Source organism: Schistosoma haematobium, chromosome 3, assembly GCF_000699445.3.
Source record: "Schistosoma haematobium chromosome 3, whole genome shotgun sequence".
Classification (NCBI taxonomy): Eukaryota; Metazoa; Platyhelminthes; class Trematoda; order Strigeidida; family Schistosomatidae; genus Schistosoma; species Schistosoma haematobium.
This window is the reverse complement of record NC_067198.1, coordinates 41132519-41192392: the sequence shown is the minus strand read 5'-3', so window position 1 is coordinate 41192392 and position 59874 is coordinate 41132519. Positions and strand designations below refer to the sequence as shown.

Sequence of the window (59874 nt, the reverse complement as noted above, 5' to 3'; positions counted from 1 at the left end):
GACTCAAGTGGACAGGCTAGGCGGACATAGGACCAATAAGGACGCTAGGCTGCTCATACCGGTCGAACGTCATTAGTTTGACATAGTGCGAAAATTGCACAAGTCTTATTTTGATTGGCGGATAAATCACATGATAAAAAGCCAGACATAAAGTCATAACAGGTTGTTTATTCGTTGAAGAAACATTGGAATCTACAGAGCAGTAGTGTGTGTTGTTCTACGGTTGAGGCATATGGATATATATTTTATAAGCTGAAAGTTCGAAGAAAGAAATTTGTCGCGTGATGTCCGTTACAGGAGAACTTGTAATAATATTATACTAAAAGCACAAAAACAAAATGTTTCACCAGGATGCATCAAAAGTTGTAAGCAGAAAAGGTTCGTGCAGGGAATTTGCATATTGACAAGTAACGGGATATCAGTTGAGATATTTCCTAATGGACCTCAGTTTTGACCACTGAAGTGTACCTAAGCGATTCACTGATTGAATCTCCCCCAAATGCCCTGGTACGGTTAAGGGTGAGGAGAGTCAGCTCCCCCTCTTGAAATGCTCTCACATAGCAACATCAACACAGCCATTGTCAGGGAAGTCCTACTCAATTCCTTCTCGCAGCGGTGGTGTTGTTTACCAAAATGAGAAGACGAAAAGCGAGTATCCGGTGTTTTAGCCGGGTCACTGGGTATTGAGGGTACATCTAGGAGAGTTGAATAACCCTGATTCCAAACCAACGGTGTACATGGGCTGACTCCAGGATCCTGAGGGAACGAATGCCGTATGCACCTACTGTTGGTCACCGTGTGCCATGGGAATGCATCTCGCAGCGTTGCTTCACTGACTTGTGAATTAGACATGTGAATAACATGTAAAGAAGACTGGTTTGGGTGTCGTTTTGACAACCTGGAGGCGTAGCTGTGGAGCCAAAGTGATAACTTCTTGAGGTCAGTTGAATACGGTCTTTATGCGAGTACTAATTAATGCGTTAGCTCCTTACTTTAGAAGCCATACCATGAGCGACGAAAATCCGTTATGTAAGGTGAAGTGTTATTTTTAGGGTCGATTTTTTCCAACTTCCTCCTGTTGTGAGTTTTAATTAGAACAATAACTCTGAGATAAAAGTACTTTCATACGACAACACCCGAATATAATGAATTATATTGAATTAAAATTAAGGCTCACTTAGAACTAAACGATTCTACTAATAAACCGGGATAGATGAGAAAAATATATTCCCACGACAGGCAGATTGGGTTTTCTGATACATATATTGGAAACATTGTCCACCAAAAATGTTCGTGGATTGATGGTTAGTAACTTCTTAAATGTTAACCATTAACAAACCTGAAAGAACCTGGTAAGTTTTAGACATGGTATTATGTAACACACAGACTTGTACTTTTACGTGGCTCTCACCAAGGTCACGACTATTGCGTTACAGACATTAATAGGTATAAAGTACCGTGGGAAAATCCGTCAATGAAACCACTACTATATACTAACCTTGTTTAAAAAAGTCTACTCGAATGTATGATTCAATTATTTCTGCCACCAAGACATCTTGCTATGTTTTACTTTATTATTTAGTTACATTAGAACATAGAACTAAATTATGGATTATTCACATTAAGACAATACATAAACTTTATTAGAACAACAAACGAACCTCTTCCGTTTTCTCGAATATTCATATCTAGAGGTATTTTTAGCGATTTTGTTTGTAATTTAAAAGAGCGAGCTACAGCCATGGAAGGTAGAATTACATTGGGGGCTTCAGATACTACACGTAATTCTGCTAAATTCCAAAATGCTTTACAAAATTGAACACTGGAATTTCGTGTAAGCTTTGCCAGCATCTTGCCGCGGTCTTCAGGGGATAAGTAAGAAGTAACGGACCGATAAACTGTGTTGACTAAGCTGACAATTCCTTGTTTGCTAGTCTAAAATATTTGTAAAACAAAAAACACCCTTATTTACCAGAATATAAGCCATAGATTATGTGAACAAGCCGCTCAAATAATTAGGTACATAAGCAACAAGTTGGAATGATTGGTGTGGTTAGTCATCTGAATTATTTCCTGCTGACCAGTACTAGGATCTGTGCACGAATTCTATTGTTTCAAACTGATTTGCATGATGTACTTGGACCAAAGTGAGTGTTCTTTTTCTAAGTAGGTGCATCCTACCTAGTTGCGGGTCATAAATGATACACTTGTCCCAAGCTCTGTGTTGTGGATGACTGATAGGCTGTTCTTCTAGAACAGGACAACTTATCCAGTTGCATAACTCACCAGGTCCTTGGATATGAGCCAAACTGTATAACAGCTCATGACACTATATGCCTGCTCAAACCGAAGTAGGCAAAGCACAGTTCAAATCCGGGATTTTGTGACTGAAACTTAAACTTCTCAACCACTGCACCAAATATATAGGACCTGTGCTATGATATGATTCTACAAACTAATATTTTCTTAAACGACATAATTAATTTTGAAAGCATAAATATTTTGCATATTTAACCTACTTTGGTTTAAATTTAATACGACTTAGTAACCACGTAGAGGTTTGTGCATTCAGCTCAAATTTACACCATCTGAGAGTTAATAAAATTGCGTGACTCTCCTTCCCCCTCCAAATGGTAAGAAGTCAAGTAATTAAATCAGTGAACCTTCGAGTTAGATATCAAAATTTACAAATGAACGGTCTAGTATCGAAAATGGTCAGAGATTTACTTTAATAAAGAGAAAGTAATTTTGCTAAAACAACTTTAATAGGTGTTCTGATATCATAAATTCAAGTACATTGGACTAAAGTTACTCATATTAAATAAATAAGTATGCTTACCAAAAAGCTATTACCATATCCCGCCATAAACGAATTGAGGAACAGCAAAATTCTCTGAGCACTAGGGCATAAGTAAAAGGCTAGACAACGACCATAAAAATATTCTTGTTTTATACTGTCTGATAGGACTTCTAGTCGGTAGAACTCTGAAAGATCTTCTTGATGCTGTTTTGATTTGACAGTAGAATATGCATCGGTAATATTTGTCGGTTTATCATCAAAACTGCTTACATCACAATGTCCAATTTCCGGCAAATCGACGAACTCAGATCGAGGGAAAAGCGTACAAGGTTTAGTGAAACGTGGTAGATAACTAAGAACTTCAAGACACAGACTGAGCTCCATAAGGCAATTGATATATGCTATCACGCTTTTATGTGTTATACCAGACCTAACGTTAATAGGAAATTATAATCTTGTATTATGATCAAATATGGGTATAATATGTACGATAATGTTTACTACAGTACACGTAGAAATTATTAATTCTTATATTACAAGCAATCCAATAGGTTAGAATACTATCTAAAACCGACTATTTCAAAAAACCAATACTGAGTATATGTGGGATCACAACCACAACTGTCAATATCTTGTTTTCTTCAAAGTAATCCCTGAAAATCTTGAAAAGAGAAAATTTTTGTTATCCAACAGGTCAAAATGTTCTGATTGAAAATAGGATTTATATAAGGTAACCTAAACTACTTGATGCTTAGTTGTGTAGCCAATTGAAACAGTCACATAGACAAATCACCAGTGTCAAGGAATGAAAAACAACTGTTCACTGTAACTATGATAGTGCTTGAAAGAGATTTTGGGTCAAATTAATACAACACGACGTTAGTCAACCCTAAACATACACCCCTATAGTTATTTAAAATGACAGTTTCGAAGTACTGGATAGAATAACTGAGGCTTACAAATGAAAAATAATCTGGTCAAACTAGTTACGATCATTGATTAAATTAGCTTATGAGGGGACAGAAGTTCTCTTGTGAGAACCACATTGAAATCTTTTTGGATAAGTCCCTTCCAGTATATATTTTTACGACTTATCAATCAACATTGGCAGAAAGATATCGATAAAAGTAACTAAGTGATTGCAGTTTTTCTGTGATTATATATCTGAACAGACGTCCTCTGATGGACCTAAAACGGTTGTTACAATGAGTAGTCAATCAGTCAGTAGCAACGTAGAACTTCGTACGTACATCAGTTCAAGTTGCCACACCACATTAGCACACAGATACAATTGTCGATTCAAACCCCATAGTGGTAGAGGTAGCAAGAGTATAAGCAGTAATCGGGAAGATTAGGGTTTGAAGATGTTATTTAAAGAGTATAATTCAGTGAAATAAATTTGAAGAGAGAAAAAAAGAGATATGAAGAATTCAGAAGATTAGAATTTGGGAGAACGCAAAGAGTGGATGCACCTACGCCATTGCAAACGATTTTGAGCCATGTCATTCAGGGTCTCTAACCATCGGTTGTTATGATCTCGCGGTCTCCAACCAGGTAGTCTACACCTGCCAACACAACCCAGTCCACTTGTCAGTGACCTCATGGATTTGTGCCATGTGTTGGCCTGACTGTCTCTAGCTTTTTTCCAACCTACTCCTACACCATAAAACATCGCACGTCGAGGCAGTTGGTGGTTGAGCATACGTAACACATGTCCCAGCCATCTCAGGTGATTATTTTGTGACCTTTATTTTAAATCTCCATTACTCATCTTTCAACTGACAAGTAACTAATAACCATAACATCTTGGTAAAGCATTTTGTACATATACAATAGCGTGAATTCTCTTACATTGTTTACATTCTTAATCAGTTGGCCAGTAGTTTTATCACCCAAATTCCATTTAGGTGGGATCGGTAGATCGGTTTCGTGGGTAAATTACTGGTGTAGACGCTACAATCATTCCAACAATTGCATTGATCGACAGCCTTTACGACGGTAAGCAGATCACGTAAACTGCTTCATTCATTTGTTTAAACACATAAAAATTGGTACAATGAGGCACCAAATATAAATGTGCCACACAAACCTTTTAAACGAATATTTCCACATTCACTTCGTACCTGTAGAATTAACGACCAGTGTCACAACCAAAGTAGAGCCTAGGATGTGTGTATCAGTCAAAGTCACCACACAGCAAAGTGGTGAAATACAGTGAGAATTCAGAGTAGATTTAACAGGGGAAGCAGTTTAGGAGCAATGTATGGTGGTCAAGCATGTAGATAACTGCTTATTCAGAAAGATATTTGATTCATGGTGTTGACAGACTAAGTAAAGACGAGTGAAAAGGATTTTTTGCATTAAATAGGAACTACTAGATCCAGCTATACCACCTTTAGGGATAGAGATACTTGACAGTACATCACAGAAAAGCAATTCGTTTGGTCTTGAAATAGGTATTGAAGAGTCACAACTCGTGCATAGTAGAACCATCGAATGAACACTATCGAAGTGAGAAGCCCCGGACAACGAACAAACTAACGGAGTGGACTTGGAACGAATTAATTAATCGAGTCGTGCACTACATCTACCTTGACATACAGTGCTGACTCAAGTCAGTCAGTTACAACGTAGGGCCAGGCACATATATGCATCGGTCCAAGTCGCCATACCTCAGTAGCACAGCAAGATGAACACCGGATTCATAGGGGTGGTTAAGTCAATGGTGGTTATATATAAAAGAAAGATTGTAATATAAGGATAGTACAGAAAGAAATAATTAGTTGGTAGGAAGAAAGATATGAAGCGATTTCAATCCAATAGTTCAAAGGAAGACAGAGTGAATACACCTAGGCCATTGTGACCAATTCTGAGACATGTCACCAAGAATCTCCAACCACCGGTTACGATAGTCACGCGAACCCCAACCAAGTAGTCTGCATCCACCAACATGGCACAGACCAGAAGTTACTGACTTCAAGCACTGATGCCACGTTTTAGTTTGGCCGCCCCTAACTTTCTTACGACCATCCCCAACACCGGTTAGCATTGCACGTCGTGGTAATCGGTGTTCGGGCATACGTAACACGTGGTCCAACCATCTCAGTCGATGAAGATCCGCAACCTCATCAAATGGCTTACCACCATTCCCTAATACTCTGCGTCTAACCTCACTATTACTTACCTAGTGATCCCAGCATATGAGAGCAATTCCAGTAGTATTAATTGCCAAAATTTATTCCACAAAACAGGATCTATTAAATCACTGGGTTTTGCATTAACTAGCGTGAGAAGTAAACTCTGATTGGGGTCTTAAGGACTATTTACATAAATAGAGATCTGAGTTCATATTCGGAATCTAAAATTGTTGTATGAATACATTCACCCATTATTTTCCAAACCTCAAAAGTATCTTTATTTACTCTCCTACTGACCTTTATAGTAGTTCCACAACCGTAATTTCACTTAAGGATGAGTCGTAGAAAAAATTTAAAAGGTTTTAATAGTTTACGAATTCGCCTAAACGAAAATAGTGAATCTGGTTAAATCTGGTCTTACCAGTTGGAAAGGGAATATGAACTCATTTGCCGAATGTACATCAGCAGAACAGCAGAGCATCTAGTAGTGATGGCCAAAAAGCTTCGGATGCCATTCGCCCGCAAAGAGCCGAAATCATAATCACCTGCTATCGAATACAAATATTTAATCCTTGAAGAAAAACCCGAGTTCAACAGAGCATGAAGTTTTCTTAAAGCACAAACGATATCGCTTTCCGACTGAGAACTTTCGGTATTTTCATTATCTATTTCGAGATTAGTTCGAATAATTGTGAGGTACGTTCTGCACTAAGAAAATATACAAGACTCGACAAGTCGTTATTACTTGTAGATGCAATTCCGAACACAGCCGTACCATTTGTATGCATTCCGAACTATCCAGTGATTCTTTATTTTCATCTACAGAAACTAAACTATAATAAGCAAACAGAATTCGTACTCAACATTATTTGCATTGAACATACTAAATTTTCGATCCATATTGAGTTCGCTGCTAAGTATCCTTACAGAATCGGGTTTCTAAAGGAAGGTATTTAACAATAAAAGTATCATAGAACCTCAAAATGGAATCTTAGTTCATCAGGATGCACCGCTGCACATCTCCCTAAGCATCTACATCTCGATAACCCTAATAAGCCCCCAATGGTTCGTAGCATATGACCTCATGTTTTGAGCGATTCAAACAGACTTCGAGTAAACGCTTTTTAAATTTTAGCTATAAAGAAAGAGTACTAATGTGTTGTTTTTCGCTTGATCACTATGCTAGTTCATTTGCTCCCTTTTCTCTTGACTTAGTGATTCGAGGGGCGAGATGCTGTTTCTTATGGCAGAGTAGTGAAGTGTCTATTTGCATTGCTTCGTTTTGGGGAGAATAAAGCGTCAGAACGTCACTTTTGTTTTTAGAAGCACAGGATTTTGTTGCATAAACTGATGGAAGGGACTATTATCACTTGAAGAGATAGATGCTTCCATTCACTGACAATTCGATGGAAAGTTGGTAATCATGAGACAAGTAGTCAGTTCTCCGATTATAGACGTTTCGCTATTCTGAAGGACGAGAACAAAGATGTGTCAGATGTGAAAATTAATCGCGTGACCAGAGGGCCTGATCAGATTATCTTTTGTTCTTTTGTACGGTAGGAGTAAACTCATCCCGGATACCGTGTCGCCACACAGTAGCTTTCGATTTTACGTGTCAACTTAGTTACGATTCCATGAAACCTACGACGGTAAATAAATCCCAAAAATCAGTGCCTTTGTAAGTCTTCGACACCCGATGGTGACGTCAATAGATTTAATAGACTCACCTAGCTGACAGAGCTCGGTCATGCATCTGCACACGATCACAAGTGATTACTCCCGCTGAGTGATCACAACCGCTAACCAGCTTAGGTTAGTCACTTCTCGATATATGGATATTATATCAAGTGTATCTTTGAACATCCTCGCTTCTGACTTCTGATTTCACTGGGTTGGAACGTTTCGATTATAAAAGGTGTTACTGTTTAAGGTCTTGTCGAATTCCGAAAAATTATGGCGTCGATATAGCTGTAAAGGGATTGGCCGTAACCACGAAAACTTCAAAGCTGAACATGAGATAACTCGGAGAATAAGTGTTCAAAATTTCACACGAAGAGAAGGCTGATAATGGTGAACGTGAGAACAATTATTTAAATTATTCGGATGGCAAGACTCAGTCTGGCAGGCGTGGTTATCCTTATATAACTTATCTCTTTTATTCATATGAAGTATGTATTATCCTATCTTCAGTTTAAATGTGTTATTTTGAAGTACTAGGTGTCATATTGTTAACTGTTACGATACGATGAGTCAGGATACTTATCGAGTAGTGGTTGATAAAATGGGTCTATCGTGTGCCTAGTTGTGAGTGGAGATAATCTGCAATCAGAAAAAGAAGTTACGCAGGCAGATAAACTAGTGTTTCCGTCTACTAGCGTATTGATGATCAGATTTTGATGTTGTAGAAGGTCTATATCAATGATTGGCAACAACGAAATTCCAGTAAATGGGTTTACGTAAACCGACGTTAAGGTAAATGTACTTTTTGCCACACTCAGAGATAGGCTTTCCGTTTGCCGCCTGTAAATTTAAAACTGATTCGTGAAGACGGTCGTTAGAGTTCGCTGGAAGAATGCTAACTTCTGCGCCGGTATAGACGAGGTAGCGAACTCTTGTTACCACATCTGTGACGTATGACAGACGGCTATGTTCGCCAGCTACGGTTGCCATTAACGCGTGTCGGCTTGGAAGTTTCCCGAGTTGTTTTTCGAGTCGGTCGATGTTGGGTCGGGAAAACTGCGGGGTTTTCTGCAATTTCCGGAGGACTTTCCATACTGATTATGGTACCAGCACCAGCCGGGTTATCCGTCTACCGTGGTCTAGAGACAGATCGCCTACGTGAAGTGCTTCTTCGCAGGGTATATGTCCGTTTACGGTCGTTACGAAATTTAAGATAACGTGTAGGTGTATGACATAACTCTGTAATGTCACTCTGGGTCGTTTGAGGCATCTCTTTGACTGAAAAAAAACTATGCATCAGAAGATTTCGTGATTTCTAAGAGGCGGTCGGCAGATGCGGACAGCTCATCTAACACGTTGTTTTGAAACGAGGCCAGTACAACTTGCACCTGTTGAGGAAGTTTGGACAAGAAAAGTTGTTTGAATAGGCCACCATCGAAAATTCTCTGGCCGATAACCTCTCTCAGTCTTTGCAACATGTCTGCCGCAGAACCGTGTTGCAGGTCGATGTTATTAAGGAGTTGGTCTAACCTTAGTCGATCAGTTAGGTCTCCGCGTTTAAACGTTTCGTAGGGTTCCGAAACATCACTAGTAAACATGCTAGGTGTTACGTACCTATTGAATTCGCGCTGTAGTGCCTTGACTACTGCGAGGAATTGTGCACGTGTGTCGATCGTAGAAGTCATCTTCTGCGTAGCAGAACCAGGCTTCAATAGCTGCCTGGCTAGAAGAGCATTAGTTGAAACGAAGGTGAGGGAATACTCTTTAACTTAAGTACCTTGGGTGTCTGTTCAGTTATGGTGAAATATGAAGTACGAGAATGAACGACTGAAATATATATATATATCCAAAAACACAGAAAATATCACAAATGCATAAAAAATTAAAATAAGGCAATGATATATAAAATCCAAAAAAGGAACAGGCTCACAGTTTGCAATTTGGTGTATCAGATCACGTCGGGCTCACCAATGATGATGCCACAGGTATCCGGAGTTTGACAACTCTTTAACCAGTAACACCTGACATGAACCTTACCCACCAAGTGAAATCAAAGGACAGAAGCGAGGAGGTTCGAAGATATGTTTGATAGGCTATCAATATATCGAGGATCATCTGATCTAATCTGGCTAGCGGTTGCAGGGGGTGTTGAGCACAGCGTTCCCACTCTTGATCTGGTGCGGATACATGATCGAGCGCATTCAGCTAGGCGAGTCCATTAAAACTAATGTGGTCAGCATCCAAAGTCGAAGACTTACAGAACTATTTATTTTAGGGATGTATTTACATCTACAGCATCATACCGCTATCCAAGCCCCTCCAATCGTAGTTTTCGCAGCATAGTTACAAAATTCTAGGGCAATTCAGTAACTAGGTGTTTTGATTACAGATAGAAGCACTGTAGCTTGTAACTCCTATATTGTCGAGCTATCGGAAGAAATTCGTTCAGTGGTAAGTCGAGACGTAATCCGGTCTCGGTGCTTGACGGAGCGCCTCCAGTAAGGCGAATTTAGTATCGATGTTGGATGCGTAAAAGTTATTTATTCTGTGGATCTGTTTGCCAATACACTTCCGAAAATTAGGACGAATTGGTCAGAATATTCAAATGGGAATCACTAACGAGAATATTTACTGAAAATACATTACCTGGTAAGTTAACAGATAAGTGAGAAAAAAACGAGAGTACAAAGGAACATGTCCATTAAGTTTAGACCTTTTATATCATTGTAAGAATACTGAGTGTAGTGACTATGAGTTATTGCACATGACAAGTGAATTACATGTTAAAGAGCTATCGTTTAGTAACTGTTCAACTTTAGTGTTCACTCAGTCATTAATATAACCGATTGTTGTATTTTTTTAGGGAACTCAGAATTATTAATAAAATGGCACAACTTGGTTTTTATTAAGCAACTCCTTTAATGTTTCGAATTAATACCGCAAAGACCGAATAACAGTCCACCGTGGATAACTAAAACGGTCAGGAAACTCCTTAGAAAAAGAAAGAACCACTGGAATATGTTCATCTCTACTGGCTTAGAACAATACATATCCCGTTATTGTAAGATTAGGAATGCCTGTAAAGCGTTAATAAGCAAGACTAGACTATCATACGAAAAACAATTGGTTAGGGATTCTAGATATAGTCCGAAACGATAATTATGAAAGCCATACCAGCTGAAATTGCTGAACCATTAGCTATACTATTCGACATGTCTCTGAGACAGTTCAGACATCCTAGAGACTGGAAAGACGCCATAATAAGTCCGGTGTATAAGGCTGGGAGTAGGGATTTAGTTAATAACTATAAACCCGTTAGCTTAACTAGTGCAGTTGTAAAACTGATGGAGACAATCATTTAGATAGTTGTTATAAACTATGTTGAAGGGCAAAATCTTTTCTCCAGGGTACAACATGGTTTTCGGAAAGGCCTATCTTGCTTGACAAATCTTCCCACTGCACGAGAAGATTGGGCTGCGGCAAAGGATCGAAATGCTACTATGGATGTGATTATCATAGATCTAAGTAAAGCCTTTGTTAAGGTTTCCCGCTCTGGTCTTAAATTCAAACTGGAACGTTTTGGAATCCATTATACAGTCGTGGATTGGATAAGTAACTTTCTCCATGACAGGAGACAAAGGGTAAGGGTTAATGGGGCTCTCTCCTCGTGGGTACCTGTAAAAAGTGGGGTTCCCTAAGGTACAATCCTAGGTCCTCTTCTCTTTTTACTTTATGTAAATGAATCGCGAACTGTAGCAAAATCATCCGTTCTACTCTTCGCTGATGACATAAAGATTTGGAGACCCATACATAGTATGTCGGATAGAATAGTATTACAGGATGATCTTAGCTCATTGGTGGCATGGTTAGACAGGTGGTCACTAAAAGTAAATCCTAATAAGAGTGTAGTGATGCCGTTAAATAACTCTGATGAATCGTATGACTATACACTACGTGGATTCATGCTACCCAAAGCCAGAAGCTATAAAGATTTAGGAGTCATATTAAGCAATGATCTCAAAACCACTAGTCACTGTAAGGCTGCTGCTGCAAAAGGCTATAGGGTATAATGGTAAATTCGTAGGTCTTCCCAGTATTTAGATGATGAAATGTTTAGATTACTATGCCCGAAGGGTTGTGTATGGACTTGTCAACAGTGCTGCTCGGATGCAAACAGCTTGTTAACCGAGGCCATCTCACTGGTTGATGCTGCAAAGAAGTGTTTTAGCAAGCGTAGTCGGAACACGTCAAACAACACTCTATCTGTTGACGCGCAAATCGACATGAAGCAAACTAAGGTTAGTTCGATAATACATGACTCACGCCAGTCAAAGAAGGAAAAGCAGTCTCCAAAGGGGCCTGCCTTAAACAAAATCTCAAGGAAAGCAGGTTCTTCTGTTCCCCGTCTCCCAGATGGGGTCCTACAAGAAACTCCTAGAAGCCGCAATCGCAAGGCTCGATCAGTTTCAAGCGGTAAACATAACCTGACCTCTCAGGTCGTCGACAACCCCTCAGAATCCAACACTAGGTTTGACGCAACTGTTGTTGCTTCTCCCAGCACCGTTGACGAATGGGTACTGGTTGTAAGGAACAAAAGAAGTAGCGATATAAAACGTAATCCTAACCCCGCGAAAGTAGTCGTAAAATCGAAAGCTGATCATAGCAACAGACCAGCTATTTTTCATAGAATCAAGGAGAGCGAGAACTCTGAACCTAAAGCTCGTTTTGAGCATGACATTGTGCTGATTAAGCAGCTGCTTGGTCAACTCATGCCTCAAAATATCACCGGGATCACCTTGCTAAAGGTGTACAGACTAGGGAGTCTAGCGGACTTGAAACCAAATCATTCCAGACTGCTTAAAGTAGTATTCAACTCTTCGAACGAACGTGACCTATTTTTGCAGAATGGACACAAATTAAAGGGTTCAGGAGTCTTTGTCCGAAAGGACTTACCGTTGGCAGACCGTGTTGAAAGACGGAAAGCCGAAAGAGAACTACAACCTAGTTTATCCGCTGGCGAAAATGACCTAAAAATTGTAAATTTTGGGGTTGTAAGGCTTCGACAGAGGATGATGCCGAAGCCACTCTGGGTGAAGCACGAAGGCACTTAAACAGGCTTCGGATCTGTTACACTAATGCCCGAAGCTTACTTAATAAGCGATCGGAACTAGGTGTACAGATTGACTCTACAAAGCCAGACATAATCGCAGTAACAGAAACCTGACTGACACAGGCTATAGATAGTATGGAACTTGATTTCGAGGGTTTTACGTTAGTAAGGACCGACAGAATACAAAAGCGTAAGGGAGGGGGACTAGCTCTACTCATTAGGAATGCTATCCCATTTGCCATTATCGACAGTGTATCGCATGAGAGTGTGACGCGTGAATTAGTTAGTTGCCGCTTGACATGCAAGGGACAAGAGCTGCTGATCGGTTTGGTCTATCTCAGTCCAAGCTGTGAGGCAAATGAGATCCTGTTAAGCAGTCTCAATACTTGGTCCCAAAGTGGTCGATGTCTAATCCTAGGGGACTTCAATGCACCTATGGTAGACTGGGAAAATCTGCGAACTAAATCGTCGGAGAATTCTTTTGAGCAGGACCTAGTTGATGCGGTTATCACATGTGCTCTAGTGCAACATGTGAAAGAAGCGACAAGGTACGATCCGGACACTGAATCATCCTTATTAGATCTTATACTGACTCACTATGAGGATGATGTTGCGAACCTCCATCATATGCCACCCCTAGATAAAAGTGACCACGCAGTTTTAACTTTCGACTTCCATATAACTGCCAGTCACGAGCACGCGTCAGTCCAGTCAAGACGCAACGTCTGGAAAGCAAACATACCAGACATCATGCATTCAGCATCGTTAATAGATTGGACGATAGACCCAGAAACCTCCATTGAAACGGCCTGGGACGCATTTCGAAATTCATACTTAAAAGTTACCACACCTCACATCCCTTGGACTATACCAAAGGGGCCGAAAAACTCATCACCATGGCTCAGTAGGGAGGTCCGTATCCTTCTCCTCAAGAAAAGGAAAATGTGGGATAGGTTTAGATTACTGGGAACTGATGAGTCAAAATCTCAGTATCGAAAGGCTCGGAATACTAGTGCCTCGACCATCCGTAAGTCTAGAAAGTTGTACGAAGAAAAGATTGTTAAGGACTCCGTAGAATGTCCTAAACGCCTGTATTCCTATATAAACCAAAGGACAAAGAGAAGAGGAAATATTCCTGCTCTATGGGGAGACAGTACTGCTTCATCATTAGTGGAAGACGACTTTGGTAAGGCTCAAGTGTTCTCGAACTACTTTAGCAATGTATATACCATAGAAGCGCCCTTCCCGTCAGCGTATACAGATCCCCCCACACACACTGGATAGCGTGACCATTAAAGAACTCAATGTCTTTGGTCTGCTAAATAAGCTTGACATAAGTAAATCCACGGGGCCCGATGAATTACATCCCAGGCTACTGAAGGAATCATCTAGCTTCGTTGCCAGCCCTTTAAGTATATGCTTTAACCTATCCGATACGCAAGGTCGTTTACCAAAAGACTGGAAAAACGCCATAGTAAGTCTTGTCTTCAAAACAGGTACGAAACGCAAACCTGAGAATTACCGCTCCGTTAGCCTAACTAGTGTGGTTGTTAAAATCTTAGAAAAGATTATTCGGAAGGAGTTGTTTAATTATCTCGATAAAAACCGGATCCTATCGGAGAAGCAGCACGGCTTCAGAATAGTTTATTCTTGTCTCACTAACTTATTAGTGGCTCGTGAAAGCTGGTGCGCTCTTAAGCACCAGAAGCTACCTGTAGACGTCGCCTTCATTTATTTCAGTAAAGCTTTTGACAAAGTTCCGCACAACCGGCTGTTATATAAATTAAGAAATGTCGGGACTGGAGGCAATCTATTTATGTGGATAAAAGACTTCTTAGTTAGGCGTCAACAAAGAGTAAGGGTGAACTCAAAGTTATCTAGCTGGGGAACTGTGCTTAGTGGAGTGCCCCAGGGTACAGGTTTGGGGCCAGTGCTATTCCTCTTGTATGTAAATGACCTTCCTTGTATCCTATCATCATCGGTCTTGCTATATGCTGACAATATCAAGATATGGAGAACGATACGATGTAAGGATGACAGCTTAGAACTTCAAAATGACCTGAAGAAGTTATCTGAATGGTCTCATACCTGGCAGTTGCAGATAAATAATTCCAAGTGTGTTGTGATGCATATCGGTCATCAAGGTACAGATACATACATGATGAATAACACTGAGCTACCTGTCGTCCAGACATATAACGACCTAGGAGTTATCGTTAGCCGAGACCTAAAGACTACTGCACACTGCCGTGCAATAGCCGCCAAAGGTTCTAGAACCTTATGGTCAATACGTAGGGATTTCAGTCATGTCGACGCCAAAACGTCTTTGACTTTGTATACAGTGTTTGTACGTCCTAAACTTAAGTAATGCATACAAGCGGCTAGCCCCTGCTTACAAAAAGACAGTGAGCTTCTGGAAAAGGTTCAGAGAACGGCGACTAAGCTGATTCCCGGAATAGCGAAGCTTCCGTATGAATCTCGACTGGTCAAGCCGAACCTTTTCCCGTTGTCATATCGCAGAACTAGAGACGACTTGATTACAGTTTTCAAATTGCTTAGTGCCAAATTTGCACCTGATATGCCCTCATTTTTCTTGTCTTCCAAAACAGAGAATTTACGAGGACACTCCAAAAAAGTTCATAAGCCCAGAACAAATTACTTGTCAGATGACCATCGACTTTCCCATCGAATCATCAACGAGTGGAATTCACTACCTCAGCACGTGGTTGAGATTCCATCCGTCGACTCTTTCAAAAGAAAGTTGGATCAACTGAGAGACCACCATTGCCAGGACTAACATAGGCCATCGAGCCTCCTGTCCTTCCCAAACTGAAACTGAAACTGAATTATGTGCGACCACATTTAGAGTACGGGATTCAAGCAGCTGTTGATGTCACAGGTATTCAGTGTTTGACAACGCTTCTACCAGTAACACCTTCTAATATATTTCGTTCCCACCAAGAGAAATCAAAAGACAGAGTCGAGGAGACCGGAAGAGTATATTTGGCGATGACCAATATATCGGAATTCTCTGATCTAATCTGGCTAGCGATTGCGGTTGATGTTGAGCACGGCGTTACCACACGTGATCTGGTGCGGATGCCTGACCGAGCGCCTTCAGCTAGATGAGTCCACTAAAACATATGGTCAGCATCCAATGTCGAAAACTTAATGCTATTTATTTTGGGGATTTATTTACCGCTACAGATCACTCCCCCCCTAGTGGGGCAGTGACGACCCTAAGACGTGGCCAGCCAGAAGTTTAAACCCAACGAGTTTGTCGTTGGTAAACACTCTTCTGATAGCTTACTAAATTTAGCAGCGTCTGGTCGTCTTTCCTTACTATATGGGACGGAGGTACAACATAGTAAAAAAAGAAAATGTACAATGAAAATTTCGGATCCTCATAAACGTCATCGTTCTTTTCCAGCCGTCCTGGAAAAGAAAAAGAAAATGTAAGTGCATGTCGAAATACACTCGTATGTGCGTAAAAACACAATGTCGGCGGAAAAAAATGGAAAATAAACTCATGAACACGTAATAGCATTAAAAAAATTGTTTTTTTTTGTTTTGTTTTTTTTAAATAGAAATAAAAATATATAAGCATATTAAAATTGTTTTTTTTTAAAAATAATATAAAATGTCGAGAAGTGCCTTACGTGCAATAGTCGTTTAAATGTTCTGGAAATCTCACCCTTCTTCCAGAACGCGTCGTTTTAAGTTTATTTTCGGATACTGTCGAAGTATCATCGTGTGTGTTGGTTGTCGGATGAGGTATTGTAAGTGTCGGAGTCGTGTCGTTCGATTGTACCGAAGGAAAATCGACGTGGATAGGATTTCCTTCTAAATACGCTGCTTTTAAGCGATCGATGCTGATGCTATCGTTTGTTCCGTTCTTATCGACTATATAGTACTTAGATTCACGTTGAAGAACTTTGAAGGGTCCTTCGTATGCTGATTCGAATGGTCGTCGATGCGAGTCTCGACGAATGAAAACGTGTGTACTATATCGTAAGCCAGGTTGAACGAAAACATCAGTTGATTGAGGTCGAGTGAAAGCAGGTTTAACTGAACGCATTGCGTTTGTAAGCCTGTTCGTGTAGGAGGTTAGATCCATGTTCATTGAAGAGGATGAAGGATCCACGAATTCTCCTGGAAGTCGAAGTGTCGTTCCATAAACGAGTTGAGACGCAGTGTATCCAATGTCAGCTTTCACTGCGTTGCGGATACCTAGTAAGACGAGTGGAAGAGCGTCGGTCCACTGTGAAACGTTTGCTGCTGATAGCGAAGCTTTCAGTTGTCGGTGAAAACGTTCTACCAACCCGTTTGCTTGTGGATGGTAGGCGGTCGTTCGGAAGCGAGTGATTCCTAAAAGTGTGGTCAGACGACGGAAAAGATCAGATTCAAACTGACGTCCGCGGTCTGTAGTGATGGTTGAAGGGCAACCGAAGTTTGCTACCCATCGTTCGACGAATGTGCGGGCCACTGTTTCAGCAGTGCTGTCCTTGATAGGTACTGCTTCTGGCCATCGAGTGAAACGGTCAACGCAGGTTAAGAGATAAGAGTATCCATTTGAATCTGGTAAAGGTCCTACCAAATCCAGATGAACATGGTCGAAACGGGCATCGGGAGTTTTAAACGAGCCTAAGGGACATTTATTGTGTCTGATAACCTTAGATTTTTGGCAGCTTACACAGGAGCGTGCCCACTCCCTCACGTCTTTATTCATTCCAGGCCAGCAAAACCTTTCTGCTATAAGCTTGATGGTTGCACGAACACCTGGATGCGAAAGTTTGTGCAATGTGTTGAAGACATTGCGTCGATAATGTTTCGGCACGATTGGGCGATCCCTACCTGTAGATGTGTCACAAAGTAAGGTTTCTTTACCTGTTCCCATCTGTTTGATGCGTAGTTTAAGGGTTGTGGACGATAACTCGTGCTGAAGATCACTGTCTTCTTTTTGAAGCTCGGCGAGTTTAAGAAGGTCGATTCCTTGGAAACTGTTCAAGGAAGTTATACGAGATAAAGCGTCTGCAACTACATTGTTTGCTCCAGAGATGTGTTGAATATCTGAAGTAAACTGCGAAATGTAGTCCAGTTGTCGAGACTCACGGGGAGAGTACTTGTCAGAAGGAGAGCTTAACGAGAAAGTGAGCGGTTTATGGTCCGTGAAAAGAGTGAATTCACGACCTTCGATGTAGTGTTGGAAATGCCGTACAGCACAATACATAGCTAGGAGTTCCCTACCGAATGTGCTGTACCTCGATTCGGTGTCTAGCAACCTTCTAGAGAAAAATGCCAAGGGTTGCCAGGAGTTGTTAACCCATTGTTGTAAGACTCCTCCGATTGCTGAGTCGGATGCGTCTACTGCGATGCTAATGGGTGCTCGGGTGTCCTGATGTGCGAGCATTGTTGCTTTAGCAATCAGTTCCTTAACTGTGGAGAATGCTTTTCGTGCGGTGTCGTCCAAATTAATGGATTTCGCATTTCCACGAAGTTGGTCGGTCAGAGGTTTCATAAGTAATGCGCATTTGGGTATGAAACGTCTATAGAAACTTACCAGGCCGTTGAACGTGCGTAATTGCTTGACGGTGGTCGGTTCTGGGTAATCCAGAATGGCCGCCACTTTGGTCCTAAGAGGTCGAATGCCTTGAGCATCGATAGTGTGTCCCAGAAAGTCTAACGAGTCGGTTCCGAATTGGCATTTCTGAACGTTTACAGTAATGCCATGTTTTTGAAGTCGTTCGAAAACAAGATCCAGATGCTTGAGATGTGTTTCTCTGTCCGGACTTGCGATTAGACAGTCATCAACATACGCGTGTACGAAGTTGAGACCTCGAAAAACGTCGTCTATGAATCTTTGGAATGTTTGAGCAGCATTCCTTAGACCGAAAGGCATTCGCAAAAATTCATAGAGTCCGAAAGGAGTTATGATAGCTGTTTTCGGTATGTCGTCAGTAGCCATAGGGATTTGGTTATACGCTTTAACCAAGTCGATTTTCGAAAAGACAGTTGTACCTTTCAAGGTAGCTGTCAAATCGTGAATGTGAGGCAACGGGTAACGATCGGGAATGGTTTTCGCGTTCAATCGCCGATAGTCACCAGTTGGACGCCAATCGTTGCTGTCCTTTTTAGGGACCATGTGCAACGGAGATGCATATGGGCTACTTGACGGTCGTATGATTCCTAAGTCCATCATGTGATCGAATTCGTTTTTCGCTAACCTTAGCTTTTCAGGAGCTAGTCGTCATGCTTTAGAGAATACAGGTGGTCCTGTAGTCGTGATGTGATGTGTAACGTTGCTGGTTACACACGGTAGTTTCGGTTGAGTTTGTTGTATCCCAGGGTACTTATCGAGTAGTGGTTGATAGAGTGGGTCTATCATATGTTTAACTGTGACTGGGGATACTCTACAACCAGTAAAAGAAGTTACGCAAACGGACAAATTAGTGTTCCCGTCTACTAGCCTCCCTTTGCGCGTATCGATGATCAGATTGTGGTGTTGTAGAAGGTCCATACCAATGATTGGTATAGAAACATCTGCAACAACGAAAATCCAGTGTATGGGTTTGCGTAAACCCACGTTAAGGTAAACGTACCTTTTGCCATATGTAGCGATCGGTTTTCCGTTTGCCGCCTGTAAGTTTAGGGTCGATTCGTGAAGTCGGTCGTTAGGATTTGCTGGGAGGACGCTAACTTCTGCGCCAGTGTCGACGAGGTAGCGAACTCTTGTTGTCACATCTGTGACGAATAACAGACGGCTTTGTTCGCCGGCTACGGTTGCCGTTAACGCGTGCCGGCTTGGAAGTTTCCCGAATTGTTTTTCGAATCAGTCGGTTTCGTGTTGGGAAAATTGCAGGGTTTTCTGCAATTTCTGGAAAGCTTTCCATACTGGTTATGGTACCAGCACCAGTCGGGGTTATCTGTCTCTCGTGGTCTAGAGACAGATCGCTTACGAGAAATGCTTCTACGTGGTGTGCGCGATCTCTTACGGTCGGTACGAAGACTAAGATAACGCGTGAGTGTGTGACATAAGTCGGTTATATCATTCTGAGTCGTGTGAGGCCTTTCTTTGACTGAAAATACCTCGGTAGTAGAAGGTTTCGTAATTTCTAGAATGCGGTCGGCAGATGCAGCTAGCTCGTCTAAGCCGTTGTTCTGGAACGAGACCAGAACTGCTTGCACCTGTTGGGGAAGTTTTGACAAGAAGAGTTGTTTGAATAGACCTTCGTCGAAAGTTCTTAGGCCTATAACCTCTCTCATCCGTTGCAACATGTCTGTCGCAGAACCGTGTTTCAGGTCGATGTTATTGAAGAGTTGATCTAACCTTTGTCGATCGGTTAGAGCTCCTCGTTTAAGAATCGAGCGTTTTAAGATTTCGTAAGGATCGGAAACATCACTAGTAAACATACTAGGTGTTACGTACCTGTTGAATTCGCGCGGTAGTGCCTTGACTACTGCGAGGAATTGTGCACGTGTGTCGATCACGCCGTGCTCGGAGAAGTCGGCTTCTGCGTAGCAAAACCAGGCTTCGATGTTGTCGGGCCAGAAAGGTATCAGTTGAAACGAAGGTGGGGACAAAGTCTTAAGCTTGAGTACTTTAGGTGCCTGTTCAGTCATGATGAAGTATGAAGTACGATAATGAACGAGGGGAAAATATATATATATCCAAGAAAAAACACGAAAAAAAAATCACAATGTTTAAAAAAAGTAAAAAATAAGGCAATGATATATAAAAATCCCAAAAAAGAACAGACTCACAGTTGCAATTAGGTGTACCAGATCACGTTGGGTTCACCAATGATGATGTCACAGGTATTCAGTGTTTGACAACGCTTCTACCAGTAACACCTTCTAATATATTTCGTTCCCACCAAGAGAAATCAAAAGACAGAGTCGAGGAGACCGGAAGAGTATATTTGGCGATGACCAATATATCGGAATTCTCTGATCTAATCTGGCTAGCGATTGCGGTTGATGTTGAGCACGGCGTTACCACACGTGATCTGGTGCGGATGCCTGACCGAGCGCCTTCAGCTAGATGAGTCCACTAAAACATATGGTCAGCATCCAATGTCGAAAACTTAATGCTATTTATTTTGGGGATTTATTTACCGCTACACAGCGTTTCCTTGTTTCAAATATGAAGCAGATATGCTAGAAAGAGTCCAACGACGAGCTACCCAGATGGTACAAGGTCTGTCCGGCCTATCTTATAAAAACAGACTGAGACACCTTAACTTATTTCTGTTATCTTACCGTAGAATACGGGGTGATCTAATATTGGCCTATCGTATACTGAACGATGACCTTGGTATTATCATGACTTATCTTTTGCTTCCGTCTAGAACCGATCATTTGAGAGGACATTCGAAGAAAGTTCAAAAGCCGAGATCAAACCGTTTACGTCTGGAGTTCTGTTTCTCGCACCGAGTAGTGAACAACTGGAATTCTCTACCGTAACACGTAATATCAGCACCGTCTGTTAATATATTCAAAACGAGGTTGGACCTCCACAGTATAACAAACTGCAAGGATTAATATAGGTCGATAGACCTCCTATCCTTATTACTGAAGACTGAAGACTAAATTCGGTAAAGATTTGATGTTTGTGACAGCGCAATTTTTAATGTCTGCGGTTTGGCGTGTTTTCGCGACCCATCCGAAAAAGCTTGTTGCTGGGACACTATGTTTGGTCTATTGTTATAAGTTTACGGGGGAAAAATATCGGTACGTTTTCATTTTACGCCTGCTCATGCAAATAGAGACTACGTTTTGCACCGAGAAATATGCTCCCATGTTTCTGTAGGTCACTCACCTTTGCCTATGATTATGTAGTCAGAAAATTACAAGACCGTTAATAGCACACAACCTCTACGCAGCCTGACTGTGTTTGTAAATCCATTCTCGCGTCGTGGGTATGTGCTAATATTCTATTTCCCAGAGGACTTTTAAAAGTGTTTGAAAACAATGCTGCTCCTATTTTAAACCTATCTGGTCTTGACGTTAAAATGGTTTATCTGGACACCGATTCTGAAATAAAGGACTTCATAAAAGTGCTAGATCCGAGCAGTACTGACGGTGTTTTAGTTGCTGGAGACGACAATTTGATCCAAAAAGTATTTTCCTTGTCATAACGCACATTGTTTAGGCAGTTACAAGTTTGTTATCTCGGGGTGATTTTAAAGTAAGTTGGATCTCATAGCTAACAAATCGTCACAGACTACTCCTTTGTGGTCATTGCCAGTCGGAGCGGTGCCCGTAGGTATTTGGAATGGGCTTATAAACTCTATCTGTGAAAAAACAGTTGTCCCTAAGTAAGCTAATATAATTTATCCTTGTACACTTTTTATCCACTTTCATATTTTAATGTTCTTGACTTTTATTTTGAATTTGAGCATGATATTAGTTACTTTGATCTGAATAGGTGTGGATAGGTAATATTAAAAAGAACAATCTAATTCATCAAAGTCGTTGAGCATATGAAATAAATGTTTGTTAAGTTTATTGCTAACAAGCAATATTGAGGGTTATTTCAGGATCTAGCCCGTAACGAACTTCATATTGTACTTCATCTTTTGGATTGCTGTTTGACATATAAGTACTAACTCTACTACTACAGGATTTGAATCGACAACTGCATCTCGGTGCTAATGTGGTATGGCAACTCGAACTGACGTACATACGTACGAAGTTCTACGTTGTTACTGACTGACTGATTGACATTTTTAGAATCTGAATGTTTTGATGAATCCGTTTGTTCACTGCTTAACCTTTCATCTAATAAATATCAAAGTCTAACATGTCTAGTTTGTTAATGTTTATTATCATTGTTCTTATATGCTCACACATTGTAGATGGTTTTACAACGCTTTACATTCTGTCCTGCAACAGAATACTAAAAGAAGAAATGTTTTGGAAGTAAAAGTTATTTCAGACGTGAGTTTATAGTTTTAGTAAATGTCACTTTTCTCTGATTAATTGTTCTCTGTGATATACTTTTAATCTACACAGTTTTATTTATTGAATTCACGTAAAACCTACTACAACTTGGCATTACGAATAAAATATCTTTTTAAAAATGGAATTTTAACACATATAATAGTTGGAATTGCTCATATTGTCAGTTCAACTCCCATGAACTACTGGGCGTTTTGTGAGTATGCTTTTCATTTTACGTTTAGAAATCGGTTGATTCATAAGTTGAAGGATAAATAGTCATGTATGTGAATATGTTACATGCTCTCCCAATTTCATTATAACTAGTTATTTGAGAGAATTTCCGTTTATTTTAAAGGTTCATGTAACATATCGGGTATCTAATGATTAATTTATTCACCGTATAAATTTTTCGGCGTATTTTCGTGATGTGTGCTGATCGAAAATCTTTCAGTTCCTAAATTTTAATTCTTTAAATCAATATATCACTGATCTTAAATGTATTTTGAATTCTACTGGATCTCAATCAGAAAAGCTTCCCTACAACAGCTGAATTTCTTACTCTAGTTAGTCAAGCATAGGAGAAGATAGAAAGTCTCCTTCATTGGTTAAGAGAGGAAGTAAAATGTGGATAAATTAAAATAATCTAGAAAAGCTGAAATATTAGAGGCATATTTTAACTAGTGTTTCATCATCTTCATGAACAATGGGCTTACTAAATTATTTGTAAATCAACTGATTAGTACCAGTAATTATTAGTATTTGTTCTTAAACCTCATGAGAATACAAACGAAAATCTTTTCAACTTATTGTGTAAACACACTTGGTGATATATGCCTTCAGTCTGAATTCTGTATTCATCCTGGCTACATCACAAAGTGATCTATGTCATTTAAAAAGCTTTTTGAAATGAGCAATCTCATCTACGAAGTATCATTCTTTTTACACATTTCTTACCTATCATGTAATTTTTACATGGAAATCATCTTATTTAGGTGACACATAATGTTTTGAAATCGTTTGCTTATAACTTTTCAAATAGGATAGTCAACCAATTGAACAATCGAAGGCGTCATCTGCGAATACTTATTCTTTATTAGGTATTGAATGGAATATTTGGAGAGATATAGAACTTGGTGGGGGTTGTGGTGTTAGTGATAGGCATAAAAAGCCAACAAATCCTAACGATCACCGTGGTGTACTCACAACACTTTCAGTTTCATCTCCTAGATCTTGGAGTCGTAATTTTGGTGCATTGTGGAGATCTACTTGGTATTGGCTTCGATCATCTGAAAACAATGCTCAAATATATCCTCATAGTGATTCTAAAACTTCATCGAATTTCTTCGCAGATTCTTCAGTCACTATATCTGACAAAAAGCCGGAAAAAAGTCGTGTGAAATTCGCTCGCCTTTTTTATACTCCAATTTGTACAGGATGTTCGAAATGTTGGGAGAAGAAGTTAATGGTAAGTACCTTATCATATTTAGACGCCTACTTACTAATACTGATAGATTGTAGTGGTTACATAAGAGGAACGAATTTAGTCAGAACCAAGGATTAGACAAGCACAAGAATAATTACTACTTAATGATGAACTGATGTGTATATCTTAGTTTTATCTGAAGTCAGTCGCCGTATAAACGGCTAATCACTATATCTTAAACTGTGACCTAGTAACTTGTGTTCAGATCGTGTGCGGAGCACCGATCCCCTCAAGATTGAAATCGGCACGAAATCTAGGTCCAGGGTTTCCTGTCGTCTACCTACACCAACATAACATGGCATAGTTAGCTTATCGATGACGAAATATAATAGTCCAGTTTTTCCCCTCACTTAAATGTGTTTGTTTTGCCATCAGTCTTTAGTATTTCATGTTAATAAACTAGCGACAATTAATTTCCTCTTTTAGTTTTATAAATTAGTCTGACTATGATAATCATTAGTAATACGTATGTTGTCACCTCATTTTAGTGTATAGAATTTTATTAACATATTGACTGGTGATACATGAAAATGTTTTATCAAATAAAAACCAAAAAATCAACCGTTTTTATTAATTTAGCGATTATTGCAACAAAACATTCTCTGAATACTAGAAAATAAGTCAGTTAAGTGAATTTCAATGATAATGCTTCGTGTTCTTGTACTCAGGAACTCCGTGATAAATAATATAATTCGTACTATAGTTAGCTTTTAATTTTTCCCTGTCAGTTCTAATTTCACTCAATCCAGTCTAATTTTAGATTGCTTCCTAATGTTTGTCAAAACGATTTTTATTCAACAAATTTCTTTGAAATAATCAACTGTATTTTTGATGGACAGAGTTATAAAGAATCTGGTCTGGAAGTAAATGCAAAGAAATCATCATCTCTATTAGGAAGAATATTTGGATTCTCACTAAGCAGTAATAATAACAAATCAAATATTGATGAAGTGAAAAGTGTAGAAATTCAACAACAAATCAAAGCTAAGAGTTCCATAGACAATCCTGCATGTGGAGAACTAAAGGAATTAATCGTTGAAAAGGCTTCTGGATTCACAATCACTCCAGAAGGAGTAAGTCTGTGTATGGCAGTAAATTTATGAGTTTTATTGTTATAAAAACAGGTTTGTACCAGTTTCATGATTATTCAGTGACTCGAATAGCTGTAAATGATAATTTTTCTTTATTGATTTTTTTACCATCCTATTTGTAAGATGGATATCAAATCAATCTGTATCTGTGTCGGAACACTAGTCATTGGTTAATGAGGTAGTGTATCTTCATCGATTGAGGTGATTGCAACATGTATGCCCAACGACTGCCTGTCTCTACGGGCAATGTTGTCTGGTGTAGTAGGCTGAAAGAAAGCTAGGGGAGACCAAACCAGAACGTGTTATCAGTCCATAAAGTCATTAACCCGTTGCATTGAGCCGTGTAGGTAGGTTCATATTATCTGGTTGAAGTCGGGGTGACTGTCGAAACCAATGGTTACAGACTGTGTGATATGGCTCCGACTCGTGCTCAGTGGCACAGGTTCATACACTTTATTTTCTCTAAATCTCTAAATCCTATGCCTTTTTGTTTCTTTTTTACACCTAATCTTTTTGGTTACTAATGATATTGTTAATACTTGTACAATGCTGATATTTGTCTTAATAATTCTATTTCTGTGTGATTATGTTATATGGCAACTTGAACTGACACACATGTGTCAGGTTCTACGTTATATATGACTAACTGACTGGAGCATTAGCCTCAGTTATACTCAAGAGATCGCCTCACCAATCCAATTAAACGTTATGGGAGTGGTAGATTGGAGTATGTAGTCAAACATTATTAATAAATCAATGTGATCAGGACTTGTTTCTTTGGTATGTTTCAACAAGGAAGACATCATGGAGTATTAGTGAGGAATTAATGTAGCATGTTTAGTTATGCATGAACTTATATGCTATGTTAAACTTGTCACCTTTGGTAATCAATCCAATTTCGAGATAATCTGATCTGTTAACCGAATTTAGTCACTCAAATTAATGGTGTATTCTGAATGAATTCAATCAGCTGTATGGTGACATTTGTTGATGTATGATTGAAAGCATCTGGCAGGTTATTCTAAATGGAAATATCGTTTTTGCCGATAATCGTCACTTAGGTTTATTTTCGATCATTAGCAAACTAATGTTTCATGTCTTGTTAATACATATTACCGATAATTCCTTACAAGCATGAAATCCTGCTCATGATTTCCTGTTGATCGCCTCTAATCATTCTACATAATTCTTTCTTATCTGCCTAAGTATTCAGTGTATGTCTTCTATCAGTAGTTCAAATTCACTGGGAATTTCTTACGGAGAAAGCAATAAAGCAGAAGTCAGAATCTTGTTGTTACTTGTATTATCTATCGATTTCCATTTATTAGTCTGTATGCAATTATTTTTTATGTTCGACAGTTAGATTATCTCATTTACTAGGCCCAGGTTAGTGTAGTTACCTTCAAGCTACGTGCTGAATGTGAAAGCTAATTATACTAACCAGTTGTCTAAATTGATGCAGTTGGACCAGGATTATAAATCATTCCCTTGCTCTAATAATAAATAGAACTGATCGTCCAAACCTCATTAGATGGAGCAGGGTTCGAAACCGTAGTTCACTGGTTGAAATTGTTTTGACCTGAATAAATAAATCACATCCTTACCAACGCCTGTATTTTTTGTTTTAATGAATACTACACCATAACCAATCTTTATATTGATTAATCTGTTTAATAACTCATATTAGGAGGGTTACCGCCAAATGCCCTGGTATGGCCGAGAGCGGGGTGGGTTCGCCCTCCCTCTCGAAATACTCCCACACGGCCACGCGTATACAGTCTCTGCCAGGGAAGTCCTACTCCACTGCCTTCTCGTGGCGCGGGTGTTGTTTACGAAAATGAGAGGATGAAAAGCGAATGTCCGTCGCTTTAACCTGATCCTAAACCAAATCAATGGTGCACATGGGCTGCCTCCAGTATCCTGCGGGAACAAATGGCGTATGAACCAAGACTGTCAGGATTCTAATCCTGTACTCACCCTGGATGGTGAGCGGATATCAGTAGTCAAGAAGTTCGTTTATCTAGGTAGCTGCATAAGTGCTGGTGGTGGCGTGAGTGATGAGATCAATGTACGTATAGTGAAAGCCAGAGTGGTTTATGCCAATCTGGGCCATCCTTGGTGCCTTCGTGATGTTAGTCTGGCTGTAAAAGGTCGGATCTACAGCGCGTCGGTGAGAGCAGTTTTCCTCTATGCTTGTGAAACCTGGTCTCTCTGAGTTGAGGATGTTAGACGACTCTCTGTGTTCGATCATCGTTGTCTCCGAAGGATTGCTGACATTCAGTGGCAACACCATGTTAGTAATGCAGAGGTTCGGCATCGTGTGTTCTGGCACAGAGACGATAATGCAGTCGGTGTCACCATCTTGAAACACCGACTTCGGTGGCTTGGACATGTTCTATGAATGTCGTCCCACGTCGTGCATTATTTGCCGACTCTGGGACTAGTTGGGAAAAGCGGAGAGGTGATCAGTATATGACATGGTGTCGTGGCATGAAAGAAAGCTGCAAAGGGCTGGCTTGTGTTGGTCCTTCACGACTCCCTGTCTGGGGTCCGTGAGGTAGTGCAACACATTGGCTAGAGACGTTGTCAGATATGGCTCAGAATAGAAGCCAGTGGAGATCCTGCTGTAACCTTCTTTTACTTTCTTTATAAAAAGTGGTTGCTTCTTCCTTAGCTGAAAGATCTCTTCTGATTTTACGTTTCTGTTTCACCCATTATTATTATTATTACACTACCTTACACTAATCTGTTCGTTATTGCTCTATTTTAACGCTACTTAGCTTTCACTTTTTCCTTCCTTTCTTCAAATTCTCATTGTTTTGTGTGGCGTATATATATTTGGCGCACTCTTGTACCAATATGTGTTCAAATAAATAAATAAACTAGTAGGGGTGATGGAATATAATAAGTGGACGTTTTTAGTGAATTATTGTATGGATAATCGTAAATCAAAATCTGTATTTAGTCACTCAGTAACAACGTAGAACTTCGTGCGTACGTACATCAGTTCGAGTTGCCATACCACATTAGCACACAGATACAATTGTCGATTCAAACCCCATGGTGGTAGAGGTAGTAAAAGTGTAAGCAGTAATCGGAAAGATTGGGGTTTGAAGATGTTATTTAAAGAATATAATTCAGTGAAATAAATTTGAAGAGAGAAAAAAAGAGACATGAAGAATTCAGAAGATTAGAATTTGGGAGAACGCAAAGAGTGGATGCACCTACGCCATTGCAAACGATTTTGAGCCATGTCATTCAGGGTCTCTAACCATCGGTTGTTATGATCTCGCGGTCTCCAACCAGGTAGTCTACACCTAGCAACACAACTCAGTCCACTTGTCAGTGACTTCATGGACATGTGTCATGTGTTGGTCTGGCCGCCCCTAACTTTCTTCCAATCTACTCCTATACCGTAAAACATCGCACGTCGAGTCAATTGATGGTTGGGCATACGTAACACATGTCCCAGCCATCTCAACTGATCAAGTTTCACTACGTCATCAATCGATTTGTCATCTTACCTGGTACTCATTTCCTACCAACTGCGTTACTTACTCGGTGGTCCCAGGATATACGAGCAATGCTTCGAAGACACCTATGATCGAATATTAGTAACCTACGGATATCCTCTACTCTTACTGGCCATGTTTCACTGCCATAAAGTAGGACGGAACTAACTGCTGCGCAGTGAACCTGTCCTTTGATTGGTAGACGGATATCTCGTCTACTCTATAAATAACGAAGTTGTCAAAAGCTATTCGAGCCTTCTGTATGCGTGATGAGATTTCATCACACACAAAACCACAAGGGCTGATGAGACTCCCAAGATAAGTGAAGCGGTTGACGCGCTCAACTACTTCATTCTCTATCATTAGTTCAGGTGCCTATGCAACCCAATCCTGAAGCAAAATTTTGCATTTCGAGGGAGAGAATCGCGTTTCGAACATGCTTGCATTGTTTTGTATAGTGATCAGAAGACTGGACTTTGTCAGCGTCTTCACCAAATAGAACTATGTCATCGGCATATTCTAGGTCAAAAAGTGAGTCTTGCGGTAGAAGTGCAACTCCTGGAAATTTAGTTGAGTAAAGTGTTATCTCTAAAAGCACGTCAATGTCAAGGTTAAACAAGAATGGAGGCAGTGGACAGCCCTGACGAACACCACTTGAGGTAATCAATTCTGATGACAGTTCGCCATAAGCTCTCACCCGACCAGTTGTGTTTGAGTAGAGAGCCTTTACAAGGTTAATGTACTTCTTTGGTACTCCTTTCAATGACAAACACTGCCATAGGACCTCACGATCAACAGAGTCGAATGCTGCTTTAAGGTCGAGAAGTACTACTATGGTGGGGCGTCTGAATGTGTTTCTATGTTCTAGAACCTGACGTTGTGTGAATATCTGATCTATACAACCACGTCTAGGTCGGAAACTAGCCTGGTTTTCTCTAGTCTGCTCTTCACGAGCTTTAGTTAGGCGTCGAAGTATTATTGAAGCTAATGTTTTTCAATATTATATTAGTCAAACTGATTCCTCTGTGATTGTCACAAGAGGACTTTTGTCCTTTCTTATAAACTGGTACATTCCGTGATTGAGACCAATCAGATGAGGTTACTTCTAGATCCCAGATTCTACCTAAGACCTCGGCCAATGTCACTGCTAATACTGAACCACCATTCTTAAAAATCTCAGGGGTAAACCTATCAGGACTTGCTGCTCTTCCTCGCTTCAGTTTTCCTATCGGATTTTCAATTTCATAAAGATTTGGGGAACTTACATCAACTTGCCTTTACTAGCAGATATCACTGCTGTTTTCACAGCTTCTCATATATCATTCCAAGCTGCCTCAGTGTGGGTATCACTTACATGACTGTCTAATTGTGTTTCTAGTTGTTCCTGAAATATATACTTAGCTTGGTTATTATTAAGTAGAACCCTAAGAGGTACTGATTCTAAGCATGTGCTCCAGAACGAGTGATAGTGTTCTATCGAGCTCCTCCATCGGTGGTTGATAGCGATGTGATCTAGTGCAATCCAACGTTGGTACGAATTCGGAGGTCGTCATGTTAAAAAATGTTGTTACTTACGCTTAAAGTTAATATCTGCAAGAAATGGGCGATTATCTGAGTATAGCTGTAATAGACAGTCACCATTATCTGTTCTTTGAGCCATGACGCCATAAGATCCACCCATGTGTCTTTCCTTTTCTCTTAGTTTACCTACTTGAGCATTAAAGTCACCAGCTACTATTACTACATCAGAACGCCTAACTTTTTGGAGGAGGTCAGAAAGGTTTCTGTAAAACTAGTCTTTTACCTCATCTGAGCTGCAGTTAGTAGGAGAGTAAGCGGGGAAGACGAAGAGTCAACGATGATTGTTCCTATCTTTCCGGGTTTAGTAGAACGTGGTTTCAGGAGACCGAGAATAACATTCCGCGCACTCAAATCGTTTGCATTAGCGGCGCGAGGTGATAAAGGAACGTGGGAAGGGTCAGTCGTAGATATAAGAAAGTTATTAGGAGGTGAAAATCTGTGTTACTATGTGTGTTACAAGAGAATAAGTGATTTAATTAATTAGATTAGATAATCAATGGTCCGTTTCACGTTTAAATACACACTTGGTAGTTTTGTGTAATCCATTTAAATATGTACCGATAAAAATGTATATGTCTTTAGGATCACATTCGTTTGGATATTTTGCGTCGTTCCACCAGCTATTGGGATCATATACAACAGTTTCGCGCATGGCTCCTTTCTCAACCGTATTCATTTAAATCTGGTAGTCAGGTAATATTGTGTGATAAATTGCGTTTGTTTCCTGGTCAAACTGAGGTGAGCGTTTTTTTCGTTTCTATATTATCAAACCGTTATTAAGCTAAACCATATCTTTATATTGTTTCATGAATGTTTGTTTACAATATTTATTTGTTCATTCGTTTGAACAATAGGAACCTTGTGCCGAAATTTCAGCGTTTTTGTTGATGAAGAGACAGGGGGAGATTATATACTGGTGAATATTTCTTAGTGATTTAATTCTAGTAATAGAGTTGGGAAAATTATGGAAAATCAAGGCGTCAAATTAGTCCGAGTTGGTGATTATCTCAATTTCTAAACTGATAAGCGAATTAATTTAGCTTCTGAAATATTAAAAACGAGGTTTTTTAATTTTTCGACTAGACAAGCATGACATTGATCACCACCCAGTGATCAATCAATTGTGATTACATCTCAGTCCTACAGGAGGTTAGTCACGGCTCGGATAGCTCAGTGGTAACGTCTCTGACTGTGAAGCTGGGTGACACGAGATCGAATCCGCCAGGGAGCACCAATTCCCTCAAGATTACAGGTACACCTTGCTGACGAGTGCCAAGTAGCACGAAACCCGGGTCCAGGGTTTCCTGTTGACTACCTCCAACTACCATCTAAATATCAATACATAGTGCCCGCAGTGTCGAGTCACCTAAACTGGTGGCCACATTGCAACATGATCGATAGCATTCGATCTGCACTAATAAGGACTAGACAAGCATGACATTGATCACCACCCAGTGATCAATCAATTGTGCATTGTTCGACTCAAATTAAACACAGTCGAATGATAATTTGGTAATTGTTAAAAACTTGTATCTTATTGTTCCGTTTGTTTAAATATCTGAATTTTTCAAACTCAACTGTTGGCAGCTAACATGTAATTTGATGAAGGTCCGCCATTTACATGTTTTGCGTTATCACCTCTTATAACTAACGTGATCTCGGATACTGTGACTTGTTCTATGTATCGATTTGTGTAATCATTATCAGTGGTTTTTTGTACTTAATTCTATCTTTACTTATATAGTATATTGGGGTTTTTTCTGTTAATTCGTTTGTTCACTTTAAATTCTTTCTCTGCTACTCAAAATTTATATGTACATATATGTTCATTGTTATAGAACGAGTTTTATTGGATTGACAACGACTACTTTGAGGCCCACCCGATTGAAGTGAATTTGCGCCGCAACGCTGTCAATCTTTTCATGTAATTTAATACTTTCACTTAAATAAACTAGATCTGTTTTCCTATTTTAATGTATAATTGAAGCTTCTCTTTGCTCTCTGGTTGGGAACTTAATTTTTACGTTGAAAGCAGTCCCATTATGTAGACATAATTGAGCAAGTGGCGAGTTGTGTTGTACTTTGAAAGCTTACCACACTAATTCATTACATATCTCATAAGGATACCTGGCTTCATGGTTGAAATCTGTCAGGAGTCCATGGTACAGTGCCAATTCATCCATTTTGATTGGTTACGTTGAAGTCAAGCTCTGTTCCTTTTTGTCTGTCTCATAGTTGGTTTTATACTACAAGAATATTGCTTGACAGACTTGTCGTGTTTTGGTTATGGAAGGTTTCTAGTACGTTAGTACCATTGTTACTATTTTTATACAAGCATTGTGAACTACGGTTGCTGTTACAAATAACTTGTCGTGTAGTTCTTCTGAGTTACTATCAGCAAGTGGCATAGGAGCCAGAGTACTTGCTGTTTAAAGTTTACTCATTACTGCCGGTGTGTAATTACCAATCTTAGTACTGATCATTTTCGACTTTGAATATTCCATATAATCTTTATTGGATCAACTGACAGTGCTACAAACAGGTCAGTGGTAGGTTCTGATAAAGTTAATGAAAGGCCTGTCTGTAGGTATCATTAAGCGAAGACTAAGAAGCCAGTTGTGGTACATAGATCCCGAGAATAAGTAACTTTATAGGTCTATAGTGGTGACGTCTGACACACTTAACAAAATAATTGTGAGCACATATACAAGAACCAGTGATATCATATGTGATAACACATCGGCCTATAATCATGATAAACTTTCGTGTCATGTCACTCTGTTTGCCGCTTCACTGGATTTTAGGTCGTAACATAGGAAGGAATTCGGAGAGTAGCAGTCACAGATATTTCGTATTCGTTATCCTCTTTAAACCCAGACAATCAGCTTTCCCCTAAGTACAATCAAAAAATAAATAAATCGATTAGGGGAATCGACTTGACGTTTGACTATTACCCATCAGTTGTATGAAGACCGTTTCCATCACAGTAGATTGTCTACCATCTTGAGTAAAGAATCGTGGTCAGACAGCAAAATAGCTGTCTATCATGAATAAAGTTTTATTGTATTTCCAAAAACACCTAGTCAATGTATTTTGATTTCCAATGAATTCAGGTCTTAGAAGCCAATATAATTGTTGTCACAGGAACTTGGCTCACCGTAGATGTAGACTGTTCTGCCATCATTGGAGGTTACATCCATATTAGAAGTGATAGAGTTTTAAGTCGCAAGGGAGGAGCCATAATGTTGTGTGTTAGGGATCACTTTCGTATACAATCAATTGTATCGGTGGCAAATGTGAGATAGTATATTGCACAATTACGCCTAGAAACGGGTTAGTGGCTATAGGAAGAACGTACCGTAGTCCGTGTTTTCTCGTTGACGACTTTACCTTAAGACACAACTGTTGTTGGAGTAAAGCAGAATGTTGTCTCATCATTGGAGATCTCAAGGCACTGCATATTACCGGACAGGGCCTACATAACCGGATGGGTGTTCCGATTGCGACCTTCGATCAATCATTGTTCAGTGTTCTCGTGTATCTGCTTCACTCCGACACTATATCTGGCGAGCTAATATTCCGGCAATCCACCGACTAGTCGGTCGATACAGATGGATCGATCGAAGACGAATGGAATAGCTTTGAGGCTACATTCGAGCCCGTAACATCATCGTTTATCACATGGTCAACACGTAAGCTATTACATTGCCCTCCATGGATTACTAAGGGAACTCAGAAGCTGTTGAAGCGTATGAAACACTTCTGGGACTCAATCTCGTCAACATGACATGCATCATTTATATGTGAATATAAAACAATCCGGAATACATGTAAATTCCGTACTACTTACGAACGACAATTGGCATATTGCCGTACTTGTTCGAAACGATTGTTTTCGTGTGTTAAACGGCGGGTGAAACGTAGTGATGTTATTCTCCCGTTACGGTTACACGGAAATTCAGATTTACTAGCTGAATCAGATCGGGCAAAGTCTAAGAATTTTAAAATATTTATCGGAGTCAACTCTGCGTGTATGATTACAAATACTTGTTCTTATAACACCGCTCAGATATCAGCTATAAGATCTGCACATGTGACTGGGGAAGCTGTCCTCTCATTGGTAACTAATCTCGAACCTTGTAAGATACCGAGTTGTGATGCGTTACATTCACGACTGCTGTAATCTCTCGCCGAAGTCATTTCAAGAGCGCCATTGACGCTCTTCAACATGCTACTTTCACTCGCTCAACTCCCTAGAGACTTGAAAGACGCTTTGATCAGTCCTATATTTATGGATGGTCAGAGACAAATCTTATCTGACTACCAGCATAGTCGATAAGTTACTTGAAAAGATATTTCGGTTCAAGGAACTAAGTCACATAGATTCACACAATCTGTTAACTCCCGACCAACATGGGTTTCACAACGAGCGTTCATACTTGAATAACTGACTTATTGCGAAAGAGGATTAAACAACGACCCTAGACAACGGTCTGTTTGTCGATGTGATATCCATAGATTTTAGCAAAGCGTTTGGCAAGGTTTCACACTTAGATCTTATGCAGAAGCTCTCGAGCTTCAGAATGATAAATGCCGTACAAGAATGGATAAGTAACTTCTTATGTGACCATAGAAAGAGAGTGTCAATGGAACGCTATCCGAATGAAAGCTGGTCAAAAGTGGTGTATTACAGGGCACCATCATAGGTCATATACTTTTCCTTCTATACGTTAATGAACTACCGCTTTTGCTTGAGTTGTCGACATTATTGTTTGCGGATGATGTAAATATCTGGAGAACAATAAAAATTGAGGCTATTCATTTTGATCTCCAAGCTGACTTAAACGAATTGGTTAAATGGGCTCGGGGATGGGACTTAGAAGTTCATTCTCGGAAGAGTGTGCTCATGCACATCGGACACGGTGATAGTTTTAATTATACTATTGATGGTCTATCGGGCTCACCAGTTTCGTGCCTTTAGGTAACCCTCGTGCTATTGACAGGAGAAAACAGACTAGTAGTAGATCTTCGCGCAGTCACAGAGGAGCGTGGGATTACTTGTTCGGACAAACAAAGTCTCTTAACATTCAATATAAAATAATAGGAATTATAACATTTTTTATTTGAATAGTTGAGATCATGAGTGAATTGAAGCTAAAGTACCATGTTTCAATATAGTGAAATTGATCATTTTGACATTTGGTAAATAAATGGTAGGCTTTTATTTATTACGTTGACATTACACGTACGTATACCCAAATGTCATTTGATACAATTAACTATGTTTGTATAATTGAGATAGACATTTATTTTGTCAGACGTAGGCTTGTACTTTTACACTTTATGTAACCAATATTTCAAATACTTGTCAAAACTTGTTATTCAACAATGTAGAATATTAAATGGGGATTTTTAAACTGCAAATATGCTGCTGACATTGCGTGCAAAACTTGTTAAGCCCAATTGACGAGCATAATAACTCATTCACATGACTACTTACACAGACAAGTATTTTTTGTCATAACTTTAAACTGCTCAACTGCAAAGAATGTACAGGTAAAAACAATTAACGCTTTTAATGGATTAACAAAATAAGGCAATTTACACTCCTGTATTTATTTATGACACCACTTTTCAGGCGAAACTAAACAACTATTTTGTACTAAGAATTACTGTTTGGAAAAGTACCCAATCACATAAATATTATTTGCTACTCTCTGAGTAAAATGAAGTTGGTATCTTTTATTTTTAAAGTCTACATTTTGATCAAAACTGGGATGGAACAGTCAGACAGAAATGTTTTTTTTTATTGGAATAGTTGACATCATGAATGAATTGAAGCTAGAGGAGCACCATGAAAAACCTGTTAATGTCCAACTTCAAGTAATCCACGAAATTTTTATAAATCTCAATTGATTATATTGTTTAATCACTAAGGCTTAATTAGAATTCATCAATGTTGGTTCAGTTGACCTTTCCTATAGAAATGATGTCGTTGTACTAGTGAACTGGTAGTACTACATTCGCCTATCGTAACTATATGACAAAAACATTGAAACATTTTGAATAAGTTTTGCATGTACTATTGTTAGACAGATAAGTGTTCATTAGATGACATTTCCTATACGAAATCGTTTACTTAAACCGTATATTTGATAAAGCTTAAAAAGCGTTTACGAATACGTGGACGATAATCACATAATGATTATTAATCTTAAATGAATTTTGATGGTTTCATCACTTGACCTTTGCCATGGAAATAAGGAATTGAAACGAAAGAATTTAAATCAAATTGTGGTTGGCCCTGAAAAGGGCCTTTACTCGTTCTCTTAACAGTTCCGAATTTCATGAACAAAGGAGTTGTTATGATTCCGTTATAGCGTCGCACATGGGACAGTGGATTCCATGGACATGTGGTGATGGGTCGTAGGCACAAAATAAATGAAGCATTGCTTCGCATGGACAAAAAATCTAGGTACTTCCATCAGCAGTTTCATGTGGCGGTTGCGCAAGATTGCAAATATCATAAAATCTGTTGTCATACGCGTCTTCGTCAATGTCGTCGTCTCGTTCAGTGTTCTACCACCATTTCTCCAACATACGTATTTAATATACGGCTTCCGATTTCTATGTAAATGAGAATCCCTTACCACATAATGGCAGTACGTGGCTCTTTCATACGTTCTAATGACGCTCTTCAACGCTTCAAGAGATTGGAACGCTACGAGATACAATGTGCTCAAGAATAAGTAATCGGTTTCTGTGACAACGTGAGGAACGACAGAGCTCGTGCTTTGCATGTTACTACCGTCCATAATTGTAAGAAAATGTGCTCCGTCGTCATGTCCTGATGTTTTATATGGATTTTAAGAAATAAACAAGCAATTATAACGAACTAAAAACTAGTTATTTGATTGAACGAAACAGAATGAAAATTATTAGAAGATGAGGATGAGAAATTTTTTCAAAAGGGATGAAAAAAAATTTCACTCGTAAAAAAATACAAAGATGGCCGTGCAGTAAATGTTTACCTTCATATACTGTCAAAGTCAGTTCATTAAATGATGGTCTACGGTTGCTTCACCTGAATTATACATATTGCAACCAGTAATTTATCATGATGAATTATTGATATGTTGTGAAAATAGTGTCTCAACAAATCCAAGTATGTACTCTCAACAAGTCCTCAACAAAGCTGTTTCATGTTGATATTATAACCGATTTCTATTGCACTTTTTGCTGTAGAGACTAATGTATTCAAAAACAACATTTTGTATTGTTTCGTGCACACATATCAGCTTAATTTGTAATGATTTGGATTCGCGTAGCTGAAGAGAGACGACTGCGTCAAGTGTGATTCGATAGGTGCATGCTTTGTTGTACCAGAAAGTATTACTTTTCCCTTTATGTATTTTGAGACCTACTGCTGCTGAGGCTGCTGCTACACTCGTTGTTGGTGCATGTGTGATAAAAGAGCCAGATGATCTGCGAAGTCCAGATCGTCCAACTGCATTCTAGCTGTCCACTGTATCCCATGCTTCGCCCCAGATGTTAACGTCTTCATGATCCACTTTCTTTGACACTGCGTAATTGACTAAAATTAATGGAATATCGCAGTAAAAACTATACATATGTATTCTCGCCTGGCTTTTCAGTGATATCTGTAGAAATTAGGTGAGATGGATTGCCTTAAAACAAGTTTGCAAGAACTCTATTAAGATTATGATGAAATGTTGGAGAGAAGCGCAAAACTCGTAGGAAATTTTAGGGAGAAACGCGAAATTTTTCACAATTTTGAGGTTTCATTAATAAATATAAGCCGACTTCCTCGAAGTGTAATAAGATTCTGGAGAAGTGTGTAGATTCTGGTTTCTGAAGTTGATGAAAGATATAATGATGTTTGTTACAAAATCAGTGGATACAATACTTGAAGGATTAGAAATGTAGTGAAAAGTAAGTTAGTATTTTGTATGATTGATTTATTTCTGTATAAGGAATGAAATTACATGATTTTTTAAAATAATCGTATCATATTACCTACCAATTTATAGTAGTAGTATGTTAATTTTCTTGAAAGATTTGTAGGATCAATAGGCTGATTTCATTTAGGTAACTATGAGGGTAAACTCATTTTTAACATAATATTTTCATCAACTTCACGTTACGGTTCTGCCTAATCCACAGCAACTTGGTGTCCCCATAAATGAATTTGTCCAGGAATTAGTTTACGTCGAGCCATAGGAGCTGTTTTGTGATTTTCATATTCGACAAATGCAAATCATTTATTCTTGCTTTTATCAGCTACACTTGGATAAACAATCACATTTTTCACGCCATCATTTACTTTTCACATTTACAACATTAATTCATCTTTTGCTTTCAATTTAGGTATAACACCGATGAATAAATGACAATTATCAATACTGAAACAAACGCTTAATATTTTACCTTTACGAATTTCATAACAATTTAATTCATTTACAGCTCGTTTAGTATCATCACGATTAGTATACATACAAAAATCATGACCACGATTTAACCCACTAAAATCCACCATTAATCGAAACAGATAAATTTTATTTAACTAATTCAAATACAGGAACTAGTTCATCTTCAAACCAATCACGTGGTATTTTACCAATGAATACTTCACAACCATTTGGTGATTTTGGTCCATACCAATTCGGTGATGGACTATAACAACGTTGATCCATTTTTTGTAATAATCGATAAAATGTTCTCTATGTTAATGTGACTAGTGTTGGGGTGATCCAGAAAACGTCTGACGAAAGACAAGCAAGGATCAGGAAAACACTAAGAAGCATTTTATCCAATCAACGTTCACCTGTAGTTTATCTAAAAACACCAGGAAAGTGAAAAGTCACATCAAGAGTTTCTGATTGTCTGATTACAATACTGCTACTATGTTAAGTAGCATTTCAGAATCTTCGAGAAACCCAAGGACATCTGAAAATACTATAAAAACCCTATATTTTCTGTACTAAAACGAACCTTTGGAGTAAAGTGCTTCTCGCATAGTTTGCGTCTTTTCTCTCGTGCTCAGGTCGCTGTGTAGTTCTAGCTTGGGGTTTACGAGGATAGCTTCGTAACCGAATGAAGCGTTCAAATTAACAAGACTTATCAGTGGCGACGGGAAAACTACAATGAATATTTCTTTGAAGCAAATAGAAGCTTCTATGGAGCGTCAAGAAAAGAGGTTTGAATAGTCCCAAATCAGAAACATGGAAGCCCTGATGCAGAATTTGTGCCTGTCCCAGCAAAACCCTTCTGGTGAATCACAAGTATCTCATACTGATTCAATCATTAATGCCATTCATACTACTTATAGTATTTCACATAATATATATATATATATATTCAAGTAATAAATAAAATAATTTTACTTTGTATAGATCCGTATATTGTACGTCAGAAATTTAATGTTAGATTGTGGTGGACCAAAATGTATATTAATTGAAAAAACAGCAATCAAGTTATTATGTCCAAAAGTTAATGTAGCAATAAACAACGCATAAGATAATAACACAAATAAAAGTTTAGGGACGTTACTTAAGTCAGCAGGTTGGAGCGTGTCCTGTTGGTTTTGGTACCAGAATCCACAATTATAGGTAAATAATAATTCCAATGAGACGATATGGCTCCAGTAGTATATCTGAACGTAGAAGGTAATGTGAATGTTACAACAGTCCATAAGTATAGATGATAGTTAATTAATCGTTCCGTTATCATATTCACAAACATGATAGCACGAGAGACGTATGTATGGAAGTGTATTTAATTATGAGCAGTTACCAATGTCATGCTATGTGGGATTCAAAAACGGAAGGAAGAATGTAAGTATTCAAGTTCATATACTTAAACAACAAGTGCAATCGATTAATGATAAATGTACAGATTGTGAGAATTGGCAAAATAAATGCAAAACATATCAAAAACTATCAAAAACAAAATAGGTTTATTACGTCTATCTCCACAGATATGGTTAGACGGATTTAGAAGATAACGTCGTTCGTACAGGAACACATTATTATCGATGAACAGTCTTGCGGTGTTTGAATTAACTAATGATTCTTTTGTACTTGTTGAATCATTCGATTTCAAATTCCCAATACAATACATTCGTTTGTGCTTGTGTCTTACTTCTTAATTCAATTGAGTTATTTCTGGGACTCTTAGTTCGTACTATAATTCTAATAATTCGAAACATTATACTGGCGTCGCGATGGAGCCTGTTAGATATTCATTCAACTTCTGAAGCTTTTCAGGATTATTTTGAAAGGTTCGAAATGTGGGCTATGAACAAGAAAGATGATGAGGATGTTAATAGTGTGGCACATTTCCTCACATTCATCGGAAAAGAAACATACAGCTTATTAAGAACTCTGGCTATGTCGGAAAAGCCTATCTCGCTTCCTTATACAACTCTCAAGGAACTGCTGCTAGACTATGTTAATTATACAAATTTCGAGTGCGGTAAAAGAGGGAGATCTCGTAAAATGATTCATGAGGATATAAAAAATTCTACTACATTACTACGTCATCCCGACCCAGTACATACTCAAGGCTATGCAGATAATTCATTGAGGAGTTGCAATGCATTTCACGAAGATGGGCACAAGTTTGGTCAGTGTTTGTCCTGTGGCATGTTCCACTCTTTGAATTCATGTAAATTTCGTAATTCTAAGTGCTTTAAATGTGGTGATATTGGACATATTCAGTCAGTTTGCAATGCTAATGTTCATCTTACTGCAACTAATATTAAGTCTTGTAATTCTGATTCTACTGAGTCGAGTATTCATGATGATCATTTATCTTTATCAACGATTTCAAAAGACAGTGCAGGGTCATATGGCAGTTCAGAGTTAAATGAAATTCAGAATTCTTGCCATACAACAGTTCCTAATCAACCAACTTATCAGATTTCTCATGTGATTGTACCAAATATGGCTTTTCCTAATGATTCACATATTTCTGATGAAATTTCTTACAAATCTGAGGAAAATATGTTAAGTGAACCTAGTCATGATGAAGAACCTGAGGCAGTCTTGATAGATGCTGATTTTTCTAATGATCCATTACTGTGCAATGGCATTCTTAATAAATTTCATGTAAAAGTGTCAGAAGAATCAAATTCTGATGTCATATCGTATATTACCTATCTTCATAATGCATTTGATCCTTGTGAAAAACTTGTTCAATGCAAAGCACGAGCACTAAATGACCTAGATTTTGCTTACAATTCGGATGACTTCACATCAACTGCTGTTTACCCTTATCACAAAAACAGTTCTAATGTTTACTCTAAACAATGTGAGAAATATGTATTAAATGAAGCCACATTATTCATAACTTGAGGATATAAAGATCCAACATTATTTCGTGAGGGAGGATAGTGTTGAAAAATCTGTGGTTCGAATTCTAGATATTAATGATTTAATTACAAAACCGATATGCTGACTATATACAATTCCAGGTGAGTCTGTTCCGATTTCGTTTGTTAATTCCAATACCAATGAGCACATTCTAGATACTACAAAGGTTTTATCCAATACAATGTCGGACATACTCAGGATGAACTTAACAAGAAGACGTACAACCGATTACAGACACTTATACTCCTATTTAAGCTGTGGCGGATGTGGTGTTTGAATGGACTAATGATATCTTTGTACTTGTTGAATCATTCGATTTCGAATTCCAAATACAATACATTCGTTTGTGCTTGTATCTTAATTTTTGATTCAATTGCGTTATTTCTGGGACTCTTAGTTCGTACTATAATTTTAATAATTCAAATATTATAAGTCTTTACTTGGCTTCAACACATCATGTACTTCTAACGTCCTCCTAAATCTATTCGGGTTAGGGACTGTCACTTGACGATTCAGTCAAGATTACTTAGTTGAATATTGGATATAATCATCTCATCTACTTCAATTCTACTTATCTAATATGCGTTTACTCTCAAGAAATATTCTTTAAAAAAAACACTGAAATAGTAGTGCAAAGCATCTGAATATTTCTGATGACCTCAGTTGTTTGTAGAAATTTCAATGATTATGCTTTCTCTTCATCTATCACCTCATTATATTTAATTATTCAAATAATATGGTGTTCTCTATTGTGTAGTGGGCGTGATATGAATCTTAATTAGGATGAAGAATGTCACTTTCTAATAATATGTTTATGTAGCCTTCATTTATTTCAGTAAAGCTTTTGACAAATTTCCGCACAATCGGCTGTTATATAAGTTAAGAAATGTCGGGATTAGAGGCAATTTATTGATGTGGATAAAAGACTTCTTAGTTGGGCGTCAACAAAGAGTTCGGGTGAACTCAAAGTTATCTAGCTGGGGAACTGTGCTTAGTGGAGTGCCCCAGGGTACAGTTTTGGGGCCAGTGCTATTCCTCTTGTATGTAAATGACCTTCCTCGTCTCTTCTTTGTCTTGAGAAGCTTTTCGGAAAGCTGGTTTTATTCTGTCTATAGAAATGGTCTCCTTGTTCCCGTTTCTGTTTATAATGAAGTATTTGAGAGTGCGTTTAATTACTTTAAAAGGACCTTCATATGGTGGCTTCAGTGGATTTTTCGCAGCGTCTACTCGAACGAAAACAAACTTGCACGTCCAAGATGTTTACCAAGTTGAACTCGATTGTTATGTTCTCGCGGGATATTGCTTTGATGTTCTGCATCGTTTGCACTAAGGCTTACAAAATGGGAAGGATCCCCTGACGTTGTAGATTCACGATTGATCAGTTTTCCTGATAACGTTAAGGTTGAGCCATAAATTAGTTCAGCGGCGGTGCATCAGATGTCTTCATTTATAGTTGAACGAATCCCATGAAGTACGAGCGGTAAAGCATCGCCCCACTTCGAAGTGTCAGCTTGTGCCATCAGTGAGCTTTTCAATTGACGATGGAATCTTTCAACCATCCCATTAGCTGCTGTGTGATAAGCTGTTGATTTGATGTGGTTTGCCCCGACTTTCTCTGTTCAATGAACGCGTTAGAGCACCTCACAATACAGACGCAACCTGGGTTCTGAGTAATGACACCATATCCATCACAAGGCTTACCAGTGGGCATCATTTTAATAGTTATAAAGACCTAGATAAAATCGAATCCATAATCATGTATGTGACCAGTACCTACAGAAAATCCTCTTCATTCATTTGTCTACAAATTAGTAGGACCACGACTTCCTCTTTTATTAACTGAACACACCAACAAATTGGCTTGACATTTAAAACATTGACTTGTTTTTCGCTCATATCTTATGAAACCAGTCTGACGTTTGTCTAAGCTCGATATTCGCAGTGTTTATTCAAAGTTCAGATATTTCGATAAGGCTACCGAATTCGCAAGCTTTTTTAAAGAAATCCACTCGAAATCATATGTTTATTTTGAGTCGGTGACTGCGAATCCTCATATGGGGTGTCACTGAGTGAGGTGCTCTGACTCATTACAGTGCAATGATGACGTTTTATTCTAATGAATGCTGAGTATTCTAATTTATTTACGAGTTGACGTTTATCTGTATTCCTGTCTGTGTAAAACTCAATGCACGACAGTGTTTCCAAACTCGAAAGAATCAATGACAGGAATGGGTGCCGTTGACATATGAAAATCGATTCGTCAAATTACTTGATCAACTGACAGTGATTCCAAAAACGATGACAATACGAATGATGAAAGACTACAGCAAGTGTAATGGAAGTCTTTGTTTCGAAAATCTTATTGACGTAACGAGCAAGCCAGCGTAAATATTTGTGACATGTGTGTGGTGCAACGATAGTGGAAAAACTCAATGAAAGCGTTAGAAGAATGGCGTTTCGAGAGTCAACAATACTACTTGATCATCGTTACAGAGGACAGTTCATCATGATATGAAAAAGACCAACCCAAAACAAACGACTATGACATCATCTGTCGATCATTAACAAAAACAGACATGAAAAGAGGGCTCAAGATTATTATCAGTGGAACTCCATTACGTGTTGGTTTTCATAAAGACACAACCCTGTTGAATATATTCATCACAACATTTCAACGCACTTCAAATTGAACCGAAGCTAGATGCGGAAGATGTGATTAAAACATTTTTTGAAATGTTTGTAGCCAGATGATGTTATCAAGTGAACTCAGACGTTCATTAAATCATAACTGTCTTAGAAGAAACATTCACCACAATTTCAGATCGATTCAATATGTGATATGTATATTTGTCCGGAACTCAAACTCCTTCCGTAGTTCTATCCATTGTTGTATGGCAAACATTTTATTGTAGATAATTAATACATTATCCACAAAATTCTACACGTTCTTATCGTATGGCTCGAGCTCATGACATACATTCTCGCGCTCCACTGATTATCCTCAAATCATTGAGCTGGTATCTTATAGTGGTAATGTCTAACTTCAACCAATCTACGAAATTTTGCGACTATCCTCCATTGTCTTAGGTGAGTAACTGGCCCATACCTGACACACATCAACTACAATGATCACGGCATCCCAATCGAACTCAGAAAATTATCACTTACTTTGATTGGCTCTTCTGAAATAAAACTCGACAATCTACGCAATCCTATACTGACTATTATCATTACATCTGCCGATACCATCATTAGATTTATTATCGTTGTTGCTATTTCTACAAACCCAGGTTCAGGGTTTCCTGTTGACTACCTCCAACCACCATCTAAATCTCAATACATAGTGCCCGCAGTGTCGAGTCACCTAGACTGGTGGCCACATTGCAACATGATCGATAGCATTCGATCTGCACTAATAAGGACTAGACAAGCATGACATTGATCACCACCCAGTGATCAATCAATTGTGATCACTACTGGAACTTCTACTACCATCAAAACTGCCAATATAACATCTGTTATGAACGAAAACTTTGTTAGAGCAAAACATTACATCATTTGTAAACAATACACTAAATACACAATTTGCCCATCTTCCTTAAGTTGTCACTCAGAAAACTCATCGTTATTTCATTTTTGTTTTCGTATTTCAGTTCCTTACCGTTTCATCTTTCATTCTACTGATTATCCTATTTTGTCTGCATGAGGTCTACGTTTAATTCGTAAAACCTACCACAAAACGCAAGAAGAACAATGGATTTCCGTTGAGGGATCGGAATGTTTATATCAATTAGACTCATATGTTGGATAAATATTCGCTCAATATTGTTAGGCAGTAAACGATGTATAGCCTAATAGTCTTTGTTGTACATAATTGAAAAGGTGGAGAAAAATGTTATAACCACTTACATATGACGTATTAGATAATTTTATGTTCAACCATGGAATAGATTGATTTCTTGTGTTCAGTCTAGTCTATCAGTCACATTTGGGTTATGCTGAACGTGTAATGTGACAGTGACATGTGGTTTGTTCAGTTAAGTTACACAGTGTGTGGAATTATGATCTAATTTGTATTGGTACCATTACAATAATAGACCGAATCCTAAAATTGTGGATATGTCATGATGTGACTGCCTAATCTATATGATCTTACATGGAAGTCACATCATTGTCTACTCTGACCGGCCGTATAGTAACAATGCACGAGATAACGTTTGGCGCTTGTATAGAACACATTTAGGCTAAATATAGAATAATATAATTACTATGATTAAAGACAAGTTATACAGAATAACCACTTCTGGAAGGATGAGCCATACCGTGTGATTGAATGAATATATATATAAGCATTTATTTCTTATATTAATGTTAAGTTCTTTTTTGTTAGTATTTTACACATGACATTCAGATAACAGAACGTTTTTTCTCATATTTGATATTCTATGAAATCGATTACACTTGTGGTGGACGAAAAAATAGATTAATTCAAAAATGGCAATAAAGTTATCACGTCCAAATGTTAATGTTATAATCCAATAGCAAGTCGTCATAACATAAAAGCATTCCTATAAACTGAATACTTCTCGATGATAAGATGGGTAAGATCTAATGTAGGAGAGCCTATTTTCGTTTAGTAAATCTCTAGTAACAATTTTAACACTGGTTTCGGTACTAAATAATTCCCGGTGTACTTTCATCTTATTCAATTCAGGATTCTTATTCTATCAAGTGCTTCTAAAAGGTGTCGTGCATGGACTGGAATTCGTCTAAAAGTGATCGGTCACAATGAACCGCAAAGATTTGTTTACACGTGGTTTGACAAAACTTCACATAATTATTAAATTCTGCAATTAGTCATTTCTTTTATGCCTATTCCTTAAATTCACATTTATTAATGACAGTCTTTGTTGTTCACGCCTTAAATTGAAAGCGAAAAAGATTTTAATATATAATTTTGATAACTGGTTGGATAAGATAAGATAAACTTCATCACAGATCAACAGAATTAGAAGTGTATTTGACAATTAGAGAACACTAATGATTGATAAGAACTGTGCATTATTCCATAAACAAGTATATCAGCCACCTATATGTTGATACCACTCAGTTCTCTAATATTCTGAGCAAATACGCAGTGAGTGCTTGTGTGTGATGATCACAAATAACGGAATTCGGAATACTGACTAGTAACACTTTTGTGGTTACATATAGTCCAATACTAAATCAAGGAGGGCATATTGAGCAAATCTAGATGTAATGTATTTGGATTTCAAATTAGGCGAAGAATATTAACTTACAAAATAAATCATCAATTGCGAGAAAGCTCCATGCACCTCAGAGAATCAGTGATCGCAAGTGTGTAGTGTTTACCGAGAAATGGACCACAATAATCTGAATGAATTCATTCTCAAACGTCAGATGACACTGGCTATCGAGTCAATTTTGAAAGATGGCTTTTCAACCTATGATATCTTTCACAATTTTTCACTGTGCAATATGTATGAATGTATATCTGGCCATCAAAACGTGAGCCTTACCTGAAATATCTGCTATGGTCATCGTCAAAAACGGAACCAAACCTTGTAATTTTGGTCCCATTAATTCGGCTGTTACCAATGATGCTTTATCGTTATCTACCAATTTGAACGATAATGCTCATATTCAAAAGCGTTTATATGTTACCCCATGGTTCATTGCATGTATTTATTATGGACACAGGCAGTATAGAGAACATTGTTTCATTCAAGAACGTGAAATTGTTAGATCCTAACGTTGTGGTGCGACCCACTAAAGTCTCAATATTGGGGATTACTGTACATAGACTGTCCACACGAGGATGCTGTGAACTGCTAATAAGAAAAGATATGGTCTTCGAGATGCAGTACATAAGTGATTGAACGATTTGTTTGTAAAAACCAGTGTGTATCTAAACTTAGACGCTAAGTAGATGACGCGACGATGTTTGCAGTGAACGGCATTGAGTTCAAGTACGGGAGTGAACATCAACTGTGTGATGCAGGCACATCCAGCTGACGAGTCTCAAATATGACAATGGGACGCGTGTTTTGCATTCCACTGCTAGCCATCATCCATCTCCGTTTACATTACACGCAACGTAATGGTATGATTGAGGTCACTCCCACAGGATGAACATATACTATGAAACGACTGATCAACTGCAGTCCTAAACATCAACGGGAAGAATCAACCAAACAATACAAATGAATATTCGCAATATCCTTTCTCATAATTACGTGTGAGTGAGAATAATTATTAAATAGTGTATAATGAAGTGATCATCAACTAGTAGAAACACCGTAGTGTTTGTTTTTCAAATCTGTCATCTTATCAATGCTACGGTCGGACTGTTACTACTTTATTCAATCCACACTGTTCTTCAGTCTTACGTGAGTATACGCTCAACTAGTATGGTATTTTGACTGATCAGTTTATAACAATGACCGTTGTAAATTTCAAATAATATTTTCCCATGGTGAGACTACATGAAAATGAACATTCACAACGGATTCATTATTCATCAGTATGGGGGTTGTGGAGATTGTTAAGTTTTTGGTTGAGATCATGAGTCAATTGATGTTAGACCACCGTTGGAAACCTGGAAGCACTGGACGGCCGTTTCGTCCTACTATGGGACTCCTCAGCAGTGCGCATCCACGATCCCGCACCCCGCGGGACTCGAACCCAGGACCTACTGGCTTCGCGCCTGAGCACTTAACCATTAGACCACTGAGCCGGCATCCAATGGTGTTAGTGTCTAACATCAACCAATCCACGAAATTGCGCGACCAACTTCCATTGTACTGAGGTAGATACCTGTCTCTACCCGACACGGATTAGCTCCACTGGTCACGACTTCTCACTAGAACTCCGAGAATTCCCTCACGAAGCTAGTCACTAGTGAGCACAATTATCACAAAATCACATATACAGAATACTGCTAATTTCTAAACTAAATGCTGTAAAACTCTTATAATATAATTCAGCTTTTATTAAATGAAAAAAATTCACGTAAATATTAAAAACGATTTCAGATATTTAATCAACAGAATTACTTCAGCCGATACGTTAACAAACATAAAATTGTATAAAACTTGTTCAAATAATTGAAACGGTTAACAGAATGTAAAGTTTCCGGATGACATACAGAATAAAACAACTCGGTCAAAATAATAAAAACAAACTATAAGACGTTTCTGTAAATCATGGATTACTCTTCTTTCTCTTATACATCCAAATAACACATCCGATGCATATGACACAGAAAACGACGATTACTGGTATCACGATATACAAGTAACGAGGTGTGTTATTATGTTTACTGTGTCCATTTATTTCTGAAGTGGTGCTCTGAAAGAGAAACGAAACAGTAGCATTAATACTAAATATCAAATATTCACCGAATAAGGTTCAGTATTTGCGGTATTTTTCCGAAATTTTTCTTCAGTGTGAATTTCAGTGATTCCTTTGTTCTGCGCTTTAACAACTAGAGTCTATAAACTTTAACTAATTATCCAAACATAATATACAATTTCCAACGGAATACGCTTCATCACTCAAACCGATTTCATTGGTGATGCATGGCAATTCACATAGATATACGGTTACATACTGGATTTCTGAAGTCACTACAAGCTCAGTGAGCTCAAAAATTAATATGACTCCATGCATTTGTGTTAAACAACGTTTCTGTTCATCGTTTGTTGTTACCATGAAATCAAAACGTATTCGTTGTAATAAAATTTTCTTCCGAGTAATCGGATGTACAATGTGGAACATAGCAATGTTGTAAACAATCTATGAATCTTAACAATTACTTACTTTAACATCATTATCATCGCTGTTAATGCACATATTAGTTTTTTCATGCCAGATACATTTCACACTTGATGTTCTCGCATTTTGGCATTTTTCAAAGGAATTGTATATTGAACAACTTACTGTGAAAAAATTAGGAAGATGGCATTTCAAGTTATCAAACAAAAGATACGTGAATAACAAAATGTGTAACTGATATCAGTTTTATCATCAATCGATATCGTATATATTGAATGAAAAACTAACGAACACCTCCTCGATAATACACAATCTACCAACAGACGATAAACGTTTTCGAGGATTAAATCATCTCATCCATCGTTTTGTGGAGTGATTTCTATGTAAATTTCATGGAAGTGAAGACTTCTGTAGCAGTTCAAGTTGAGTCCTTAATCATGTTGAATATCCAACAGCACATCAACGTGTAATTATTAATAGCAAGGGAAGCGTCAACAGAGAAACAATACTGGATATCGTTAAATGGCTAAATAAAATTATACTTGGAATTTATAATATGATGAAACAGAAGTGATATATTCAAGTGCGGAAATATTCGATGCTGATTAGATAAGGTTTAACATACTCTTAATAAGTTTAAATCTCACTGACGTGTCACTTGTCATCCATTCTCCAGGAGTTATTATTTCAGGTATTCTCATATCTGAAATACATTTTAAAAAAACACTTAAAATTTTGATTTCTCGTTAATTAAATAACAATTCGTTTCATCATTTCATGTACCGTAAAATTAAGACTTAAAAATTTCTGATTAAGGATATAGTGTTTTTCATACAAAATCCTCACAAAACATGCTCTACATCATTACTGATATGGAAAGCGGCCAGTGTTTAACTAGTAAATGAAAAATGATAATATTGAATTTCTGATTCATTTTAAAACATTATCAGTGCAACATCTTCAAGAAACATATTCAACTCGGTACAATTCTTTCGACATTTCAAATTACACATAGTCAACATTGAGATTTACTGTTAAAGACTAAGTAACATATTTCAACCGATCAATGTATACGTTTTGACCAAATATTTAGTGCATTGTCTCACATTTAATGCCAAAACACTGTATCCCACCGGATCACTTTCACTAAACGCTTATCTTGAAACTCAGCTTAATCTTAAGACAACACATGATCACTTCAGTATGGCATGAAGATTGAGCATTGTATAAAACAACTATCAGTTACAAGTATCACTCTTTTGTTTCTGTTTGAGTAGTGATATGACTGAGGACTACAAGTGGGACTGTTTGTTCTGTGAGTGAATGAGTGAGTGAGTGAGTAAGCAAGTGAATAAATGAGTGGATATATGGTCTGTCAAATATTGTCGTTCATATATCCCTGTCTGGATCAGTCCGTCGTTAAATGTATGTGTAAGCATTCTCCAATAGCTATCCACAGTTTTACTGTAATGATATTCACACATCATGGTTCTATCACTCGGAATATTAGCTTAAGAAAACGTCAGAAAATGTGGATCACAAAACTCATTGTCTGTGTAATTTATCACAAATGACTGGAACAGAACCATTACAATTTCATCACAACAACTCAAATCTAATTTTCTACAGTGATAAGGATGACCGTTGTTGAATTAAAAACACATGTACTTTGATTTCAATACAGTGTTCCATTGTTCCAAAGACATTAGACATTTTCATTATTGGGTTTCACTAAGATTCTTTATTGGGTGTAACTACAAAAATTCCATTCAAGAATTGTAAACATATAATTGACGTTGAATATCCAGTATACAGTGATTTTACGAAAAGTATTTCGACTTTATCCCTCACGATTATTATCGACACTTTAATTGCACTTCGATCGATTTGTCTTACATTCAAATCAACTAATCATTGTAGACTGTAATACAGTTATATATGATCACTGTGAGCGAAAACAGCAGGTTACTATGTTAACATGCAGATAACCGTGTACGAATGGAATGTGATATTACGTTAACAGAAAACTGTTGACGGGGTTACTCTACATCAAAATACCAGCAATAATTATTACCTCTCAACCTTTTTCCACACTGAATTACACCTACAATCTTAGAGCTCAGTGGACTTTGCTTGAGTCCCGTGGGGATCTGAAAAGAAATATTGGAAGTATCAAACACTGGCATTCAAAAATATACACACTGTGAAACGATCAACAGTTTAAACACTAAATCCCTCAGAATATTCTGCAATGTACTTTCCGAACAGCTTATCTCCAGAAGACAAAATAAATCTTGTCATAATATGACTGTTTCCGTGCTGTACTCTACAGTACACTGTTTATTCCTATCTGTCGTGGAGACATCGTCGTTTCTTTTGATGACTCTCCACTCCTAATTACTCACTGTTTTTTGCAAGTAGTACATTAAAGTGTGTGTCAATAAATGATTAATAATAGTCTGTTTGCACATTAAAAAAGTTGGTCTCTTTCTGTCGTATTCAATGTATCTTGATACATTTGACATTATTGATACGCAAGAAAGAGTGGGTTAATCTATAGTACTTGAAACAAAATTTTATTTCAATTCAATTGTACAACTTACGTTCTCATAATAGAAGGATATCTTCCCATTGGAATATATCAGAGTAGTTACCTTGGCTATAATACCTGCAAACAAAAGACTATTGATATTTAGAATTCTTAGGGAATGATGATGAGCTTTTTACTGTTAGGTCTGACACTGTGTATGCTCACTTACAAAAAATATCCAATTTAAGCAAACATGTTATCTCAAACGTGTTATCTCAAATGTTTTCCTTCGTTGAATTCGTTATGAAGAATATCAAGTGGACCTCATGCAAATCATACGAACACAATTTATTCAAAATGAATGTCAGCTGTTTAGTCTTCGTAACCCGAAAGGTATACAATCATGCACAATATTTTCTATCATTACTGCCAAATCAATCCACCCTAAGAACACATGACTTGTGTTGTGGAGTGTTTGTTCACAAACGTAACTTGAGAATTTAATTGCTCATTAAACACGTTGGTAAATCGATCAATCGATTGACTCCGACCATGGCGTTTACAAACAACACAGATTTATTTGTTGAAGATGTGGAGTGAATAGTTTCAGGCATACTGTCCTAAGGATTTACCGATTTTATCGGGTAATATTTAGGAATGACTATGTGATGAGTGACTATGACGATGGATGTGGTGCGTGCAGAAAATGGCTTTGGGACGAACATATAACACAATTTATTTGTTACAAAAAACAGACTTCACATCAAGTTCCATTGAAGCCAGTCAACGATGATGAATCTGTGCATTAGTGTTTCCGCATGTGAGATGGCATTGTAACTTCATTCATCCATTTATTACTCGTCAAGTCTAGTCTCTTTCAGTCTATGTTAACTGTTCTTCGAGTCCTAATCATTGTGATTAATTGATCAATGGATTCCACGTACAAGTCCACCCTCATTTTGCAAAAGCGTTATGTATTCCTACTTCTGTCAGTCATTGGGAAAAATTGAATTACACAAACTGAACAGGCAGGTGTGAGCAAACACGATGAGTAGTTTTAAGTGTTAAGATTTCATATGATATCAAATGACCATTCAATGTTCGCTTACTTGTACCGTCAACCAATATCTCATAATACCATTTGACAGCAATGAAATCATCTGAAAAAAACGAAAATCGAAAAGATATTTGTATATCTGCATAATAAATATCTACCTCTTTTAATAAATATACATTCTAACACAAAATGTATTGGCAGACGAGTTATCACCTTCCTTCCTTCCGAGATTTAAGTGAACTGGTACATTTAAATGAACAATCATCATTCGTTGATTGATTGTGTAAGGAAGGGCGTGGGTTTTAATGTCATTATTTTATAAACAGGATAATCTAAAAAGTGTTAAACATCCAATGGTCCACAGATAGCGACTAAGAGATATTTAACTTTCATGAATCAACTAAGTGTCAGAAAAGAGTTGGAAGATGTCAAGTATAATTTGACAGTTGATAAAGTTGATGACTCAAACTGACCTGTTGAACAACATTGCTCAGTGTTGCACATGCGATCAATTTGATTCATTTAATCTAGAAAGAGGTATCGCGTCGGTGAGACATCTTTCGCATTGTTGTTTAAATAGACTGGATATCAGCTCATTTTCACTCAGCAACCACATCGCTTGGTTTATAATTTCTATTGAATCGATTTGTGTTTATTTTTTAGTGAATCCCTGTGTTTATTTGATATTTTAACTTGACAGTAATGAATACGTGCTGTGAACACATGTTCTGGTACCAAATCACAGAAACAATATAATCACTGTGAAATGGTCAGCTTTCGTGTAATAATCAAGCTAAATACCGAACCATTTATGCACAACAAGTGTGTGAACAAACAAAAGAAAACATTATGGGATAATAGAAAAACTCACTGTTATCTACCATCTCATATTCAGGATAAAAATTGCCTAAAACAGTATTACTTATCGTTCCGATGTATTCTTCTCCGAATATTTTTATTTTGCCTATATTTAATGAAAACATACAATTTGATTGAAATTCTATAGTGGATGAATGAAATATTTTGAAATGAACTGGAGACAAAAATGAATTTCATGAACTGTAATTAGTTTACTATCAGACATGGAACGTTTGATAAGTTCAACAAGAAGAAAAAGAATCTATCAAAAGTTTTGAATGTCAGAAAAAGTATAAAACTGTTTCATTGAAGAAATTATAGCAAACTTGATTCATGGAATGAATTGTGATTAACAAAACTCAATAACAATTTTAAGTGAAAGAAAAAAAATTATCTTACCATCACGAAAAATCTTAAGTCTAGTGACGTTATTACCGTAATATTTAAACGAAAATTTCGGTGTAACATTCTTAAAAGATGCAAACATAAGAATTAGTAGTTCCATTACAAAATGTAGTCAACTCACCTGAGTGGTACTAAAGTTTTTAAAACCGTCACTAACAACTGGATACGTCTGATTGTGACGTATTGTTCGTGAGTAATAATAATGATGAGACTGTGTATGTGCATTAGAATCTGACTGTATACTTACATATTTATATGAACCGTTTTCCGAAATCACATTTTCATGAGTCGCTAATCCAGGGTTTTTGCAGATATCCTGACGGTCGAAGAATTTGGAACGCACGATGACGACCAAATAAACCGGTATCAACAGAACAGATAGAGAAGTATATCTAAAATGGTTGATATGAACAAAACAATGTTATCTCGTTGAATCAGACCGAAATTCATATAGAACATACAATAACTTCGTGTGTTCAGTCAACACTCACCTCATCTTTCCGTTCAAAATAGTATAACAATCTTACCAGAACTTGTTAGGTTTATATAGATTTTTCAGGTGTATGTTTATTTGTTTCTGATTCTATGATTCAAAGTGACCATTGCGAAGATCTAATTTCATAAAATCATTTTTTCATTGTTAACCAATCATTTTGGTAGATGAACCCATTGTTATCCAATATCTTTGTAGCTATCGAGGACATAGACAGATATTTATCCACCACTGGTTAAAATTCCTGACCTCCGTTGATCAAAACGTTTTTGGATATGATTGGCAATACTTTAAAATAAGTGATTGGTTTATTTGTAGTTCAAAATATATGCTCATGTGTTCACGAACAAACACTTTGTTGCATGTAATAATCTGTTAATTGGCTGTCAATGGCGCATTAATTTGACTTGATTGGTTAAAATCAAAGTGGCACAAACTATTTCCATGGGATGTCAAAAACAACACTTTTACATTCGAACTTTATTTCGATTGAGAATATGAATGGAACACTGTTAGACTATTACTGAAAACCTGGAAGCACTGAACGACTGTTTCGTCCTAGTGTGAGACTTCTCGGCAGTGCGCATTCACGATCCCGCACGCGGGATTCAAACACAGGATCTTTGGTCTAGCGCGCCAATGCTTAACCTCTAGACCACCTAGTTGGCACTCAACAGTATCGGTCTCTAATTTCAACAAACTCACGAGGATATGCAACCACCCACCGTTGTCTGAGGTAGATACCTGTCTCTGCCTGAACGGAATAGCTCGACTGGTCACGTTTGCTCACAAGAACTCCGAGAATTCCCAGAAGAAGCTAGTTAACAGTGAGCATATGGTAACCATCAGGGTAGGGTAGTGGGGATTGTTAAGTTTTTCAAAGATATCAGAATCGATGTATGTTAGACAATGGTCCAGTGCTCTCCGTTTCCAATGATAGGCTAATATTCATCGACTCATGATTTCAATCAAAAGCTTAACAAAACGGTAGCGCGAATATGGTTGCATATGGTGATGATTCTAAGAGAAAACGATCACTAGACTAATTCGGAATTAGATAGTAAATGGTTACAGTGTTTATCCGTAGCTGAAGCAAGACTAACTATGAATTGACTGTCAAAATATTTGTTTGCAATTTACATACTTTTCACAAAAGCAGTAATATTTTGTAAAATGAGAATTCCATTCATCTCTATTCTGTGTGAGTAGATGACTGTCAGTCACATAAACATATTATTAGAAAGTGATATTCTTCATCCTAATTAAGATTCATATCACGCCCACTACACAATAGAGAACACCATATTATTTGAATAATTAAATATAATGAGGTGATAGATGAAGAGAAAGTATAATCATTGAAATTTCTACAAACAACTGAGGTTAACAGACAGATATTTGCAAAAAACTCTCAGATAATCTACACTATTGTTACTATCTTTCAAAAAATATTTCTTATGCGAAATCGTATATTAGACTAGTAGAATTCAGGTAGACATGATGATTATATGTAATATTCAACCACATCATCCTGACTGAATCGTCAAGTTACAGTCTGAACGATCCAAACAGATTTAGGAGCACGTAAGAAGCATGTGTATGTTTAGGCCAAACAAAGAACGTTTTCCGAAAGTAATACGTTCCTATGGTTCAGTACTATCTTCCAAATCAATTCAACCAGATTTTCTAGTTGCCAAACACATTGTGGTCTCAAATGAAGTACAGAAGTGAAACATGATTGTCCGCTTGATCAAAATAGAGAAGACGAAATACAAACAATTAAACCAACAAAAATTGATGATGAGGAGTTACATACAAGATCAAAACAGCCATCCCGTACTCCCATGATTCTAGCTGTGATCTGACTAAAATCACTTTGTGATCTAAAGCTATGAAGATGCCATTATCTTCCCAAAACACTCGTGGTGGAATAACTTCGGGATAATATCTTAACTGCATATTGTATGCTACATATCCCCTAATTTCTTTAGTGTTCTCATTTGCCTTATACCGTTCTCAGTCTGCACATTCAACTTTCTCAATCCGCATAACTTTCTTAACACAATTACTTTGATGACACCCCGTCTTATTGCACATTATCTTCACATTGCGTTTTCTTTATTATTAACTATATTACAATTAATATCATTTGGATTGGCACTCGAATAATAATAATAATACTAGCAATTTTTATTTTTAGTACTGTTATCTCAATTATTATTAACTCCACTAACCAAATTATATTCTCCTAACATTCATTTTTTGCGTATCATTCGTTTGATTATTACATTGATTACAACTAGGCACCTCACACCGAATCGAAAACGCAAACGCGCGCTATTTAAAAAGGACAGTGGTATTTTTCCTCACTGAGTAAATTTCATTTTTTTGATCGTTTATTACGTATGAAGACTACTGTTTTCACTTTAATTGAATTCATTTCAGTTAAAGTATTCGACTAGAGTACCGTTTTTACAGCTCGCTCAATTAGTTTAGTCGTTGGTACTCTTGAGTACCTCATTTTCAACTGTATCTGTTAGCACTTTTGGACCTAACAATCTACAGTTCTTCACTTTTTGATCACTGATTATTATTATTTGTTTCTGAGCATCATCGCATCTCGTTCCTCTTTGAAAAGGACTCCTTTTAAATGACCGGACAGTGTAAAAAAAGCCGTTGCCAACGTCCATGTTGTCGTTATCCCGTTGAAAGCGGCATGCAATGCGACGAGTGCAAAGGCTGGTACCACGAAGTTTGTACTAACATAACGCCTGTGGCTTTCAAACGGTTCAGTAAGAAGGGTTACGTATGACTTTGTCAACAGTGCTATTCGGATGCAAACAGCCTGTTAACCGAGGCCATCTCACTGGTTGATGCTGCAAAGAAGTGTTTTAGCAAGCGTAGTCGGAACACGTCAAACAACACTCGATCTGTCGACGCGCAAATCGACATGAAGCAAACTAAGGTTAGTTCGATAATACATGACTCACGCCAGTCAAAGAAGGAAAAGCAGTCTCCAAAGGGGCCTGCCTTAAACAAAACCTCAAGGTAAGTAGGCTCTTCTGTTCCCCGTCTCCCAGATGGGGTCCTACAAGAAACGCCTAGAAGCCGCAATCGCAAGGCTCGATCAGTTTCAAGCGGTAAACATAACCTGACCTCTCAGGTCGTCGACAACCCCTCAGAATCCAACACTAGGTTTGACGCAACTGTTGTTGCTTCTCCCAGCACCGTTGACGAATGGGTACTGGTTGTAAGGAACAAAAGAAGTAGCGATATAAAACGTAATCCTAACCCCGCGAAAGTAGTCGTAAAATCGAAAGCTGATCATAGCAACAGACCAGCTATTTTTCATAGAATCAAGGAGAGCGAGAACTCTGAACCTAAAGCTCGTTTTGAGCATGACATTGTGCTGATTAAGCAGCTGCTTGGTCAACTCATGCCTCAAAATATCACCGGGATCACCTTGCTAAAGGTGTACAGACTAGGGAGTCTAGCGGACTTGAAACCAAATCATTCCAGACTGCTTAAAGTAGTATTCAACTCTTCGAACGAACGTGACCTATTTTTGCAGAATGGACACAAATTAAAGGGTTCAGGAGTCTTTGTCCGAAAGGACTTACCGTTGGCAGACCGTGTTGAAAGACGGAAAGCCGAAAGAGAACTACAACCTAGTTTATCCGCTGGCGAAAATGACCTAAAAATTGTAAATTTTGGGGTTGTAAGGCTTCGACAGAGGATGATGCCGAAGCCACTCTGGGTGAAGCACGAAGGCACTTAAACAGGCTTCGGATCTGTTACACTAATGCCCGAAGCTTACTTAATAAGCGATCGGAACTAGGTGTACAGATTGACTCTACAAAGCCAGACATAATCGCAGTAACAGAAACCTGACTGACACAGGCTATAGATAGTATGGAACTTGATTTCGAGGGTTTTACGTTAGTAAGGACCGACAGAATACAAAAGCGTAAGGGAGGGGGAGTAGCTCTATTCATTAGGATGCTATCCCATTTGCCATTATCGACAGTGTGTCGCATGAGAGTGTGACGCGTGAATTAGTTAGTTGCCGCTTGAAATGCAAGGGACAAGAGCTGCTGATTAGTTTGGTCTATCTCAGTCCAAGCTGTGAGGTAAATGAAGTCCTATTAAGCAGTCTCAATACTTGGTCACAAAGTGGTCGATGTCTCATTCTAGAGAACTTTAATGCACCTATGGTAGACTGGGAAAATCTGCGAACTGAATCGTCAGAAAATTCCTCCCGGCAGGAACTAGATGATGCGGTTATCACATGTGCCCTAGTGCAATATGCGCAAGAAGCGACAAGGTACTAGATCTTATACTGACTTATTATGAGGATGACGTTGCGAACCTCCATTATATGCCACCCCTAGGTAAAATTGATCACGCAGTTTTAACTTTCGACTTCCATATAACTGTCAGTCACGAGCACGCGTCAGTCCGATCCAAACCTAACGTCTGGAAAGCAAACATACCAGATATCATGTACTCAGCATCGTTAGTAGATTGGACAATAAACCCAGAGTCATCAACTGAAACGGCTTGGGAAGCATTTCGAAATTCATACTTAAAAGTAACCACACCCCACATCGCTTGAACTATACTAAGGGGGCCGAGAAACTCCTCACCATGGTTCAGTAGGAAGGTTTGCATTCTTCTCCGTAAGAGAATGAAAATGTGGGATGGATTTAGGTTACTGGGGACCGATGAGACAAAATCTCAGTATCGAAAAGCTCAGAATACCTGTGCCTCAACCCTCCGTAAGCGTACAAAGTTGTACGGAGAAAAAATCGTTAAGGAATCCATAGAATGTCCTAAACGCCTGTATTCCTATATAAATCAAAGGACACAGTACTGCCACATCACTAGTGGAGGACGACTTTGGTAAGGCTCAAGTGTTCTCGAACTACTTTAGTAATGTATATACCAAAGAAGCGCCCTTCCCGTCAGCGTATACAGATCATCTCACACATACACTGGATAGCGT

The 59874-nt window shown here is 38.1% G+C and overlaps 3 protein-coding genes across 5 annotated transcripts in view; 1 reads left to right on the top strand and 2 right to left on the bottom strand.

Moving 5' to 3' along the window:
• The window catches only part of MS3_00005797 (uncharacterized protein), a 19024-nt gene extending 12006 nt beyond the window's left edge, over window positions 1–7018 (bottom strand). The window contains exons 1-7 of one of the 2 annotated variants that reach the window (XM_051213879.1): window positions 6915–7018; window positions 6797–6876; window positions 6683–6756; window positions 6359–6645; window positions 6235–6319; window positions 2840–3230; window positions 1662–1935 (exon numbers count right to left, since the gene is read on the bottom strand). In XM_051213879.1, coding sequence (XP_051069894.1) covers window positions 1662–1935; window positions 2840–3184 — 619 coding nt within the window. In that variant the 5' untranslated portion in view covers window positions 3185–3230; window positions 6235–6319; window positions 6359–6645; ... (1 more) ...; window positions 6797–6876; window positions 6915–7018. Of the gene's footprint in view, window positions 1–1661; window positions 1936–2839; window positions 3231–6234; window positions 6320–6358; window positions 6646–6682; window positions 6766–6796; window positions 6877–6914 lie in introns of both variants that reach the window. The other variant, XM_051213878.1, reaches the window with a different exon arrangement.
• Window positions 7019–21355: 14337 nt separating this feature from the next.
• Window positions 21356–32317, top strand: MS3_00005795 (uncharacterized protein). Of its 2 annotated transcripts, none has more exons than XM_051213876.1 (9): window positions 21356–21457; window positions 21493–21532; window positions 21566–21914; window positions 21950–22044; window positions 22585–22666; window positions 23709–24134; window positions 24992–25225; window positions 30919–31074; window positions 32175–32317. In XM_051213876.1, exons 6-9 carry the CDS (start codon window positions 24132–24134, stop codon window positions 32262–32264), a joined length of 483 nt encoding a protein of 160 aa, XP_051069892.1. In that variant the 5' UTR covers window positions 21356–21457; window positions 21493–21532; window positions 21566–21914; window positions 21950–22044; window positions 22585–22666; window positions 23709–24131; the 3' UTR covers window positions 32265–32317. The 2 variants fall into 2 exon arrangements, with proteins under 2 accessions (XP_051069892.1, XP_051069891.1); XM_051213875.1 differs by having other exon boundaries at window positions 21493–21846; window positions 21879–21914.
• Window positions 32318–38689: 6372 nt separating this feature from the next.
• A1CF_4 (APOB1 complementation factor) lies at window positions 38690–56966 on the bottom strand (the record flags this gene model as incomplete). Its single annotated transcript, XM_051219067.1, has 12 exons — window positions 38690–38920; window positions 49038–49100; window positions 49572–49690; window positions 50152–50229; window positions 51601–51676; window positions 52130–52194; window positions 53166–53216; window positions 53985–54077; window positions 54371–54440; window positions 54498–54587; window positions 54624–54667; window positions 56939–56966. The coding sequence occupies 12 exons, from the start codon at window positions 56964–56966 to the stop codon at window positions 38690–38692; spliced, it is 1008 nt and encodes a 335-aa protein (XP_051069890.1).
• Between the last annotated feature and the right edge of the window lie 2908 nt (window positions 56967–59874).

What these genes read in the sequence shown, in the direction of transcription:
- MS3_00005795 (XM_051213875.1), top strand. Translation starts at nt 21,739, where the DNA reads ATGGTTTATCTGGACACCGATTCTGAAATAAAGGACTTCATAAAAGTG. An exon ending in ACGACAATTTGATCCAAAAA is followed by an intron (nt 21,847 to 21,878) that starts GTATTTTCCTTG and finishes CACATTGTTTAG; the next exon opens with GCAGTTACAAGTTTGTTATC. An exon ending in GAAAAAACAGTTGTCCCTAA is followed by an intron (nt 22,045 to 22,584) that starts GTAAGCTAATAT and finishes CACACATTGTAG; the next exon opens with ATGGTTTTACAACGCTTTAC.